The sequence below is a fragment of the Caretta caretta genome, chromosome 1 (assembly GCF_965140235.1).
Source record: "Caretta caretta isolate rCarCar2 chromosome 1, rCarCar1.hap1, whole genome shotgun sequence".
Taxonomy (NCBI): domain Eukaryota; kingdom Metazoa; phylum Chordata; order Testudines; family Cheloniidae; genus Caretta; species Caretta caretta.
In genome coordinates this window covers 22,942,413-23,003,020 of record NC_134206.1, presented here as the reverse complement: position 1 = coordinate 23,003,020, position 60,608 = coordinate 22,942,413, and the positions used below count along the sequence as shown (strand labels likewise).

Genomic DNA, 60,608 nt, shown 5'->3' with positions numbered 1-60,608 from the left:
AAGGCCACCAAAACAGCATGGCAAAGACAATCTTGATGGCTTGCTAGACAAGTTCCTGTCCTCTGGACCCAAGCCTAGCAGGAGAGGAAACATTCAGACCTCAGCATTTCTGTGCCAAGAAGTTCTAGATGATGACATATCATTGGAACCCAGTATGAGTATCCAGAAGAATCATTTCAAAGATTCTGAACTCAGGGACGTAGTCAAAATTGATCTGGTCCCAGTTTTGATACTGGAGAATAAGCAAATCCTAAAAAGAGATCACAGTATCAAGAGGAAAAAGTCAAATGCTGCAATAAGCTTGAAAGCAGAGGACACTATCTGAAGATTTAAGTGATAAGACCCAGCATCAGTTCAATTAGGCATGACAAGGATATTTAAGTGCCTAATGCAAAGCTAAGGGCACTTAATTCTACTGGGTGCTTATTGTACCAGAACGAACTGGTACCAAGAGCCTTTATTACTAAAAGCACTTAAAACAGTAGCTTTGATCAGAAAGAGTGAAATTTGTATCTCTTACTAAAAAGATCCGCTCCCTGTGTATTTCTATCCTATCTGCTCACTTTTCCCATAAATGTACATTTATTTTCTTTTTACTCCTGTTTGTGTTGCAGAGGCAATAAAGCTTTGGAAATGTGAGGAAGTTTCTAGTCTGGCAGTTAGATCACTCCCCGCTGCAGAATCCTTACTACTGGTGAAGATGCAGGATCCAAAAAGAGCAACAGATTGACTGTCAAATCCCTGGATGAGTTTACAGGGTTGGTAGCAACCAAAACTTATCTGAACTGAGTTGGTGAAACACAAAGAACCCCTAAGATGACATTGTTTTTACTTTGTTCAGCGTATACCACCATTTTCTCTAGCTTTTGAGATCCAATGCATATGTTACACCAGCAGCAGTCAGAGCAGCATGTTCGATCTTTCACCACCTTTATTTGGCTTCAAGAAAGGGATCTGGAGCAGTGGATGACCCTGCTTTACTTCTGAGATCCAGAGAAGCCTGCTCTTTCAGCCCAACTACCCCCCTGCTCCAGACGAAATAGCTGCCAGAAGCTCACTCCCATATCCATTGGTTAAGTTGATTATATATATATATTTAGTACTGCAAATGGACTGCAAAAATATGAAACATTCCTTTTATGTTATTGAAAAGGACTAAGAACCTATCTGTATGTTTGATAGAGGGATCAAAAGGAAAAAAATATAAATGTATCATTAAACAGAGAGACCTTTGAATTCCTTATTAAAAATTCTGATCTACTCAGGTTACCTGAAACTCCTGTAGGGAGAAGCCAGAAATATTCCTGATTAGTGTCTTTTGGTAATATGGGCACAAAAATTGATCACAGCAATCTCGGAAAAGCAGGTGACTCATTACCATGGTTACGGCGTTCATGTTTTTCCAGACATTGCTAGAGCTACTTAGGCCTGTAGAAGATAGATAATTTCTTTATTGAGGGACTTCTGATTTGAAGCTAGATATGGCTGCCTTATTTCCAGCCAAACTGGAGAAAAAGATTTAGATTTTATCATTATTATTATGCTCGTCAGCATTCATGTTAACTAAACCACAAAAAAAGAAGTCTAGGTTATTAAGAACTATTACATCTATATAACTAAGTTCTTCTCTTTTTTTAAGTTCTTCTAATTGGCAAAGATACTTTCTGTACTTAAATCTACCAGTAACTTATTTTGATATTGTGGCTTGTGGTCTAGACATCACAATCACTTGGTAGCAAGAGAGTAGTTAAAGGTTCTTTCAGGACTTCCAGTTCTAACATCACACTCTTATACCTTAGTAAAGTGCCTTTTCTGTCGTGACTGGCTTCAAAGTGACTTTTTTTTTTTAAGAAATACAAATTCTTTCACCTGCTTGAATTGTAAAAACAGATACTTTCCACATCAAGACGTTTAACTCATCAATAATACAAACTGCCGTACAAAGATTCTCAAATTTTCATGCAACTAGTTTAGAGTAGTCCCAATGATAGTAGGTTTTCTGGGAAGTTTAGAAATTAGAACATTAAACAATGGAAAAAAATGTCATTTTGAGTAAACATCTAAGATTCTAAGCAGACACTAAAATGTACACTTTCCCTGCATGGCCTGAGAGGGATGCTGCTGGACCAGTCTGCAAGAGAAAGATTGTAAGTGTCTCACTGAAACACATTTGCAACATCCAAGAGGTTCAAATTAGAGGTCCATTCCTGCCATCTTTTACTCAGACAAGACTCCCATTGGTTTAATTGGGAACTGTAACCAACTACAGTTGGGACAGCAGGATCAAGTACTGATTTCCTCACTTCCTGTTGCTGTCCTCATTACTTTCTCGAATTGCTGTTACCCTTTTGATCCACCTTTACAAAAATGGTATTTCTGATAAATGTCATCCTGCCCTCACCTCAGTGAGGTGTTAACTTTAAAGCCTAATTGGAAGGAAAATACTCACATACATAGGCAGTGTTGCTCTCTCTCTTTGGAAACTAAAGAGAAATCTTTATCAATGCAATTTTAGTGTATATTCAGAGTCAAAAAACCGCATAGTGAAGTTCCCATAATAGCAACACAATTGCACACACTATATTAATGTATGCATTTAATAGTCCAACTAGTCTTTAAAATTATGTGCAACTTGGGCAAGTTAGTTACCTAGTGAAAGCTAACTTCTATATTCCCTGACTTTATGCTTAAGTGTGATTTTAACATGCAGGATAGGAGATTTTGAAATTGATCTCTCACAGCTGTACTGCTTGGCCTTAAATATATCTAAGTTTTACCACTCCCATCCACTTGAGTAATTTATTTTGCTACCCTGTGGCCATTAGACAAGTAAAAACCCAGTCCAAGTCACAACTGAACAGACTTTATAACCAGTTATTGGCATAGTTAGCTCTAAACATGAGCTGCATCTGCACAACACATGGTTAAAAATGTTTAGTTGCCTTGTTATTGGATTTTACCTCTGTCAGAGAGCTAGGCTGGCACATGATTGCCTTCCTGTACTCAGTTCAGCATGTGTTTAGGATTTCTAAAGCACAGACAAGACTCCCAAATGTGCCAGTTTGGCCAGTCACCCTTCCTTTCAGCTCCATGTATAGTAGGACACTTCAAAGTGCATCACCAGTCCTCCTACAACTGGCACTGCTCTCTGGCACTTTATCTCCTGTTGAGGCAGATTTTCCCAAAGTGCACCAATACAAACCCAGATAGGCAGACTGGTAGGTGCAGGTGCACTAACTCAGTTTCAACAATAAAGCTGCTGTATAAAAACAAGCTGAATCATGTTACTTGTAACTGGTCAGGTGACCATTTTGGGGGCTGATATGTGTTGGGATTCTTGGGGATGGGGTGGTGGGAGAGGAAGTAGCGTAAAAGTAAAGTGTGGTTCTACTCTGAGTATGGACTTGTGGGGTAGTATTTCTCTCATCTACAGTAGGTATCTTCCCCAGTTTACAAGAATGAACAGTATTACTGCAAACCTTGCAAACTCAGCCGCAGAGCCCAAAGTCAAGGTTTGCTTTTTGACCGACTTCAACAAAAAAATTAGGGCTTGTGATCGCACTGTTAAACAATAACAGAATACCATTTATTTAAATATTTTGGATGTTTTCTACATTTTCAAACATATTGATTTCAATTACAACACAGAATAAAGTGTACAATTCTCATTTTTTTATTACAAGTATTTGCACCTGTAAAAAACCAAAAGAAATAGTATTTTTCAATACACCTAATACAAGTACTGTAGTGCAATCTCTATCATGAAAGTTGAACTTACAAATGTAGAATTATGTACAAAAATAACTTCATTCAAAAATAAAACAATGTAAAATGTTAGAACCTGCAAGTCCACTCAGTCCTACTTTGTGTTCAGCCAGTCGCTCAGACAAATAAGTTTGTTTACATTTGCAGGAGATAATGCTGCCTGCTTTTTGTTTACAATGTCACCTGAAAGCGAGAACAGGCATTCTGATGGCACTGTGGTAGCCGGTGTCGCAAGACATTTACATGCCAGATGTGCTAAAGATTCACGTGTCCCTTCATGCTTTAACCACCATTACAAGGGACATGCATGCATGCTGATGACCGGTTCTGCTCAACAACAATCCAAAGCAGTGCAGACCACTACTTGCTCATTTTCATCATCTGAGTTAGATGCCACTAGCAGAAGGTTTATTTTCTTCTTTGGTGGTTCAGGTTCTATAGTTTCCACATCGGAGCGTTGCTCTTTTAAGACTTCTGAAAGCATGCTCCATGCCTCGTCCCTCTCAGATTTTGGAATGCACTTCAGATTCTTAAACCTTGGGTTGAGTGCAGTAGCTATCTTTAGCAATCTCACATTAGTGCCTTCTTTGCGTTTTGTCAAATCTGCAGTGAAAGTGTTCTTAAAATGAACAACATGTGCAGGACCCTTACCGAGATTGCTATAACATGAAATATATGGCAGAATGCAGGTAAAACAGATCAGGGGACATACACTTCTCTCCCAAGGAGTTCAGTCACAAATTTAATTAATAAATTGTTTTTTTTAACGAGCATAATCATCATGGAAGCATGTCCTCTGGAATGGTGGCCGAAGCATGAAGAATGTTTAGCATATCTGGCACATAAATACCTTGCAATGCTGGCTACAAAAGTGCCATGCAAATGCCTGTTCTTACTTTCTGGTGACGTAAATAAGAAGAGGGCAGCATTATCTCTTGTAAATGTATACAAACTTGTTTGTCTTAGCGATTGGCTGAACAAGAAGTAGGACTGTGTGGATTTATAGGCTCTGAAATTTTACATTGTTTTGTTTTTCTTTCATGACAAAGATTGAAAAAGAGATTAATTGAAAAATACTATTTCTTTTGTTTATCATTTTTACAGTGCAAATATTTATAATAAAAAATATACACTGGTATTCTGTGTTGTAATTGAAATCAAATGTATATGAAAATGTAGAAAAACATACAAAATATTTAAACAATAGAATACCAATTGAAATTAAGTGTGATTAAAACGGCGATTAATTGAGATGAATTTTTTTTTAAATCGAGATGAATTTTTTTGAGTTAAATGACGTGAATTAACTGCGATTAATCGTCAACCCTAAAAAAATATTTTGCGATCTGTTCAAGAGCATCTGGCAGTCTGGATTTGTCCTGCAGTCCACCTATTGACTATCCATGCTGTAGTGCATTCATGAGGCTACACTTTAGTCATGGGTATTTTTAATAAAGTCTGGACAGGTCATGGGCAATAAACAAAAAGTCATGGCCTGTGACCTGTCCATGACTTTACTACAAATACCCATTACTAAGTCTCTGCTCCTGAGCCCCGCTGCTCTGGGGAGCCCGTTTTGAGCGGTGAGGGCTCACTGCCCACTGTGGCCCCCTGCTCTGAAACCCCCAAGGACCACTCTCCCGATGGCCCCCAGGGCCAGCCGCACCAGCTGCTATTGCTCAGGCAGCCCCCAGGACCAGCCGCACCTGCCACCCCCAGGACCACTGCTGCTTGGGTGGTTCCCAGGACAGCCCCCAGGGGCTGCTCCTCCAGTGGACAGTACAGATGGTCCCTGGGGGACTGCTGCTGGGGCATTCCCCACGACTAGCCACACCAACTGCTGCTGGGGCACTCCCCGGGGCCAGCTGCTTGGCAGCCCTAGGGTCAGCTGTACCATCCGCTGCAGTTGCGGAAGTCACAGAATCCGTGACTTCCGCGACAGAATCGCAGACTTATGCATTAAAGGCTAGAGTGCACATGGAAAAAGCTATTTAATTAGAACAGGCCACCTAATCAGACATCCCACTGAAGTAAATTCTACTATGAGCGCTGAAGTGCTAACTAAGAATGCTCAAAAATCTGGAAAGTATTTTCCAAAGCTGATGTTTCGAGGAATAAAATATACACAGTACATATATCATCTAGATTCCAAGAGGCTAGTTTTATGAAGCTACTACATATAGCTACTAGAAGCAACAGTCATTGACAAAAAAAATTAATCTTTGAGTGTGAATAAAAATTTTCACTGGCATTTCTACCTAAGTGCCTAACAAATGCTACTAATTAACATACAGGGTAGCTCTCTTTTACACTAAATATGTATATAAGTACATCTATCTATAATCTACTGAAAATGTACAAATTCATATATTCCAAGACCAGAAGGGATCATTATGATCTAGTGTGACCTCCTGTATAACACAGGCCATAGAACTTCTCCAAAATAATTCCTAGAGCAGATATTTTAGAAGAACATCCAATCTTGATTTAAAAGTTGTCAATGATGGAGAATCCACCATGACCCTTGAGAAGTTTCCCAGGCATCTGACTGTTGGGTCTTGTCCACATGCTCAGGGACTAACTGACTGCCATATTTGGGGTTGGAAAGGGATTTTCATTTGGGTCATATCGGCAGAGACCCTGGGGGGGTTCGCCTTCCTCTGCAGCATGGGGCACGGGTCACTTGCAGGTTTAAACTAGTGTAAATGGTAGAGTCTCTGTAACTTGAAGTTTTTAAATCATGATTTGAGGACTTCAGTAACTCAGCCAGGTCACAGGTCTATTACAGGAGTGGGTGGGCGAGGTTCTGTGGCCTGCAATGTGCAAGAGGCCATATTAGATAATCCTGGTGGTCCCTTCTTGCCTCAAAGTCTACAAGTCTATGTTTTTCCAGTGATCAGTTACCCTCAATGTTACAAATTTACACCTTATTTCCAGTCTGAATTTGTCTAGCTTCAATCTCCAGCCACTGGATCATATTTACCTTTCTCTGCTAGACTGAAGAGCCCCTTTCCAAGTATTTGTTCCCCATGCAGGTACTTCTAGGCTGTAATCGTCACCCACTTAACCTCCTCTTCGTCAAGCTAAACAGATTGAGCTCCTTGAGTCTCTCACTATAAGGCAGGTTTTCGAATCTTTTAATCATTCTGGTGGTTTTTCTCTAATTTATCAACATCCTTCTTGAATTGTGAATAGCAGAACTGGACGTAGTATTCCAGCAGCAGTCAAACCAGTGCCAAATATAGAGGTATAGTAACCTCTTTACTCCTATTCAAGATTCCCATTTATGCATCCCAGGATCACATTAGCCCATTTGGCCACAGAATATCATCAGGAGCTTGTGTTCAGCTGATTATCCACCTCCACCCCCAAATCTTTTTCAGAGTGTTTACTCCCCAGGATAGAGTCCCCTATCCTTTAAGTATGAGGTACATGCTTTGCTCCTGGATTAAAACATTTGCATTTATATGGATTAAAACAGTTTTCTTAAACTCATTTTACTAAGCGATCTAGAGCTCTCTGTAGCAGCAGCCTGTCCTCTTCATTATTTACCACTCGCCCAATTTTTGGATCATCTGTAAACTTTATCAGTGACTATTTTGGTTTTCTCGCAGGTCATTGATAAATGTCAAATAGTGTAAGGATTGCTTCTTGAAATACACCTGCTCAATGATTCCCTATTTACATTTTGAAACCTATCAAGTAGCTAGTTTTTAATCCATTTAACGTGTGCCATGTTAATTTTCTACGCTTCTAGTTTGCAAAGTCTCCATGTGACAACTGCCTGCAAACTCTGAAGAGTGAGAAACACTGCCACAAGCATTCATTTACAATCAGATACTACAACTGCCAGTTTCGATGAACTGTTTAGAATATAAGTGCTAGGTCTACTAACAGCCACTTGAAAAGACACAGACATTTGGCTTTTCAAGTAGCATTCCAGTGTATAGCATGTCACATGATGGTTTATGAATAAGAATGTAAGAATGGGCATATTCGTTCAGACCAATGGTCCATCTAGCCCAGTATCCTGCCTTCCAACAGTGGACAGTGTCAAAGAGAAAGAACAGGACAAGTATCGAATGATCCATCCCGTTGACTAGTTCAGTCTGGTAGTCAGATGTTTAGGGACACTCATAGGACTACAGCCTTGACCATCTTGGCTAACAGCTAGTGATGGACCTATCCTCCATGAATTTATTTAATTATCTGGTTGAACCCAGTTATAATTTTAGCCTTCACAACATCCTCTGGCAACGAGTTCCACAAGTTGACTGTGCATTGTGTGGAGTAGTAACAGGGTTCCTAAGTGCTACATAATACAAATAAAAAAAAATAACACAATATGTTCCAATATCTTATTACATTTATTCATTAGCAACTAAACATCCACTTCATTGTCTAATTGCTTTGTTGTTTAATGGCTATATTTCACTGCTCTTACCAGATTTTAAACCAGAAATTTTGAAGATGGCACTTGGCTTCTCATTGGTGACAAACCCCAGGAGTTGCCATACTGCCATCCCACTCTGGTCAGGAAAGCAGAAGTAGACAGATCCTCCCATGCCCTCTGGAAATGGGATAGTTCCCAGCATAAAGACCACCACATGGTTGATGTTTTCATAGTCAGGCAAGTCAAATACAAATTTATCCTGGGCCACCTGTTGTGCCACTGCTTGCACCTAGAATATAAAACCAAGTTTTAGTTTAGAAATCTTAATTTTGACAACCTGTGAGCCCTCTTTTCAGAAATCCATCTAGTGTTTGAAAGAAGGGGAAGTGAGGCACATGCCAGTTTTAGTTTATAAACTGAGAGAGCGGCAAACCCAACCACATGGGAACTGTGTAATAAGCTGCTAACAAGGAATCACAGTCCTTGTTCTAGCTACACAGGCTTTATATCACATCTAGGGCTGTAGTATCAGAGTACCTTAGCTCCCCATGTGGATAGTGGTACAATATGGTACAGAAGAAGCCACCAAGTCTATAAAGTAGTGGCTGTCGACCACACGGCTCGCAGAACCCTAATCATGGAAACCTCTTTAAGCAAGAAATAAGATGATTTTATACATTTAGTTCAGGGATGGCTAAATGTTGAGGACACAGAGCCACCCTTGTCTTTATTACAGAGTCCTTGTACATGACACATCAGTGCATGCATCTTGATATAGGCAGCTCCTACTCAGAACAAGTCACAAGACAAAATGCTTGGACCTATCTATCGCCTCCCATATGCCCATAAATCTGTATTACCAAACATGGTTGCAGTCTGCTGCAACTTGAGACAATCTTCTGGCAAGGTGACGTTACCCACCCATTAGCCAATAAAATGTGGGTGCCACCCTGTACGAGGGGAAGGAGGGCACACTGGGATGGGGTCTGCACAGGACTTGAACATCTGGGGACGGAGGAAGACACAGTGACACATGTCATTTATGCAGGAGCTGCTCCCCAAAAGCAACAACGAGAAAGAAAAATCAGAGGCACCCCAGCTTGGAACCTGCCCCCCACAGTATGGCCCTTCCCAAACTTCCTCACAACCAATGCTATCACCAGGCACAGCCCACACCCCAAGAGACACACCCCCTCCCTACGCTGAGCCCCACACGCTCCTCAAGATCCTCCCCCAGACACAGACACAGACACACACTCTCTCCATAGGCTAAAGCCCCCCCCCCCCCTCCAGCTCCTCCCCCAGAGACACCCTCCACAGGCTGAGCCCCAGGCACTAACCCTCCCCTCCCGCCACAGCTCCTCCCGAGCTCGCTCCCCTGAACCCCACCGGCTGGAGCCTCCTCCCTCGGGGGTCCTCCAGGCCAGGCTACCCCCGAAGGGTACGAGGCCCCCGACACAGCCTCCCCGGCCGGCTCCCGAAGGCCCCTCCCCCACACTAGTCTCTCCAGAGGCTCCACCCAGCCCGCCAAGGCCCCGCCCCTCCGGAAGCGCCGCCTGCCAAGCCCCGGGGAACCGCTCACCAGCCTACCCGCCACCAAACAGCCGAACATGGCGGCAGCCGCGGAGCCCGACAGCCGCAGAAGCTTCGCGAAACGGCCGACCTCTCCGCAGCCTACATAATGCCTGGTCCCCCCGGAAACAGCCCCTGCCTGTGACCCCTAGTGACGGAACTACTTCCGGGCAAGGGGCGGGGCTTCGTCTACGCTCGTCATGAGGCCTACATACCCCAGTATGCACCGCGCCACGGGAGATGCATCCCGGGACCTGTCGTCCCAGGCTGCGCCGCGGGTGGATAGGGAAGTGCATTCTGGGACATGTAGTCTGTCACCGAACACGGCCTTTCCCAGAGCGATGGAGCAATGCATGCTGGGATGCTTATTGTCAGGCTGGGCCCCACTGGGTTGTAAAGTAGAGCGTGCTACGGACTCTGATTATATGGGGGAGTACAAATTATTATCTCTCAGAGGTGGTGGTGCCTGCTGCATTCTGGACCTGTATCGAGCTGCCAAGAAGGTCCTTCAGGAAAGATTTTAGGTAGCCCAGATCAAAGCTCATGCTCAAATAAATTGGTTAGTCTCTAAGGTGCCACAAGTACTCCTTTTCTTTTTGCGAATACAGACTAACACGGCTGTTCCTCTGAAACCAAATCAAAGGGTTTCTCTGCAATGGTTGACTGGTATCCTGACATACAAGGTACCGCATTGCCTGTGCTGGACTGTGATCATGTTGATAGGTTGCAAGGACACAAGTTCGCATTGCATCTGTTCATCAGGGTGAAACAACAGGTGCTGGGGGCCTTGTACGGCCCTTAACGTGTTTCAGAAGCCATTCAGTTTGCACAGGCTTTGGTGGCAGGAACCACATGGCATAACAAGAACAACCATAGAAAATAAGAGGAACATAGTTTACAGTTTTGTTCAAATACACGTGCAAACTAGAGCACATGAAGCACAGTTCTCCAGCAGTTTATCTTCATCTAGCGATTCCTTCAACATGCTCTCTCCTGGCACCTAAAACTAGTATTTGTGAAGGCGCAAGGAGCAGCTATGAATAAGCCATAACATGACTTGCCTGTCATGTGACTTTGCTTATTTTCTCCACTTGAGGATGTGGGCTAAGTGTCAAGTGGGGCTGGACCCATCATCCTTTAAAGAGCCAATGACCTTATAACAGGGGTAGTATCCCCATTTTACAGAATTATAAATAAGACTAGAAGGGTTCACAGTAATGCTCTAAACTGACCTCCTGTATAACACAGGCCACAGGACTTCCCTGAATTAATTCCCGTTTGAACTAAAACATCTTTTAAAAGGTTTCAGAGTAGCAGCTGTGTTAGTCTGTATCTGCAAAAAGAAAAGGAGGACTTGTGGCACCTTTGAGACTAACAAATTTTGTTAGTCTCTAAGGTGCCACAAATACTCCTTTTCTTTTTATCTTTTAGAAAAACATCCTCTCTTGATTTAAAAATTGCCAGAGATGGAGAATCCACCATGACTCTTCATAAATTGTTCCAATGGTTAATTACTCTCACGGTTAAAAACTTGCAATTCCAGAATGTCTCTAGCTTCAACTTCCAACCATTTAATTGTGTTCTACATTTGTCTGCTGGATTGAACAGCCCATTATCAATTATTTTTTTGCTCACTATGGTAATTATAGACAAGTCAAATCATCCCATAACCTTCACTTTGTTATCCTAAGAGAGGAGCAGAAGCAGAGATATTAAGATCAAAATTGTCCACTAATTTAGGGTGCCCATTACGAGATGCCTGGGACCTGATTTTTCAGAATACCATCTTACCAGGCTCTATCCCATCAGTTCTACTCCTTTCCCTCCCCACGGTCCAGCTCTTGTTCCTTCTGCATGAACTAGGCAGCTTCTTCCTCTCTAGTGCTTGGATGCCAAAAAGGGAGGCAGGGGGAGGAGTGTCATTGACAGCACAGAAGACAGGTTCCCTGCTCTTAGTTGGTGCCCAGCCCAGCCTAGACCACTAATTATAGGGAAAGTTCATCTTCACCCCTGTAACTCTTGGCTGGAATATGTTCACAACCATGAAAAACATGTCACGGACCAACCCTGAAATCTGGTCTTTTGTATACTTTTACCTTATACTGTACTCTTTTATACTGTAAGGTAAAAGTATATACAAGTACACAGCATTTCTCAAACTAGGAGTCCCAACCCAAAAGGGGGTCTCTAGCCTATTGTAAAGGGGTCATGGTCTTGCTGCCCTTACTTCTGTGCTGCCTTCAGAGCTGCGTGGCCAGAGAGCAGCAGCTAGTGGCCAGATGCCCAGATCTGAATGCAGTGCCGCTGCCAGCAGCGGCACAAAAAAAAAAAAAAAAGTGTTGCATAGTATGGTGTTGCTGCTGGGGTAATACTGCCTTCAGAGCTGGGTGGCTGGAGAGCAGCAGCTGCTGGCTGGGAATTCAGCTCTGAAGGCTGTAGTGCTCCTGATGGCAGCGCTGCCTTCAGAGCTCAGCACCCATCAAGCAGCCACCGTGCTCCAGCTACCTCGTTCTGAAGGCGGCACAGAACTAAGGGTGGCAATACCGTGACGCCCCTCACACACACACACACACACACACACAAATAAGCAACCCCCTTTTGGGTTGGGAGCCCCTGTTTGAGAAATGCTGACTTAAGGGCTTTAATGTTTCTATTTTGCCATTTTTCAATATTCATGGTTTGTTACAACTCTGAAATTTTAGATTTAAATGTCTGAAATAATGAAATGCAAGATTTTTAAAATGCTATGACCATGAAATTTACAAAAATGGACTATGAATTTGGTAGGGCCCTAATTATAGCGAGTGAAATCTAAGCAGCTTCTAGCGAGCAAGTATGAATTGAGATTTTTCAAAGGCTTGCAAATTGGGGCAGATTGGGGGGAGAAGGGGCAAGAGGCGGCATTTCCCTGACACACATTTCAAGTTCCTGCTCCAAAGCACGGGGGGCTAGAGCTGTTCAGAGTAAAGGTCACTAGAATTTCACATGTACAAAATGTACATTCCTGGAAGTGGCTGAACAGTTTGGCTGAAATTGAAAAAAAATTAGCCTGGGGAAGCTTGGAAAATTTCATCCCAAACATTGTAAATTCAAGCAACTGAAAAGTCTTATAATGGGCTACATTAATTGTAGGTGCTTCTACTAACCATACTTCAGAGCTGCCTGCCCTGGAGCTCTGAGCTCCCCTCCCCCACTCCCCATTTTGTCAGGGTTAGTTTTAGTAAAAGTCAGACAGGTCACAGGCAATAAACAAAAATTCACAGAAGCCCTGTCTTTTACTAAAAATTACCATGACAAAATCTTAGCCTTACTTGTAATATATTGTAAACTAGTACTAAGTTTCTGTTCTTGCATTGCTTTGGTGTTGATTAATCTACACCATTCAAAAACTCAATGACAGGCACAATGATTTTCTGACAGAGAAACTTAGGGCAAGGGGCATAATGAATGCCAACACAAAGCATGTAAATGATGGGACGTTTGCAAATTTATAACAACACTGAAGCTAATCAATGTTCTACATCCATTAAAATAAACTGGAATTGATAAAGTAGAGATTACATTCCACCCTCCCTTTTTTACATAGAACTCTCATTTCAAGGAGGAGCTCTCCATAAAAGTGGATGACGTACTATGAGCTTGTTCCTGTAATAAGGAGAAACACAATAGGCACTTTCAAATATTCCACAGGAAGCCAATGGAATAGTATTTTATGCTGAGTAAACAAGGAGACAGAGTGTGGCCAACCTATAAGTGCGTGCACAAGTGTGGGTGCAGTGGAGCAAAGGCTACAAGAACTTCCACAACTTACAGCCACTTTGAATGGGGCACATTTGTAAAACTTGCAGCCTCCTGAAACAACTTCCTCCTTGGCCCACAAAGCATGCTATGAGGGGCAGAGAAAGGTAAGGAGGAAGAGGTGCCATGACCCTACCTATCCCGCTTCCAGCAAACCCTGAGCAAACCCAGAGAGCACTTTGGCAAAGAGATGAACACAGAATTAAAGGTGGCTTGCAAAGGGTAGGGAAAGGCCGAGGACGACAAACGTTTATGCCCTTTTTGATTCTTTATAATGTATATAAAAGCAGCCTGAGAGGAGAATTTTGAAAGCTCTGTGCTTTATAACCTTAGGTACAAGAGGAAGGTGCGTGTGTGGGGGGGGAGGTTGTTTATTGCTGGCAAACTCATTGGGAGGAGGAGCTCTCAGTATACAGTGGTGGTTTAACCTTTCATAGAGAGCTCTTCTTCAAGTACTTGTTAAGTTTGGTATAGGTCTTAGGAAGTTTGACTAAAAATCTCTTCCCCTATTGTTTAATCCTCTTTGATGGGTCCTACAATTCCACCAGTTCTCTAATCCTCCAGAGTCCCCCAGAAAATACAAAAGGGGAAAAAGCACAATTTAAAAAAAAAATACCCACAAACCTTCAACATTCAAGCCTTTATAGATTAAAGGAGCACAAAAGGAAAAACAAAACAAAAAAACACATGCTCCTTTGACAATCTCATTTAAACTTCTTTTAAGGCATGGGTTTCTCAGTCTTATGTCCTGGAAGTAGGAAGACCGAGGGCATGCAAATGAATCTCTCTTCCCCTCTTATTCCAGGGCTGCTTTTACTAGCCAACATTCTAGGGCTCCCACCACCTTTGTAGCAAATTTCTCTCCTCTGAATTTGGTATCCATCTACTATTCACAATCTGCATGCTCTTTGGGGTAGGAACGGGTGTCTTCCTACATTTTAGGAGCGCTCCCAGCACATTGTGGGATATTTACAACACAAATCCCAGCCACAAATCTTGTCAAGTCTTCAGACATTTTACAACACCCACTCCTTCCTCTTTGAATTGCGCATCCATTTCATAGACTCATAGAATATCAGGGTTTGAAGGGACCTCAGGAGGTCATCTAGTCCAACGCCCTGCTCAAAGCAGGACCAATCCCCAACTAAATCATCCCAGCCAGGGCTTTGTCAAGCCCGACCTTAAAAACTTCTAAGGAGATTCCACCACCTCCCTAGGTAACGCATTCTAGTGTTTCACCACCCTCCTAGTGAAAAAGTTTTTCCTAATATCCAACCTAAACCTCCCCCACTGCAACTTGAGACCATTACTCCTCGTTCTGTCATCTGCTACCACTGAAAACAGTCTAGATCCATCCTCTTTGGAACCCCCTTTCAGGTAGTTGAAAGCAGCTATCAAATCCCCCCTCATTCTTCTCTTTCGCAGACTAAACAATCCCAGTTCCCTCAGCCTCTCCTCATAACTCATGTGTTCCAGTCCCCTAATCATTTTTGCTGCCCTCCGCTGGACTCTTTCCAATTTTTCCACATCCTTCTTGTAGTGTGGGGCCCAAAACTGGACCCAGCACTCCAGATGAGGCCACACCAATGTCGAATAGAGGGGAACGATCACGTCCCTCGAACTGCTCGCTATGCCCCTACTTATACAGCCCAAAATGCCACTGGCCTTCTTGGCAACAACGGCACACTGGTGACTCATATCCAGCTTCTCGTCTATTGTAACCCCTAGGTCCTTTTCTGCAGAACTGCTGCCTAGCCACTTGGTCCCTAGTCTGTAGCAGTGCATGGGATTCTTCCGTCCTAAGTGCAGGACTCTGCACTTGTCCTTGTTGAACCTCATCAGATTTCTTTTGGCCCAATCCTCTAATTTGACTAGGGCCCTCTGTATCCTATCCCTACCCTCCAGCGTATCTACTTCCCCTCCCAGTTTAGTGTCATCTGCAAACTTGCTGAGGCTGCAATCCACACCATCCTCCAGATCATTAATGAAGATATTGAACAAAATCAGCCCGAGGACCGACCCTTGGGGCACTCCGCTTGATATCAGCTGCCAACTAGACATGGAGCCATTGATCACTACCCGTTGAGCCCGACAATCTAACCAGCTTTCTATCCACCTTATAGTCCATTCATCCAGCCCATATTTCTTTAACGTGCTGGCAAGAATACTGTGGGAGACTGTGTCAAAAGCTTTGCTAAAGTCAAGGAACACAACGTCCACTGCTTTCCCCTCATCCACAGAGCCAGTTATCTCGTCATAGAAGGCAATTAGATTAGTCAGACATGACTTGCCCTTGGTGAATCCATGCTGACTGTTCCTGATCACTTTCCTCTCCTCTAAGTGCTTCAGAATTAATTCCTTGAGGACCTGCTCCATGATTTTTCCAGGGACTGAGTTGAGGCTGACTGGCTGTAGTTTCCAGGATCCTCCTTCTTCCCTTTTTTAAAGATGGGCACTACATTCCTCCCGTCTGAGCTCCTATGGCACCCGCCCAGTTCTTCTACGGAAGCAGCTAGGGCTGCCAGCAGAAAGAAAACAGAAATAGCCAAAGTGGCCAGTTCTATCATGTCCCATTTCCGTCTTAGCTTTGAGAGTTTCCTAAATGCCTGAAGAACCTAGGGTATGTCTACACTACGGAATAAGGTCGAATTTATAGAAGTCGGTTTTTTAGAAATCGGTTTTATAAATTCGAGTGTGTGTGTCCCCACAGTAAATGCTCTAAGTGCATTAACTCGGCGGAGCGCTTCCACAGTACCGAGGCAAGCGTCGACTTCCGGAGCGTTGCACTGTGGGTAGCTATCCCACAGTTCCCGCAGTCTCCGCTGCCCATTGGAATTCTGGGTTGAGATCCCAATGCCTGATGGGGCTAAAACATTGTCGCGGGTGGTTCTGGGTACATATCGTCAGCCTCCCGTTCCCTCCCTCCCCCCGTGAAAGCAAGGGCAGACAATCATTTCGCGCCTTTTTTCCTGAGTTACCTGTGCAGACGCCATACCATGGCAAGCATGGAGCCCGCTCAGGTAACCGTCACCCTATGTCTCCTGGGTGCTGGCAGACGCGGTACGGCATTGCTACACAGTAGCAGCAACCCCTTGCCTTGTGGCAGCAGACGGTACAGTACGACTGGTAGCCGTCATCGTCATGTCTGAGGTGCTCCTGGTCGCCTCTGTGAGGTCGATCAGGAGCGCCTGGGCAGACATGGGCACAGGGACTAAATTTGGAGTGACTTGACCAGGTCATTCTCTTTAGTCCTGCAGTCAGTCCTATTGAACCGTCTTATGGTGAGCGGGCAGGCGATACGGACTGCTAGCAGTCGTGCTGTACCATCTTCTGCCGAGCAGTCATGAGATGTGGATGGCATGCAGTCCGTCTGCTGCCAGCCAAAGATGTAAAAGATAGATGGAGTGGGTCAAAACAAGAAATAGACCAGATTTGTTTTGTACTCATTTGCTTCCCCCCCCTCCCCTGTCTAGGGGACTCATTCTTCTAGATCACACTGCAGTCAAGGTGCAGCGAGGTAAATCTAGCCATGTATCAATCAGAGGCCAGGCTAACCTTCTTGCTCCAATAAGGACAATAACTTAGGTGCACCATTTCTTATTGGAACCCTCTGTGAAGTCCTGCCTGAAATACTCCTTGATGTAAAGCCACCCCCTTTGTTGATTTTAGCTCCCTGAAGCCAACCCTGTAAGCGCCCCTCCCAGCGTCAGAGCAATGGCAAACAATCGGGCATCTGAGAGTGCTGTCCAGAGCAGTCACAATGGAGCGCTCTGATGGGGCTAAAACATTGTCGCGGGTGGTTCTGGGTACGTGTCGTCAGGCCCCCGTTCCCTCCCTCCCTCCGTGAAAGCAAGGGCAGACAATCATTTCGCGCCTTTTTTCCTGAGTTACCTGTGCAGACGCCATACCACAGCAAGCATGGAGCCCGCTCAGGTAACCGTCACCCTATGTCTCCTGGGTGCTGGCAGACGCGGTACGGCTTTGCTGCACAGTAGCAGCAACCCCTTGCCTTCTGGCAGCAGACGGTGCAATACGATTGGTAGTCGTCCTCATCGTGTCCGAGGTGCTCCTGGCCGCGTCGGCTGGGAGCGCCTGGGCAGACATGGGCGCAGGGACTAAATTTGGAGTGACTTGACCAGGTCATTCTCTTTAGTCCTGCAGTCAGTCCTATTGAACCGTCTTATGGTGAGCAGGCAGGCGATACGGATTGCTAGCAGTCGTATTGCACCATCTTCTGCCAGGCAGGCAAGAGATGAGGATTGCTAGCAGTCGTATTGCACCATCTTCTGCCAGGCAGGCAAGAGATGGGGATGGCTAGCAGGCGTACTGTACCATCTTCTGCCAAGCAGCCATGAGATGTGGATGGCATGCAGTCCTTCTGCACCGTCTGCTGCCAGCCAAAGATGTAAAAGATAGATGGAGTGGGTCAAAACAAGAAATAGACCAGATTTGTTTTGTACTCATTTGCCTCCTCCCCTGTCTAGGGGACTCATTCCTCTAGGTCACACTGCAGTCACTCACAGAGAAGGTGCAGCGAGGTAAATCTAGCCATGTATCAATCAGAGGCCAGGCTAACCTCCTTGTTCCAATAACAACGATAACTTAGGTGCACCATTTCTTATTGGAACCCTCCGTGAAGTCCTGCCTGAAATACTCCTTGATGTACAGGCACCCCCTTTGTTGATTTTAGCTCCCTGAAGCCAACCCTGTAAGCCGTGTCGTCAGTCGCCCCTCCCTCCGTCAGAGCAACGGCAGACAATCGTTCCGCGCCTTTTTTCTGTGCGGACGCCATACCACGGCAAGCATGGAGCCCGCTCAGCTCACTTTGGCAATTAGGAGCACATTAACCACCACACGCATTATTCAGCAGTATATGCAGCACCAGAACATGGCAACGCGATACCGGGCGAGGAGGCGACGTCAGCGCGGTCCCGTGAGTGATCAGGACATGGACACAGATTTCTCTGAAAGCATGGGCCCTGACAATGCATGCATCATGGTGCTAATGGGGCAGGTTCATGCTGTGGAACGCCGATTCTGGGCTCGGGAAACAAGCACAGACTGGTGGGACCGCATAGTGTTGCAGGTCTGGGACGATTCCCAGTGGCTACGAAACTTTCGCATGCGTAAGGGCACTTTCATGGAACTTTGTGACTTGCTTTCCCCTGTCCTGAAGCGCATGAATACCAAGATGAGAGCAGCCCTCACAGTTGAGAAGCGAGTGGCGATAGCCCTGTGGAAGCTTGCAACGCCAGACAGCTACCGGTCAGTTGGGAATCAATTTGGAGTGGGCAAATCTACTGTGGGGGCTGCTGTGATGCAAGTAGCCCACGCAATCAAAGATCTGCTGATATCAAGGGTAGTGACCCTGGGAAATGTGCAGGTCATAGTGGATGGCTTTGCTGCAATGGGATTCCCTAACTGTGGTGGGGCTATAGATGGAACCCATATCCCTATCTTGGCACCGGAGCACCAAGCCGCCGAGTACATAAACCGCAAGGGGTACTTTTCAATAGTGCTGCAAGCTCTGGTGGATCACAAGGGACGTTTCACCAACATCAACGTGGGATGGCCGGGAAAGGTGCACGATGCTCGCATCTTCAAGAACTCTGGTCTGTTTCAAAAGCTGCAGGAAGGGACTTTATTCCCAGACCAGAAAATAACTGTTGGGGATGTTGAAATGCCTATATGTATCCTTGGGGACCCAGCCTACCCCTTAATGCCATGGCTCATGAAGCCGTACACAGGCAGCCTGGACAGTGGTCAGGAGCTGTTCAACTACAGGCTGAGCAAGTGCAGAATGGTGGTAGAATGTGCATTTGGACGTTTAAAGGCGCGCTGGCGCAGTTTATTGACTCGCTTAGACCTCAGCGAAACCAATATTCCCACTGTTATTACTGCTTGCTGTGTGCTCCACAATATCTGTGAGAGTAAGGGGGAGACGTTTATGGCGGGGTGGGAGGTTGAGGCAAATCGCCTGGCTGCTGGTTACGCGCAGCCAGACACCAGGGCGGTTAGAAGAGCACAGGAGGGCGCGGTACGCATCAGAGAAGCTTTGAAAAACAGTTTCATGACTGGCCAGGCTACGGTGTAAAAGTTCTGTTTGTTTCTCCTTGATGAACCCCCCCGCCCCTTGGTTCACTCTACTTCCCTGTAAGCTAACCACCCTCCCCTCCTCCCTTTAATCATTGCTTGCAGAGCCAATAAAGTCATTGCTGCTTCACAGTCATGCATTCGTTATTCATTCATCACACAAATAGGGGGATGACTACCAAGGTATCCCAGGAGGGGTGGTGGAGGAGGGAAGGAAAATGCCACACAGCACTTTAAGCACAGCACTTTAAAAGTTTACAACTTTAAAATTTATTGAATGACAGCCTTCTTTTTTTTGGGCAATCCTCTGTGGGGGAGTGGCTGGTTGGCCGGAGGCCTCCCCCCCGTGTTCTTGGGCGTCTGGGTGTGGAGGCTATGGAACTTGGGGAGGAGGGCGGTTGGTTACAGAGGGGCTGCAGTGGCAGTCTGTGCTCCAGCTGCCTTTGCTGCAGCTCAACCATACACTGGAGCATACTGGTTTGGTCCTGCAGCAGCCTCAGCATTGAATCCTGCCTCCTCTCATCACGCTGCCGCCACCTTTGAGCTTCAGCCCTGTCTTCAGCCCGCCACTTACTCTCTTCAGCCCGCCACTTACTCTCTTCAGCCCGCCACCTCTCCTCCCGGTCATTTTGTGCTTTCCTGCACTCTGACATTATTTGCCTCCACGCATTCGTCTGTGCTCTGTCAGTGTGGGAGGACAGCATGAGCTCGGAGAACATTTCATCGCGAGTGCGTTTTTTTTTCTTTCTAAGCTTCACTAGCCTCTGGGAAGGAGAAGATCCTGTGATCATTGAAACACATGCAGCTGGTGGAGAAAAAAAAAGGGACAGCGGTATTTAAAAAGACACATTTTATAAAACAGTGGCTACACTCTTTCAGGGTAAACCTTGAAAGTTAACATTACATACATAGCACATGTGCTTTCGTTACAAGGTCGCATTTTGCCTCCTCCCACCGCGTGAACGGATTTTGGTTGAATGCCAGCAAACATACACTGCAATGCTTTGTTCTACAGTGATTCCCCAGTACGTGTTGCTGGCCTGGAGTGGTAAAGTGTCCTACCATGAAGGACGAAATAAGGCTGCCCTCCCCAGAAACCTTTTGCAAAGGCAGAACCGCAAATGCCAGGGCAAAGTAATCCTTTCACATGCTTGCTTTTAAACCATGTATAGCATTTTAAAAGGTACACTCACCAGAGGTCCCTTCTCCGCCTGCTGAGTCCAGGAGGCAGCCTTGGGTGGGTTCGGGGGGTACTGGCTCCAGGTCTAGGGTGAGAAACAGTTCCTGGCTGTCGGGAAAACCGGTTTCTCCGCTTGCTTGCTGTGAGCTATCTACAACCTCCTCCTCATCATCTTCTTCGTCCCCAAAACCTACTTCTGTATTGCCTCCATCTCCATTGAAGGAGTCAAACAACACGGCTGGGGTAGTGGTGGCTGAACCCCCTAAAATGGCATGCAGCTCATCATAGAAGCGGCATGTTTGGGGCTCTGACCCAGAGCGGCCGTTCGCCTCTCTGGTTTTCTGGTAGGCTTGCCTCAGCTCCTTCAGTTTCACGCGGCACTGCTTCGGGTCCCTGTTATGGCCTCTGTCCTTCATGCCCTGGGAGATTTTCAGAAAGGTTTTGGCATTTCGAAAACTGGAACGGAGTTCTGATAGCACGGATTCCTCTCCCCAAACAGCGATCAGATCCCGTACCTCCCGTTCAGTCCATGCTGGAGCTCTTTTGCAATTCTGGGACTCCATCATGGTCACCTGTGCTGATGAGCTCTGCATGGTCACCTGCAGCTTGCCACGCTGGCCAAACAGGAAATGAGATTCAAAAGTTTGCGGTTCTTTTCCTGTCTACCTGGCCAGTGCATCTGAGTTGAGAGCGCTGTCCAGAGCGGTCAGAATGGAGCACTCTGGGATAGCTCCCGGAGGCCAATACCATCGAATTGTGTCCACAGTACCCCAAATTCGAGCCGGCAACGTCGATTTAAGCGCTAATCCACTTGTCAGGGGTGGAGTAAGGAAATCGATTTTAAGAGCCCTTTAAGTCGAAATAAAGGGCTTCATTGTGTGGACGGGTGCAGGTTTAAATCGATTTAACGCTGCTAAATTCCATCTAAAGTCCTAGTGTAGACCAGGGCCTAGAAGGAAAGAGGAGACTTGGGGGGTCCAAAGGCATTAAGCTGTAAAGCATCTGCAAAAGTTCAATGATTAAGCTCCAAATGTGAATGCCTTTATAACTGGGGATTTACCTGAGTGTGCAGCCAAGGGTTGCACTGCAGTGGCTAGTAAGGTTGGGGATAGGGCCACCCTTGCTGTTTCAGGGTTTTTGCCAAGAGTTTCCTGGCTTGTGCCATCGTTCTGTGACTTTTCACAGCATTAACCATAACAAATCTCACCATGACAGTAACACGTATAAAGCAGAGAAGATGAATTATTTCCTCAGATCTGGCTAATCCCTTTGAGCTCACTTTGAGCTGAAACGCGTGGTGCAAGAGGGATAAACCGACTAGTTTGCTGGGCATGTCAAAAATAAAAAGCAGCAAAATACAGTACTAAACAGTGAGATGGTCTAGAACAGGGGTTCTCAAACTTCATTGCGCTGTGACCCCCTTCTGACAACAAAAATTACGTAAGCCCAGGAGGGGAGATGGAAGCCTGAGCCCATCAAAACAGGGGAGCCAAAGCCTGAGCTCCACCACCCCAGGTGGGTGAGCCAGCCAAAGCTGAAGCCCAAGGGGTTCAGCCCTGGCTGGGTCCCTGTAACCTGAGCCCAGCCACCCAGGACTGAAGATCTTGGGCTTCAGCACTGGGTGGTGAGGCTTGGACTTTGGCCCCGGACCCCAGCAAGTCTAACACCAGCCCTGGCAATCTAATTAAAATGGGGTCCCAACCCACATTTTGAGAACCGCTGGTCTAGAATCCAGGCAACTTCAGGAGAGATGCTCAGGCACACTTACATGGGAAGTACAGTTTCTCCAATTCCAGTGATGTTTTATGTCCAAACAAGCAGTATTTTTTTAAAACTCGGCATCTCACATACTGAACACTTATGAGCTGCCTTTCAGCTTTAGATCTATTCTTCTTGGGAGCCTGCAGATATTAGAAGGCATCGCTAAGCAAATTCTAACATGAGTGCTGGTCATATTACTCACTAACTGGACAGGTGATCCTGTGAAAGTGAAACATTTACAATCTCCCAGAATTGGTTAAGAAATAGCTGAAGTGGCTTTTTCTGACAGAAAGAGCCAGACATGCCTCAGATTGGTGCTGTGGAGGACAAACTTTGAGCTAGCTCTACAAACCAAAAAAAAAAAAAAAAAAAAAGCGTGCGCAAGATGCACTATTAGGGTTGGTGTATTTGTTTCTATATTACCGTAGTACTTTCTTCCTGGGTTGTGCATGTTTAGAATCAAAAGAGGACAAGAGAAAAGAATGGAGATAAATTGGTTCTGGACAGCAAATTCTGATATATATATATATATATTTATTTAAAATAGTCAGATGACTATTTTGTATTGTCTTAGGTCACTTGTGTACTACTGGATTTGGAACTATACAGTGACAAAAACACCACACAAATGTCGTTAGCAGGAATATCTTGTTCAAGTTTCTCTCCTCATTCTTGGTTAACTGTATACATTTTAAGTTCAAATAAAAATATTAAAAACAGTAACAAGAGTCATTGTATAGTTTATTTGCTCTTACAACTAAACCTTTGACGAGACACCATAGAAGACCCAAAATTTAGGTTGTATTTGGGAAAAGGAATGTTTTATAAAACCTAAATACCCTTTTTTTAAAAGAGTCAGTAACAATGGCTAGGATTAAAGTATTCCCCTACACCAGTCAAAATCTGAACATTACAGCACTGAGGTAGTAAATAAGAATCAGGAAGCCAGGGTGGCTTATCTTGTTTTTCCACTATTCAACATTAAAATGCAAAAAGTAAACAAACATAGTATTTTGCCATTTATGTTAATGGATGAAAAGCACATTTGGGTTTTAAAATTCCTTCAGTTTTAATAATAATCTACAGTGAAAGTAACACAGGGAAAGGAACAGGTGCAAAATATTTTTAGCACAGCCACATCTCTCTTATATTATACTTTAAGGAACTTGTTATACAGATGAATGTAATTTAAATTATTGTAAACCCTAAGAAATATTTCTGTAGCAACATTACACTCCTTTTTTTATTATAAAACACACTTAAAAAAAGAAAAAGAAAAAAAAACACATGCAAGACTGCAATCTCATGTATACTCAATTCCTACCACAATGCTAACATGCATATGATATGTACCAGCTATACACAATGTAAAACAACATCACAGGTCACAGTTAAATTGTGAAATTCATTTCAGGTAAATAATTGAAGTGGACAATGCATAAAGCTTTACAAAAATATTTTTTATTAATGAAAGCAGCAGAGTCTGAGCAAGACAACAGTACAAAGAATGTAAACATTACTAAGTTCAGCTCCAGCCAACTGAACAGTGGAAAAAACTATTCTAAATGCAACTACAGTAGAAGCTAGTTAACAGGTTAAACTGTAAACCAACAATGTATTTTCTACTCTTAATTAAAAAAGGAACTTATCGTTGTCGGTCCCAGCGCCAGATACTGGCATCATCACAAACAGCTATAAGGATACTGCTATCCCTGCTAAAACTGGTTTGTCGAATGGCAGCAGCACATTTAGGATGGGTAAGTGTCGTACATCTACAAAGAAAGAAATGATTTAGTTGCAATGTTAAGTCTGCATTTGCTATTACACTTGTGAGTAAGGGCTTGCTGGATCAGAACTTTAACATGTTATCTGACTGACGCCAGTGGAAGCTCACTCACAAAGGAAAGGTTGGCAAGGCTGGGCCCTTATTGTATTCTGTACTCCTTAGTTAGCTGTTGGAACCCAGAGGAAATTAATTCTCTCTCACTGCAATTTCTTCCTCCACCCAAGATCAATTTTCATAAAGCTCTTCTGAAAGTGGATCATCTTAGGTAGGTTATGGTAATAAACGTAAGTATTAATTTTTACTTAGGAATACAGTATTGTAATTGGGTGATGAAAGACAGCAAGATTTCCAGGAAGGCCTCATATACGACTCTTCAATAGTCACCTGGCCAGGAACAGGTGGTCAACTGAAAAGTCACATTACAAGCCCCTCCAAATTATGCACGTAGCTAGCCTATGTAACTGTATTTCTACTATTACCCTAGTCCTTTCCCCTCCCCCTTCCATTGTGCGCCACACCCACCTGGAAAGTCTCCTCTCAATTACTTTGTAAACTTTTCTCCTAATTACTCTGTAAGCTCTTCGAAGCACGGACTTTCTTTTACTGTATCTACGTACAGTGCCCAGCACAATGCGGCCCCAACCTGACTGGGGCCTCTGGGCGCTACTGTAATAAATACAAATAATGATGTTAACTTTACAGGGTCAAAATGCTTATTCACCGTACAAGTTAGAATTGAAGGTGTGGCTACCACCACTCAAGAGTTTGTGTTATGGGTAAAGTAAGAAGGAAAGTGCCCTACCACCATTCAAGAGTATGTGCTGTGTAAAGAAGGAAAGTGCCCCAACTCCATGTCTCAGTATCACAAAGGAATCTAGGGGAGTTTAGAAATTTCTATATACTCACTTAGCCTTATGAGGATCTTCTATTTCCAAATCCCAAACATAAAGTTTGCCAACTTGATTGCCCAATGCAAGCATCTTTGAAATGAGAGAATATAGACACTTTAAAATATGGTATCAAAGAACAGAAGCCAGACTTCATAAAGTCTCTAAGACTGACAACATACACACACACGTGTGCACATAGCACTTCACGTACTCAAATCACTATAAAACCAATGATCCGCATTACACCCATGTGTCTTATGTATTTGCCTCAGTTTCCTCATCAGTAAAATGGAGATAAAAGATGGAATAATCTTCCCTCCAATACCACTAATGGAGAGTCAGGATTAAAATCTAGTGTTCATGACTACCAATAGTAAGCTCCTTGCTCCAGACCATGTTACCTCCCATCACATCAGCACATGTGAGCGGAAAACTTTTCCTCATATACCATTAAGGCATCTAAATATGTAACCGGGGAAGAGTTAGTTTCTGAAACTGGGATCTTCTTCAAATACAGCAAAAAGTTCAAAGCTTACTCTTACCTTTTGCCAGAAGTCCATTGAAAACCTCATATACCAGATATCGCACTGACTATAATCAAATCGTCCTAGTATAGTCACATTTGACTCACTGGGCTTGATTTTATCTATATCATCCTCCATTTTGCCAGGTTTCCAGCACACAATAGCATTTTCACAGGACTATGGGAAGAGTAAGAAGAATCACTTACTTGAGGGGGGGAAAAAAAAACCCGGAAAAAAAAACCCCATAAACACGACCCATGCTTTTTTCAAACTATAATTTTATCCAAACTTCTCCTTGTACAACTACCCTCGAATACATAAAGAAAAAAATCAAGGATGTCACTTGGAATCTTAGGGCTTGTCTACACTGCCACTTTACAGCACTGCAACTTTCTTGCTCAGAGGCGTAAAAAAACACACCCGAACGCTGCAAGTTTCAGCGCTGTAACATGCCAGTGTAGACAGTGCACCAGCACTGGGAGCCAGGCCCCCCAACGCTGGGAGCTACGCCCCTCGTGGAGGTGGGTTTTTAGAGCGCTGGGAGAGCTCTCTGCCAGCGCTGTGCTGTGACTACACAAGCCACTTTAACGTGCTGCCGTGGCAGTTCTTTCCCATTGCCAGTGAAGACATGCCCTTAGGTGTCTATCCACAGATCTTACACCATGCAGTCCAAACACAGCCAGCTCACCCCAAGCTACTTGCCAATGACCTTTAATTGCCAAAGGAGTGCGAGTGAAGTGCACTTGGACAATTCAAACACCGAAGAGGGGTTTAGTTCTGTCTCTATGCAAATTTGAAGAATTTTAGTAATGTTCCAAACATGTTTCTTGCTAGAAACGAGCTAAGTTGTTTTCAAGTCTCAGAGTAAACAGGTCTTAGCCAACATTTGCAGAGCAAACATTACCAACGTTGCAACACAAATCAAAGTCATTCCATGATGTAGACTTTCCAACTTAAGTACACCTATTTCATTTCTCCTTTTTGTTGCAAGAGCTATATGAACTCCCAGAAATGAACAGTCTTGCTTTTTTCCCTAATGAACATTCCACCCGAATCCTGGCTTTTCAGTGCTCATATACTTTTACTAGAGCTTTGATTGCTAGAAGAATTTACATAGATTTTTAATATAAGATGCTTATATACCCAAACCTAATTAGTTAAACTCTCAATCTACCTAGAAAAAAATCACCTTGCATGGCACAATAAGTTAACTTTCCAGCCAATAAATCAAAGCAGCAGAAAGACACCCCATTCTACTCCACTCTCACCCGAAAACTATTGTTTGAGGCCCTGAATGTAAGCAAATAATCTTGAACAATATGGCTAAACAGTAGACACTTTACCTTGGAAAGTATTAGATCTCCTAACCATCGTACACAGTCAACATAGTTCCTATGTATATCTCTGGTGGAAAAGTCAGGAAAGTGAATTTTCTGAGAAATAAAAGGCCTGTGGGGAAAAACCAATGAGTCATAGCAAGAAGGGCAAAGAGAGGCACTTAAAAAAAAAACTATTTAAAACACTAAAATGATAATTTATAACTGTCAGTAGAACCTTTTTCTACTGTGTCTAACAATTTGCGGCGTACATTTCAGAAACTTATCTGAAAGGTAAATACTACAAGACTATCTTCAGTGAATTAGCTGAGGTCCCAACATATCTGTGGGTAGGGGGTAGAGGAGAGGAAAGACTGGAGGCACTGGAAAGACATGTTAGCCTCTGAAGAAATTCGGCAATCCCTGTGTCAAACACTTCAAGTCGTGTTAAAACAGAAACAACTTCTGGGATTCCTTCAGCCCCCAACATTCTTCAAGCAAAATCTAAAATGTTTTGACAAGGTATGTGTAAGAACACACTAAGGATCTTGTTTTGTCTGAAGTGCCATTTAAGATTTGGTAACATTAAGAAGTAGGCACACTTCTAGTATTAGTCCCATTGTAAAATGTCAGGTTTCAGAGTAACAGCCGTGTTAGTCTGTATTCGCAAAAAGAAAAGGAGTACTTGTGGCACCTTAGAGACTAACCAATTTATTTGAGCATAAGCTTTCGTGAGCTACAGCTCACTTCATCGGATGCATGTCTTCTGCAGTTTCCCCAGTATGCATCCGATGAAGTGAGCTGTAGCTCACGAAAGCTTATGCTCAAATAAATTGGTTAGTCTCTAAGGTGCCACAAGTACTCCTTTTCTTATTGTAAAATGTGTTTAGTATATTTTAGATCCTTCACATTTTATTTCACAAATTGGAGGCTACTCAACACTAGGGTTGGTACAAGCAGGTAATTACATGAGTTGGTTTCCCTTAATATTAAGGACAAATTTTGCTAGTAGCATAACTGAAAGGTAACAGTCTTTTCAAATCAACTTATTTCTTAGAAATTGGATCTCAGGAGGATTGAAAATTTCAAGTGTAATTCCAACTGTGTAAGTATTTTTGCCCTATATCCCCCAAATAAATTACTGATTACAATAACTTGTATTATTTTCATACTTAGAATTTAAGGAACTATTTACTACAGTCTAGTCAATTATTCTGATGTGTATTTGTTACTCTACTATAAACCTTTGAGGGGACAGGAAAGGCTGCTGATATGTATTTATATATATGCTTCAGAAATTAGAACTGGATTAAAACACCAATTCCCAAAACCATCCAATTGCGCATAAATGGAAGAAGTCAGACTATTTCAATAAGTGTTTGGACCTATAATTAAACAGAACACTGTTGCCACCACATATCAGTAAGAGAAGCCTTCTTCCAGAGCAATTTAGGGATCAGCACCTCCTAAATCAATGGAAAACCTCCCTCATTACAGTGGGAGCTGATATGGGCCCTTGGTGAGAAGATTCATATTTAGTAGATATATCAACGAATAAAGATCAAGATTGTGTTCACCTGTTGGTTTTATTTGGATTGTACTCATAAGACTCCTTAATGGCATTCATCATTCTCTTTGAATTGATTCTCCAGAGTTTCAGAGAGTGATCCATACCACAGGACATTATTTTCTCACCAAGAAGGTCATAATCCTACACAAAAAGAGTCAGCTTTAAGCCCTCAATATTAAGTTTCAGCATACTAACTCACTGATTCTATTTTCTTCATTTACATTAGATGCATATATGTTCAAGTCATATTTTCAGTCTAGAGAGCAAGCTAAATAAGCATATTTCAAGATAGAAAACTATTAAATATAACTTAAGCCTGCTTCCTGTAAAAGGTATCATATCTTGGCACACCTATTTTACTCTCTTGAATGCAAAAAACAAGAGCACATTCAATGAAGCTGAAAGACAACAAATTGAAGACTAGTATTTTCCCCAACATAGAACCTGTGCCACAGGATTTAATTGAGGCAAAGACTATAGTAGAATTTAGAAAAGGATTGGACACAAATGAGGGCCATCCACCATTACAATATACAGAACAAAAACAATTTTAAGAGGATATAAACCCTTATACTTCAGAGGGTAAGCCAGCAAGTGGCTGGGGATAAGAAAATGTTTTTCTATGGGAAGGTTATTCCTTAATTGTCCACTATATGGTTTCTTGCATCTTCTTCTGAAGTATCTGGTACTGGCCAATATCAGAAACATTACTGGGCTAGAAGAACCACTGATCTGATTTGGTATGGCAATACCGATGTTTCTATGGGAAGAAAGACCAAAGCCAAATGATTAATTGTTTCTAGCACAAATATTCTATCTAGGTATTTGTTACATACCAATAAAATTTGAGTATTTCTACATAAACAGAGCCATAAGTAAGCAAGCATAACAAGCACAAGTCACTGTTTCCCTTATTAATGTAACCCTTTTCCTTCCTTATCCATTCCTCTCTCTTCATATTTTTTGTTGCTTTCCTTCGTGTTATGCGCACAATTTGATTAAGATATATGAGGCCGGGACAGTATTGAAAGCTCATCTTAGATGTAAACCATGCTGAATGTTAAATTTGTGTCAAGTCCTTAATTACTAAAGAAATAGTACTGAATTAATTGTATACTACTGTAGGCCAAAACAGAAATTGTGGGACGTTTGACTGTATTCTCTTGTGGATGAAAGCACCAGGTTTTTTGTTCTACTCATCCTTAAAGCTCACTTATGCAAAATCTTTCAACACCAAGTCACCTTTGAAAGGTGTTTTATAGACAGACCAGTAAACTCCACAGTTATGTGATGCTTGGATTATGCAAGGTTTGTTGGGTCTCCCAAATAAAAGTTTGTACAGGTGTCCAAGAAACATTTCTGTAATCAAAGATTATTTGTATACATCAAAAGTAGAAGACAGAAATAGGTATAAAGGTTTTGGTGGCATGAAGCAATAACTGCATCTCTTGAGAGGTGAATCTACAGGAGAGTGCATACTGTAAACCATCCCAAACAAGTGTCAAAAAAAAGAGAAATTATTTAAATTGCTTTGATTTAAAGTAATGGATTTTAATCTCATTTTGCATTTGTACTTTTTAGTGATTTTGATAGATTCATAGATACTAAGGTCATAAGGGACCATTATGATCATCTAGTCCGACCTCCTGCACAACACAGGCCACAGAATCTCACCCACCCACTCCTGCGAAAAACCTCTCACCTATGTCTGAGCTACTGACGTCCTCAAATCGTGGTTTAAAGACTTCAAGGAGCAGAGAATCCTCCAGCAAATGACCCGTGCCCCATGCTACAGAGGAAGGCGAAAAACCTCCAGGGCCTCTTCCAATCTGCCCTGGAGGAAAATTCCTTCCCAACCCCAAATATGGCGATCAGCTAAACCCTGAGCAGATGGGCAAGATTCACCAGCCAGATACCCAGGAAAGAATTTTCTGTAGTAACTCAGATCCCACCCCATCTAACATCCCATCACAGGTTATTGGGCCTATTTACCATAAATATTTAAAGATCAAGGTTGATCATAAAGAAAGTTTGATTTTCACTGCTTTGTAACTATTAAAACATGTTGATTCACAATTAAATGTAGCCTTTACACTAAACTTGGTGCTTTTGCTGACCAGAAAGATATGGTGTATCTACACACATTTATTTAAGGTATTATATTTCTTAACTAAATAAATATTAAGAAATGATGAACAATTCATTTCTTATTTAGTAGAAGAATATTAAGTTTTACTTGTGAATTGTGTCAAGCTCCATTTGGATGGATGTTAAAATTCAAATTAAATGCACAAAAGAACATTTCAAAACGATTTCTATTAGTTAAATAAAACTACCTTAAATGTGCTGGTTACACAAGAAAAAAAGTTTTTCAGAACAAAACATGTTTTGTATTTAAAGCTAACTGTTTTATTAAAGCAAAAGAAGTACTATCTGTAGTTAGTGAATTGAACTGATGGTCATTGAACTGGACTAGCTGAACAAACTGACATGAAGAAAACATTCTCTCTACACCCGAAGAAGCTACTGTTGTCAAAAGCTGGTGTAGCACTTCAACAAATTCTGATTCTAGGTGCTTAGCCAGTGACTTCCACCAGTTCAGCACTATGACTTTCTTTAAAACTGCAGCCGCAAACATGTATTGCTTAATATTAATCCTTTCTTAATAGGTTATAGTAAATTTAGGCATAAAAACACATTGTAATAATTTCAAATTTTAAATAGGCTTACTTTTAAAAATAAACCTGTTTATATAAAAATGTAATGATTTTTTTTAATCAATTTTATCCACTTAAAATATAAGATGGTTGGAAGTCTATTCTATATATTTACAGAAAAATTATAAATATTTTAGAGATTTAAAATATAACTTTTGTTTTTCTTTCAACTTCGGCCTACTTAAGATATTTGTATTGTGCCTATCACCAGAAGTCAAAAGGATTCACTCACATGTGTAAAATTAAGCACAGGTAGGATAACGGCCTTAGACTGCAAGTTCTTCAGGGTAGGGAGTGTCTCTCTATTCCATGAAAAGCTATGCAATCTTTCGCACTTTAAGCTATATGTTACAAATGCAAAAACTGAAGGATAAAGCTATTTTAAACTTTGGTTGCTTCATCCAACTACCTACTAAAACTAAACCTTTTAAATATTAGTGTAGCTACTGACCAGTTTCTCTTACCCTATGATGAGTTCTCTCAGCTGAGGTCAACTGGGATGCTTACAGTTCCTAGAGGCATTCATTAGAACAAGGTGTTCCTAGTGAAGGGCTTTGAACAGTTCCTTCCCATTTCCATCCAACACGACTCTTTAATCCCACAGAGTCCTAGTTTATTTACCTTCACGACATGTTGCAAAATATCCAATTTCGCTAGAGAGTTTGAGTGACGCAGGTGTCAGTTTTTATGGGCTGGCAAGTATTTTAGTGCTGATGTGTAATCTTAGAATTATATTAGCCTAAATGTGTTTTTAAAAGAGTTCAGTTCATGTACTTTGGGTTTGCTGGGCACAATATTTAAGCCTAAATATGATTCAAAGAGAGATATTGGGATTCCCATACATAAGAGTGAAGGCATTGCCCTATAGTTTTCCACTTACTGCACTTAAGACTTCATCCCTGTGCCCTTCTACTCCTCCAAATATTGCAACCAGCGTGTCTGTTTGGATGTTCCACAGTCTCAGTGCATGATCTAGAATACAAACACAGAAGCTGACAGGTTAACCTTAATCATCCATTTGTACCTCAATAAAGTTAACGTAGCCACCACTTTCATGAACAGGAATCCCACGGTAGCATTTATAATGTATGAAAAGTATGTTCTTCCATTACTACAAGAAAAAATTGTTTTCAGTTGAATGTTAGTATCATTTTAACACCACTCTAGGTATGGTTGAGAAATTTTTCAGTCTAATGATGAACTCCTACCTAGCCTATTTTCAGGCCTTAAGTCATTTCCTGGGGAGAGGGGAAGGAAAAATATATTTCAGCCAAAAGTTAATGTCCCATTCATTCTCAGCTCTAAAAATCCCTTTAGTCATTTGAGTTACCAAGTATGCAGGAAAAAAAGGGTGCTTTTCACTCTTTAAAGTATTCAGCTATTATTTTGTGCTCTGATAAGCCAAAAAAGGTTTTTAATACAGTGTGGACTGAGGGCAGGAATGGGCCATAAATTACATACACGCAACTTCCACTGAAGTCAGTGGAACTCATCTAGCTGTTTCATAAGACAGAATTTCGTGCCAATTTTCAATGAAGAGCCACTGACATTTAAAAACATCAAGTTTAGAAAGAACTGAAAGAAGATTTTATGGTTCCACTAAAGTACAGTACACTATAAGATGGATGTGTCAGACTAGTTGCATTTTGCTTCCCCTTCCTCCCCCCACTCTCTCCTCATCTATATTGGAAGTGGGCAAGCAGTTCTTGGCCATCCAAGAGACAAAATTTGATCCAGTGATCATACAATAGTGCGACTGCATAATTTTCACGTCTTTAAAGTTCCAAACTATTTAATTACAAATAAAATAAACTCAAAAAATTATGGTTCATACAGCTACACCACACTATACACAAAGCTGCAGGAATCACTTTCAGTTTCTCAACTCTTGTTCTTGTGAAGTCTCATCCACAACACTGCACTATTGTAGGATGTTCCACCTTTGGAACAGAATAAGTTTTTAACTCTAGCATTTGCAAAACTTCACTCTTGTGAGCACACAGTCTTGCTTTAAGTTAGTCAAGTTTAAGAGGTTATGATTGGTTGGATAGTCTAATCAAGACAATACGAACCAGTTCTCCTTTCACTTCCTCCTAATTTATACTCATGTAAGTGACAGGAGAATCAGGCTAAGAATTTTTTTCCATTCTGAAAGTAGTGTGCACCATGTAACCCACACCAGTAGGTGGCAGGACAACTCAGCATATAAAAACCAATTTAAATGATAATCACAAAGCTCCATCAATGCCCAACGGTTTGCACAACTGTCATAGCTAAACATGGATGTTTTCTTTCTACCTACAGAGACATTGTTTTCAGTCCCTAGGTACCAATGGATGCAGTTACATCTAATACAGGCCGTGGGTTTCATCTAACCCACATAAATCCAAATTAACAGAGTTAATTTGTTCTAGAGTTTCAATGCTTCAAGTTGGTTTCAGGATATGAGAGAGAGAAGGTGGGTCTGGCAATATCTTTTTATTGGATCAACTTCTGTTGATGGAAGCAACAAGCTTTCGAGCTTCACAGAGCTCTTCTTCAGGTCTGGAAGAGATAACCAGAGTGTGCCAGCTCTTTTCCAGACCTGAAGAAGAGCTCTGTGAAGCTCAAAAGCTTGTTGCTTCCATCAACAGAAGTTGATCCAATAAAAAGATATTACCTCACCCACCTTGTCCACCTCAATTCTTAAAGTGTCATACATTGATCTTTGTGTTCTGATGGGGTTTAGCTCGTCTCGTTCACAGCCAAGACCTCTTACATAGTATTTAAAAAAAAATCTAAGTAGATGGTTCCTAAACAAAAAATAAGCAGCTAAACTGCCGTACCTTTGCTTACAGACAAAAGGAGATTTGGATCCCTTGGATGAAATTTCAGTTCATTGATTGCATTTCCATGGCCCACGTAGTGCTAGAACAGATTTCAAAGATAAAATTATTTCCCACCCCTCAAATTGAGATAGTTAGACTAGATACATTGTAAATTATTTTAGAAAGCTGCAATCTGCAGTTTGAAGCCGTGACCACTCACCTTTATGCACTGCATTGTAATGGGATTAATTATCCTAATAATACCCCTTGACCCAGCCACAGCCAGAAGCGGGTGACTTGTATTGCTATCATAGGTCCATGCACAAGTATAAAAGTTCTCATCTGCCTAATAGGTGCCATGTTAAGGACTACAGAAGCAGCTGTAGAGAGTAAGGTATTCATACATTTGTTTAGAAGCACAGTTGCTGTTTTGTAAAAGAGCTCAATAGTGTATGACCAGAGATAAGAAGATTAATATGTATTCTGATTTCTAAGCTCTCTACAACTCCACTCCTTCCCCTGTGCTTGTTTCTCTCCTTGCTGCTCTTTTTGCTTCCTCATACTGCACCATACACCTGAAATGCTCTCTGATCTATCAGCTCTTTCTTCTTCTTCAAAAGGACTCAAGTGGTGAGACTAAATGACTAAAATGAAGGTGAGAAAATAATTTATTAGCCATGTAATTGGTCTAACCTCAGGACTGGAGCCAGGAATTCCCATTTCCAATCCTGGCCCAATCAGTAAAATAGGAATGCTACGTACTACATAGCAGTGCTAGAAAACTGTAGAAGCTACGAACATGAAACATGTTATACAAGTATTAGCGCTGGGAGGCATAAGATTATGTTGAATCATTTTAACAATATTTTATATAACATGTTTCATGATTCTGCATTTGTAATATTAGAAAAGTAAAGCTAAAATTTGTGGGATACAGGCAGGAGTTTGGATCTGAAGTGAAGAATGTTCCTTATCAACAGGTGTTTACAGTATTTTATCACAGACAATTCAATTGTTACACATCAAGAGGGAGTAAACAAACGTTTCTCATGTTAGTCCTACTAAAATACCATTTTATGACAAGCTGCTTTAGAAGGATACATCAGCATCCACGTAAGACTGCAATAAACGTATTTCTCCTTGGGAATGACACTCATATAACGTAACCTGGGGGAAAAAAAGGTTTACTGGATTATTAATTTCATGCAATATGGCGTGTGATTTTCACATTCATCTGTGCAAACTGAAAGGTGTCTTGTTCTACACAAGTCCCATCTACTATCTGTTCCTTAGCTGAATGTGGAAGTGGTTCGATGCAAAAGCATTCACGTGTCTTATCAGACTAATGACTTATTTAAACATTCCTCATCGTGAAACTTGCTAGGGATGAAAGCTGCTGACAGGCTATACCATACCCTGAAATTAATACAATTAGTTCTAACCTAACTTGTTACTTCTATTTGATATTGACAAACCATTCTATTGTCTGGTTTAATTTCTTTGCACAGAACTATGGCCCTTGTTACTTATTTCTCTACATTACTTAGTGCTTGTAATAACTGCCGCACTGACAACCCTGGAAAAATGAAATTCTCTTATTTACTCATAAAACAGTATTCTCTGAATGCTCTGTTAACTATTTCTTAAGGCTGCTGTTAAGTGAACGCCTGTTCACCAAGAATCCATCAACTCATCTCACATAGGCCACTAATCTTTACTTAGTATCAGTACTTGGCACATTGACACCAATAAAGATGCTTCTTTCATTCTTTTGTACATCACTTAGCCCTTTAAACAGGTTACAGCTGAGAACCAACACTTTACCTGAAAAGAATTTTAGTGTCTCCCTTTCAGAAATCTTCCAACCTCTACAAAACTGAAGGAATTTTAGTAAAATAGGAGCCTTATTCTCAAGCCGCTGAAGCATGCCACCACATTTCAAACTACTGGATTCACCCGTCTTAAAATTGCAAGCACTTACAGCCTTGAAAAATGGAATATAAAACACCACCACAGTATTTTAAATATTGAACACTGGTAACTGGAGGGAGAAGAAAATGGCATACAGATAAAGAAGCACGTGTAGGGGCAACATGATTAGACAGAAACTGAGCATATTACTCACTCTGTTGCTGCCTACAGTGGCAAACACTAATGGATCTCCTTCCTTACTGTGCCAGTTAAACTGGACTCCAAACAATGGCTGACTGTGGTCCTCCTGTAAAGGAAAAATAAGATTAAGGAAACATGTGAGAGAATGAAGACCAGACATTATTTCTCAGAAACTCATGATTTGTGGCAAAAGGAGCCTATTTTTGTACAACCTCTTCCCATATAAAAGGTCACTACATTTATAGCCGTTTACATGTTCTGACCCGATATACTCGCTCTTAAAAAAGGAGTAGCACAGCACATTAACTTGTTAGTCTTCAGGGGAGGTAAAAACATGTTCCTCTGCTCCAAGCTTTAAAGGCAAAGTGAAAAAAACACCACCTCTTATGTACTGGTTCTATTTGCAGCTTGGACTACTTGCTTGTTTGGTGATCCTGGGCAAGGCAACCTCTGGGTCTAAAGCCTGGTCCACATACATTTTATGCCAGTATAACTATTTCAGTTAGGAGTGTGATTTTTGTAAACCCATTTAGTTATCCTAATACAACCCCTAATTGGGATGCAGTTATATCAGTATAAAGGGCCTTATCAGCATACCTTATTCCTTATGGAGACAGAAAAAAGAAATACTGGAATAACTGTGTCCATACTGGCTGGCGGGGGAACGGGGGGGGGGGGGGGTGTTAACTATACTTGTCTTGTTAAAGTGGTAAGGTGGTACAAATCTCTAGAGCAGTGGTTCCCAAACTGGGGTTCGTGAAATGTATCAGGGGGTTCACAAAAAAAATTCTGTAATGGCGGGAAGCCGTCCCTAGGGACTCCAACCCCCGTGGGGGCTAGCAGCCCAAGCCTAGTGACCAAGACTTCCTGGCAGAACAAGTTTAAGCTTTGTTGCAGTCATGTGTTTTTTGCCTGGACTGCTCAAGACCTGAATGCTTGTGGGAGGAACTATTTGAGTTGGCTTCTTAAATACCTTCATGCTGTTTCACGTCTGGTACTCCTTGATGAAACATGTAGAGAGGCTTAATGGAAGTGATATAAGCCTTAGAAGTGAAATCTTGGAAGAGTGTCGTCATTTTCATAATGTAATAAAATTAATAATGTAATGATAAATCATAATGTAATAATAAATAGTGTGAAATAAGCGTGTCATAAAGAAAACAAATTATTTCCAAGATCACTGTTTCTATCATTTATGCTCAGGTAAGGGAGAAAATCCCTGAAAATATTCATTTTTAGGAGGGGGTTCACAAGATTTGATATTTTCGTGAAAGGGGTTCGTGGGTTGTTAAAAGTTTGGGAACCACTGCTCTAGAGTAACACCTTAGGGCATGTCTACACTTGCCATTTAAAGTGCAAAATGTCCCCTTTTTTGCACAAAATCCACGGGAGCGTCTACACTTGTTAATTACTTTTTGCCGTGAAACTCAGAAGTTTCACCGCAAAAAGAAAGGCACACAGTTCTTACGGCTGTTCTTTTCGCAGTGATGTGAAAGTGAAGACACATTCTTCCTGCATAAACATCTTTTGGCCTCTGAAGGATATCCCACAGTGCCAAAAGTGACCACTCTGGCCAGCACCTCCGCTGCTCTGATGGCAGGTAAACAGACGTCAGCCCCTCCCTCTGTAAAGCCCCGGGAAGTTTGGAACTCCATTTCCGAGTGCTCATTTGACCTGGTGACCGTGGCTGCTCCACAATGCAAATGATCCCCTGCTTGGAGCAATGCCGAGCTACTGGACCTGATCAGAATTTGGGGAGAGGAGGCTGTGCAGTGCCAGATGCGTTCCAGCCACAAAGGAATTTCAGTACCTACAAGAAGATTGCAGGCAGCTTGCAGGAGAAGGGGCATAACAGGGACACACTGCAGTGCAGAGTGAAAGTGAAGGAGCTGAGGAATGCCTACCACAAGGTGAGGGAGACAAACCATCAGTCCGGTGCTGCGCCCCGAAGCTACCGTTTTTACAGTGACTTGGATGCAATCCTCTGACCCCACGTCCATTGCAAAGAGCCCAGTGGATACTTCTTTATGTCTGGAGGCAGTGGAAAGTGGCCCTAGCCAGGAGAAGGTGGTCGTAGATGAGGAGGCAGCGGCTGAGGAAGCTGTGGAGCCTGTTGTTGCCTGCACTCAGGACCCCTTCTCTGCTCTGGAAGCGTCTAGACAGTGTGAGCGGCCACTGGCTGCTGAGGGAGAGGCAGGAGAGCAGAGCTCTGGTAAGTTGCTTTGCTTTGACAATGCATAAAGCAGGTTGAGGGCATAGAAAAGTACTAAGGTGGCTGTGTTTGTGTGCTGGGTGCCCTCCCTTCATGCTTGCCCTTTTCAGAATGGGTGTATGCAATAAATCCTCTAACCCTGCGTTCCCTCACCATTGCTGGGCTCTTATGCACCATGGGTGCTTGACTTTTCTCACCACGACAGTGATTTCTTACCAGTGGTGTATTGCACAGTGATTCCTATATGTATGTTTCACAGTAATGTGTTGCTTTTGTCTCCCGGAAATGACGGTGGAAGACCCACCCCGCGCTGTAGCAGACCATCTACGACGCATAAGAAGGCGGCCAAGATGCACTGAGGCAGACATGTTTCGTGAGGGGATTCTGTACTCCCAAGTGGAGACACATGATAAAAATAAATGGAGAGAAACCATGACAAAGTGGAAAGAGGAAGAGAACTGAGACTGAAAAGACAATAATGCTTTCCATAGGGAAGCCACGGAGAACCTAATCAACGTTCTGGAGCATCAGCCAGATCTGTTGCATTCTCTCATTATACTACAGAGTGACCTGAGTTGTGCTCGCCCCCCATTGCAGCTAGTGCAGAATTCTCTCATGCACTCCCCAAACTCCCTCTGCACATTCTTATAGGCTCGCTGCAAATTTTTCCATTCCTCAACAATCCATACCCCCTGACAGCTTATCAAATGACAGTTGGAGTTGTACACAGCTGTGAGGTATATGAGCCCCCCACCCTGTTCACCACCAATATTGAGGATGGATATATGTGCATGTGGTGTTCTCTCTCTTTTTAAAATAAAAGCACAAAATTTTCAAAAAGCAGCAAGCTTTATTTGTGTTCACATTTCTGTACATGTCATCACAGCTACAAGTCAACGAGCACTTCATCTTCACTGAAATTACAGACAGAACTACCATGTAGCACAGCACATGCTGTTAACACTTCCTTTCCCAAGCACAGCAGCAAAGTTAATGATTTTCATTTTCAAACTTTTCCCTCAGGGCATCCCGGATCCTAACTGCCACATGCTGTGCCCTTCTAATAGCCCTGGTATCTGGCTAAAACTCAGCAGCCAGGCGTTCAGCCTCCACGCGCCACATACAAGTAAATCTTTCCCCCTTCCCCTCACAAATGTTATGTAAAGTACAGCATGCCGCAATAACCATGGGAATATTTTCCCTGCTAATTTCCAGCCTACTGTACAAACATCTCCAGCGTGCTTTCAAACGGCCAAATGCACAGTCGACAGCCATTCTGCACCTACTCAGTCTGTTGTTGAAACATTCCTTACTGACATCTAGGTTTCCAGTGTATGGCTTCATGAGCCATGGCATCAATGGGTAAGCTGGGTCTCCCAGGATCACAATGGGCATTTCCACTTCCCCGACAGTGATCAGCTGGTCTGGAAAGAAAGTCCCTGCTTGCAGCTTTCTCTACAGGTCAGTGTTTTTAAAGATACTCCTTCCAGACCATCCAGCGTTAGTATCAGTGAAATGCCCATGGTGATCCACTAGCATCTGCAAAACCATGGAGAAGTACCCCTTACGATATATGTACTTGGTGCCAAGGTGGGCTGGGGCAACAATAGGGATGTACATTCCATCTATCGCCCCACCAGTTAGGGAAGCCCATTTCTGCAAAGCCATCCAAAATGTCACGCACATTACCAAGAGCCACGGTCTTGCGCAGTATGATGCAATGAATGGCCTTGCACATTTGAGTTACCACAGCACCAGTGGTCGATCTCCCCACTCCAAACTGGTTCACAGGCGACCAGTAGCTGTCTCACACACTTCTCTACAGTGAGTGCAGCTCTTAGTCTAGTACCCTTGCGATGCAGGTCTGGGGAAAGCTCAGCAGACAGTTCTATGAAGGTGGCTTTCCATATCCAAAAGTTTTAAAGCCACTGGTCATCATCCCAGACAAGCATGATGATACTACTGTGAGCTACTTTTCTCTACCCCCAAAAAACGCTGTTCCACAGTGCTCAGCTCCTCAGTTAATGCCAAAAGCAATCCAATGTTACTTATTTCCATTTCAGGCAGCTCATCAGGCATCTCTGACTGCAGTTCTCTTTGCAAGTTTAAGAGCAGCTACACTGCCAATCACGGCGTGCATGTGACAGCTATCAGAGTAGTGGACAGCCGTGCTTGTAGATGTGGCGGGGAAAGCAGCCAGACAACCAGGAGTGTTAGAAAATGCCGCGAAAGAAACAAGGAAGTAATAGGGCTGCTGGGACATGAAGCAGTGCATCACGGGGCACTGAGCAAGGACCCGGAATGCCTTCTGCTCGCCCTCCCCCCCATCCCACAAGACTGATAGTCAAAATGGAGAGAGGTACACTGTGGGATAGCTGCCCTAGAGCGCTGCTCTCATCCCGGATGGAAGTGCTGCTAATGTAAATACTCTCTGATGCCAGAGGAATTAAGTGAGTACACAAACCAGCGCTTTTACTTTCACCAGTTCCCTATGACCAGTGAAACTTACAGCGAAAAAACTCTGCAAGTGTAGACATACCCTTAGTTAAACCATGCCACAAATGACTTCAATACTAACCTAGATCACAATATGCCTCTGAAGTTAGCACTTACAAAGTGGATTAAAATCTTCAAATGAAAGGTACTATAGAAGTGAGAAAAACAAATTTTAATATTACTAAGATAGGCCTGTAATTACACATGTATCTTCTTTCTTGTGACAAACATAAGGGTGCTCTTTAATGATTAAGACTGCATTTTGGCCTGCTACTGCCACGGTGTTAAGAGACCACCTGGAACAGCCCAGGCCGGCAAGAAACGTGTCACGATGGTTGTCTAATGACCGTCAAATGGAAGGTATTAAGAGACAATACCAGAACAAAAAGAAAAGGAGTACTTGTGGCACCTTAGAGACTAACAAATTTATTAGAGCATAAGCTTTCGTAAGCTACAGCTCACTTCATCGGATGCACCAGAACAATTAGCGCTGACAACTCTAATCCAGCCCCTGAACTGGTTTGACCAGCATAGAGGAAGTGGGGAGGCCAAGGGCCACCAACACTTGAAATAGCTTCCTGGAGAACAAAGAAAGCTGACACTGTTTAGTTGTTTGCAGCTTTGCTGTAGCAGTGTTGGTCCCTGGGTGAGGCAACATCTTTTATTGAACCAACTTCTGTCGGTGAAAGAGACAAGCTTTCATGCTACACAGAGCTCTTCCTCAGGTCCTGAAGCGGTTTTGTAGTTCAAAAGCTTGTCCCTTTCACCAACAGAAGATGGTTCAATAGAAGAGCTAATGGACACACTTTTTTGGGGGGGAGGGGGGAAAGACAGGGAAACGGAGAAACAGCCCAAGACCTCCACAGGAGCTCACCTCTGAAGTTGTTAATCTGGCCTAGGTCACCATTATGGGATACAGCATAAAAATTGGTTGTTTTAACATCAGATTTTTCTCTCTAAATCTTTGCTGCTATAGAAAATATTTTCTTTTTAAGAAGGCTATTGGTCAATATCACCAGTCACAGATTACCATGGAGAGAAAATAGGTGTCCAAATCTCAACATGGTGAGAAATGGATGGTACACACAGGGCAGTTTGGCCTTGGTCCTACTGAAAGAGTGGCAGAATTGTGAAATACCATTCTGAAGCAGGTAAGAGCTAAAGGCACAAGACCGGAGGACTCTGGTCATTCAGATACCAGGAAGAGGACAGAGGGTGCAGCTAGCCCTGTAATCATGACAATATATTTAAACAAAAAGTTTTTAAAAAAAATACACCTATCTGTCCAAATCTGAGTTTGAGTTCAGGAAAAGCAGAAATGTATCTGCAATTATATTAATTCTTACAAGTAAAATCATACAATGCTCAGCTGAGGTCTTGGAAGGTAAATAAAGACTGTGTTTTGTTTTAAAAGGCAATGTGTCAAAACAGCTCAAACAACTTCTATCAAGAAACTGTTTTCTCAGAAAAACCTACTGCCCCAGAGGCTATCATCCCAGCATACACACTTATTTACTGCTTAACCTTTACATCCACAATATTCAGTTACTGATTTGAGCTCTCAAAATAGTTACCCCCAAAAAAAACATTTTACTTAATTTTTAAGGGACTTTGACAACTAATTTGTAAAAAATATTACATAAATGTACACAAAAACAGGAAATAAAGGTTTGCTTTATTTGGAAGGTTATACTTTTGTTTTCTTGACATTTAAACTACACCTAAGGGAGCTCCTACACAAGTGTTTAAAAAATATTTTTAGAGTGGTTTTTCAGACTCAGTCATAACAGTGTTTAAAATTTACAGCAGTGAGTAATAGACACACTTCATGGTTTCCTTGAGGGCAAATGTGTAAAAACAGTAAAAGTAATGGAAAGCAAATCTAGGAAGGTAGAAATATCCTGCTCCACACATCTCTACAGGATAACGTGAAATTCCATTCTTTTAAGTTGTTTTAGTGATTTTTCACTTTTAAGTGTAGTCTTGTTACACTTTTGTATAGGTCAAAGATGGGTAAAATACATTTCATACCACATGGAATAAGCTGTTTCCCAAGGAATCATGAATGACATCTCCACTCCATATACACCATTTAATTATGGTTATTTCTGTGGTGTTCATCACTATAGTATCTGCCCAATATTGCATAATTAGCTTGGAAGGACAGAGAAAGGGAAAGAGGATCACCTTCTTCTGAAGCATGAGCAAAGGTGAGGTATCAGACTGGATAGTGTTTCTAAATCAAAGTGGTCACCACAACTAGCATCTAATGTCCATTCTCATCTATTTGAGCCTTACCTTCAGACTATTTACACATTTAAAGGAGTATTTGCACTTCTTGGATTTCCATTTTCCTTTTCCCCAGCTTTTTCTTCCTGGTGCATTGGGTGTGTTTGTTGGGGTGTCAGGGCGTTCAGTGTTAGTACCACTTTCTATACTAACAGCATCATCCTGAAAATATACAAAATGGGTAAACATCAGTACCTAACTTAAGAAACCCAAATAATGGAAAACTAGCTGTTTTTACATTCCCCTCCCTCCGCCCATAGGAATACTGTCTGCACACGGACTTTAAAAAAAGAAATGTTCAAGAAAAAAATGTTATAAATTTTCTAAAAGGTTGATTTATTGAAAGGTCAGACAGCTGTGTCCAGTGCAGTAGTAAAGTCATTTTTTTCAGGAAATACTAGGTTACTTGTCATTTTTCTAAAGACAGAAACTTTAGCCCTTTAATTTTTTTTGATTCGGGTACGTCAAAAAGAGAGCAGACAGCTGCAAGACTCTAGAACGACTCCAGAAGCAGGGGGACATTTTCATTGCTTAGCCTCCTACTGTTACCAACAAATTTGCTATCTGTAATGACACTAAATGACACTCACTTTCTCATTTCATCACATGAAATTTGGTTAGATAAGAAATAGAAACTAAACCTTTTCAAGGCAGGGAAATGGTCTTAAAAAAATGGATGGTAATTATCTACCTCACAGGCATTTTACAGGAATAAACAATGCTTGTAAAGACCACTGAGGTATTTATAATGAAAAGAATATTTGAGTGCAGAGAATTAGTATAAATTTACATTCCTGACAGAAGTTGCTTTCCTAGGAGAGCTGTCTTCTGTATGGTTTCAGAGTAACAGCCGTGTTAGTCTGTATTCGCAAAAAGAAAAGGAGTACTTGTGGCACCTTAGAGACTAACCAATTTATCTGAGCATAAGCTTTCATGAGCTACAGCTCACTTCATCGGATGCATACTGTGGAAAGTGTAGAAGATCTTTTTATACACACAAAGCATGAAAAAATACCTCCCCCCACCCCACTCTCTTGCTGGTAATAGCTTATCTAAAGTGATCACTCTCCTTACAATGACAGGTTTCAGAGGAACAGCCGTGTTAGTCTGTATTCGCAAAAAGAAAAGGAGTACTTGTGGCACCTTAGAGACTAACCAATTTATTTAAGCATGAGCTTTCGTGAGCTACAGCTGCTGTAGCTCACGAAAGCTCATGCTTAAATAAATTGGTTAGTCTCTAAGGTGCCACAAGTACTCCTTTTCTTTTCTCCTTACAATGTGTATGATAATCAAGTTGGGCCATTTCCAGCACAAATCCAGGGTTTAACAAGAACGTCTGAGGAGGGGGGTGGGGAGTAGGAAAAAACAAGGGGAAATAGGTTACCTTGCATAATGACTTAGCCACTCCCAGTCTCTATTCAAGCCTAAGTTAATTGTATCCGATTTGCAAATGAATTCCAATTCAACAGTTTCTCGCTGGACTCTGGATTTGAAGTTTTTTTGTTGTAATATCGCAACTTTCATGTCTGTAATCGCGTGACCAGAGAGATTGAAGTGTTCTCCGACTGGTTTATGAATGTTATAATTCTTGACATCTGATTTGTGTCCATTTATTCTTTTACGTAGAGACTGTCCAGTTAGACCAATGTACACGCTACCAGCATTCCCAGCTACCTTCGAGACACCACTGACTTCCTCAGGAAACTACAATCCATCGGTGATCTTTCTGACAACACCATCCTGGCCACTTTGGATGTAGAAGCCCTCTACACCAACGTTCCACACAAAGATGGACTACAAGCCATCAAGAACACTATCCCCGATAATGTCACGGCTAACCTGGTGGCTGAACTTCGTGACTTTGTCCTTACCCATAACTATTTCACATTTTTCAGAGTAACAGCCGTGTTAGTCTGTATTCGCAAAAAGAAAAGGAGTACTTGTGGCACCTTAGAGACAAACCAATTTATTTGAGCATGAGCTTTCGTGAGCTACAGCTCACTTCATCGGATGCATACCGTGGAAACTGCAGAAGACATTATATACACACAGAGACCATGAAACAATACCTCCTCCCACCCCACTGTCCTGCTGGTAATAGCTTATCTAAAGTGATGATCACTTGATAAGTCCTGTCCTGCTGGTAATAGCTTATCTAAAGTGATGATCACTTGATAAGTCATTGATAATCACTTTAGATAAGCTATTACCAGCAGGACAGTGGGGTGGGAGGAGGTATTGTTTCATGGTCTCTGTGTGTATATAATGTCTTCTGCAGTTTCCACGGTATGCATCCGATGAAGTGAGCTGTAACTCACGAAAGCTCATGCTCAAATAAATTGATTAGTCTCTAAGGTGCCACAAGTACTCCTTTTCTATTTTACATTTGGGGACAATGTATACCTTCAGATCAGCGGCACTGCTATGGGTACTTGCATGGCCCCACAGTATGCCAACATTTTTATCGCTTACTTAGAACAACGCTTCCTCAGCTCTCGTCCCCTAACACCCCTACTCTACTTGCGCTATATTGATGACATCTTCATCATCTGGACCCACGGAAAAGAAGCCCTTGAGGAATTCCACCATGATTTCAACAATTTCCATCCCACCATCAACCTCAGCCTGGTCCAGTCCACACAAGAGATCCACTTCCTGGACACTACAGTGCTAATAAACGATGGTCACATAAACACCACCCTATTCCAGAAACCTACTGACCGCTATTCCTACCTACATGCCTCCAACTTTCACCCTGACCACACCACACGATCCATCGTCTATAGCCAAGCTCTGCAATACAACTGCATTTGCTCCAACCCCTCAGACAGAGACAAACACCTACAAGATCTCTATCAAGCATTCTTACAACTACAATACCCACCTGCGGAAGTGAAGAAACAGATTGATAGAGCCAGAAGAGTTCCCAGAAGTCTCCTACTACAGGACAGGCCTAACAAAGAAAATAACAGAACGCCACTAGCCGTCACCTTCAGCCCCCAACTAAAACCCCTCCAACGCATTATTAAGGATCTACAACCTATCCTGAAGGATGACCCAACACTCTCACAAATCTTGGGAGACAGGCCAGTCCTTGCCTAAAGACAGCCCCCCAACCTGAAGCAAATACTCACCAGCAACCACATACCACACAACAGAACCACTAACCCAGGAACCTATCCTTGCAACAAAGCCCGTTGCGAACTGTGTCCACATATCTATTCAGGGGACACCATCACAGGGCCTAATAACATCAGCCACACTATCAGAGGCTCGTTCACCTGCACATCCACCAATGTGATATATGCCATCATGTGCCAGCAACGCCCCTCTGCCATGTACATTGGTCTAACTGGACAGTCTCTACGTAAAAGAATAAATGGACACAAATCAGATGTCAAGAATTATAACATTCATAAACCAGTCGGAGAACACTTCAATCTCTCTGGTCACGCGATTACAGACATGAAAGTTGCGATATTACAACAAAAAAACTTCAAATCCAGACTCCAGCGAGAAACTGTTGAATTGGAATTCATTTGCAAATCGGATACAATTAACTTAGGCTTGAATAGAGACTGGGAGTGGCTAAGTCATTATGCAAGGTAACCTATTTCCCCTTGTTTTTTCCTACTCCCCACCCCCCTCCTCAGACGTTCTTGTTAAACCCTGGATTTGTGCTGGAAATGGCCCAACTTGATTATCATACACATTGTAAGGAGAGTGATCACTTTAGATAAGCTATTACCAGCAAGAGAGTGGGGTGGGGGGAGGTATTTTTTCATGCTTTGTGTGTATAAAAAGATCTTCTACACTTTCTACAGTATGCATCCCATGAAGTGAGCTGTAGCTCACGAAAGCTTATGCTCAAATAAATTGGTTAGTCTCTAAGGTGCAACAAGTACTCCTTTTCTTTTTGTCTTCTGTATGGTGTCAATAAATATTCAGGAATAAAAGTGAACACAAAACAGTAACAGATCAAGCTACTTCAGAGGTGTTGTGGGGCTACACGGAAACAAAAGAGACAGTAATGGCCTGATTTTCCAAAAGGTACTGACCAACTACAGCTCCCACTGAAGAGCTGCAGCAGCTCAGTACCTCTGAAAGTCAGGTAATAAGTGAATCACCTCAGTCAGAGGGAATCATTCCCTCCGTGTTTCCCCCCATAGAATGGGGCACAGTTTCAGGATAACTGCACCTTTACCTCCCTGACCCCGTGGTCTTCTCAAAGAATACCCACTTAGACTAGATGCCCGAGACCTTCATCTCTCTCTGCACAGGGATCTCTGAATCGGAGTTTACCAAACTGTAGCAGTGTTGGAGCCCACCTTGAATCAAAGATCAGGTCCATTTGTTGATATGGTAAGAAGTCTCCCTCCCCCGCCCCGCCCCACCCATATTACGTTAAACTCAGCCTTCTTTGGTTCCTTGGGTTTCTGATACCCATTTGAACCAGTATATACAAACCAACCCATACCCCCTCTGGAACTGTTTACAATCCCTGGGACTGCAGTAATCACCCGCCACAGTTTTTACTTCCTGGAGGAGTTATGGAACCACCCCCGCCCCTTCTCCCCCATGGAACTGAATACAGTCCCTGGCCCAGCAGATATACAGAACATAAACAAATTCAATATGGTACCCAAAAATACTGGCTGTGCTTGCAATCTCTGTCACTGAAATCCCACAATCTTTACTCAGGCAAGACTTCCTGCGAAGTAGTTAGATACAGTACCATCTTCACCTGCTGTAATACACAGGCTCTCAGCACACCTTTACATGTCAGTTTTGTCTGTCTGCTTTTTGCTGTTAGAAAGCACTCTGCAACCATACAGATTTTATCTGGAATCAGTGGGAGTTGACTTAACAGGTACAGCAAGATTTGACTCTATAAATAAAAAAAAATTAATTAAAACATTAAGTCATACTAAGAACGTGTGGGCACATGGGCTTGGAGAAAGCAACACTAACTGAATAAAGTGGGTTTGGGACAGAAAGGGAGAAAGCTGTGGCCACATCTATGCTATAACAACATAGTTACAGCCTATGTTGCTGTAACCCCATAGATAAGTCGCAGTCTACAGTGACAAAAGGGGGGTTTTCATTGCTGTAGGGACCCCACCTCAAGTGATTCTTCCATTGATCTTATAGACAGCACAGCTGCAGTACAGAGAAGGGCAATAAAAATTATTAGGGGTACAGAACAGCTTCCATTTAAGGAGAGATTAAAAAGACTGGGACTTTTCAGCTTGGAAAATAGATGACTAAGGGGGGATATGATACAGGTCTATAAAATCTTGAGTAGTGTGAAGAAAATGAATAAGGAAATACTCCTTCACATAACACAAGAACTAGGGGGTCACCCAATTAAATTAATAGTCAGTAGGTTTAAAACAAACAAAAGCAAGTTTTTCTTCACACAGCGCACAGTCGACCTGTGGAACTCCTCGCCAGGGGATGTTGTGAAGGCCAAAACTATGGTTAAAAAAAGAACTCGATAAGTTCCTGGACAATAGGTCCATCAATGGCTGTTAGCCAGGATGGGCAGGGATGCAACACTATGTCCGGAGCGTCCCAAGCCACTGTTTGCCAGAAGTTGGGAGTGAACAACGGGGGATGGATTACTTGATTCCTGTTCTGTTCATTCCCTTTGAAACACCTTGCTCTGGCCACTACTGGAAGACGGAATGCTGAGCTAGATGGACCATTGGTCTGATCCAGTATGGCCATTCTTAAGTGCAGTGCCAGAAGTGTGGATTTTTCATACCTTTGAGTGCCAGAGCTCTATCAACCTAAGGCTTTGTCTGCATTAGCACTTTTGTCAGTCAGGGGTGTGAAAAAATACACCTCTGCCTGACATAAGTTTCACCAACAAAAAGGCCACCGTGGACCGAGCTACGTCGGCTCTCCCACTGACATAACTACTGCTGCTCATGGGGGGTGGGTTAATTATGACGTCAGGAGAGCTCTCTCCTGCCGGCACAGAGCAGCTACACAGAAGACCTTATAGCGGTACAGCTGTAGTGGTACAGTTGTGCTGCTGTAAGGTCCGTAGTGTAGACATAGCCTAAGTTTTAAGTGTAAACTGGAGCTGGCCTACACTACAGATAAGTCGACCTTCCTACGCCACTCAGGGGTGTGAAAAATTAACTCTCCTGAGACACAATTAAGCCAGCCTAAGGTGCGGTGTCTACAACACTGGGTCAATGGAAGAATTCTTCCGTCCACCTAGCTCCTGCCTCACAAGGAAGTGCATTTATTACAGCAATGGAAAACCCTCTTCTGTCACTTTAGTAAGTGTCTACACTACTACTGTGCTACAGTCAGCTGCTGCGTTTCAAGCACAGACATACCTAAGCCTATTTAGGCTGTATCTACACTGCCACTTTCAGCGCTAAAACTTTAGTCATTCAGGGGTGGGAAAAAACACCCCCCTGAGCAACAGAAGTTTTAGCGCTGAAAATCGCCAGTACAGACAGTGCTTTATCACCGCTTGTTGGGGGGGGAGGGGGGGTTTTAGCACCGGGAGAGCTCTCCCCCAGCAATAAAGCATGTCTACACTGCCCACCTCACAATGCTGCTGCAGCAGCGCTGTGGTAACGTGGACAGCGTAGACATACCCTTAAAGAGCTGGTTTGGAAGCAGAATGAAAGGTAGGCAAAGGTGGGAGGAAAAAAGACAAAGGGAGAGAGGACTGGATGGAGCACTGGAGGCAACAAGAATGTGAAGACAAAAGCAGCAGCAGAGCTATTCAGACCCCTGAAGGTGAAGACAAGGTGCTTGAAATCTGAGTAGATGAAAAGAGGAAGTAGTGAAGTTTGTGGGGGATGGGGGATTGATGCAGTTATTCTCTTCATCTGCTTAGGTTTCAGTCTCTTTATCTTTACCTTCAGGGGTCTGAATAGCTCTGCTCCTCCTTGTTTCCACATTCTTGTTGCCTCCCATGCTCCACCCAATCCTCTCTCCCAACTGCTCCCTCTGTCTTTTTTCCTCCCACAAAATTTTGTCTTCCCTTACTTTGCTTCTACCTCTTGGAATGGATTCCCCTCCCTTTCTGCTCCAATCCCGCTTTCATTTAAGTCTTTCGCTGCTACTTCCTCCAAGCTCATCTGCCCACATATTCTTAGTTTGACTTATTGTTTTAACTGCTGTTTTGACATAGCAGGAGCCTGTGTGTAGAGAGAAAGAGGGGTAAATCAGAAGTGACCGACTAGGGTTACACACAGGACTTTTTAGTATTGTATCCTATCATTTCAGAACTTAAACTACATAAATATGTCCACAGATTATAATGGTTGGTACTTAAATCATTGTATAAATATTGTATATGCATTACAATAAACAGGGACTCCACCTTTATAGGAGATTATATCACTAAGCCTCCATCCCTCAATGGATTATACATAGGTGCAGAAATCTAACACCACAGCTCATTGCAGAATTGGGACCTCGGAATTTAATTTTTACAGTCTAACAGAAAAGCCTTGCAAACTGTATTGTGTGAATGAATGACCAGAATGTAACCTATGGTACTAAAGCAAAAGAAAAAAAATTATATCAAGTTAGGTATGAATCTCATTGGCTTGTATAATTCTATCATTTTAAACAGTTCTGTTGCAGCCAATCATTTACTTTTATTTTGCTCTTATATTAGGATGGTCTTTAGAGGCACATATTTGGTGATAATTTTTTGCCACAAAAGGGGAGTTTTCTAACACTGTAAAAACTTTAATTTAAAAACATTCTCAAGTAGTCTTCTTTCACCAAAAGACTATGTGTACATAGGAATATTGCGAAACATATTGTTCCACAATACAAGATTTAAAAACAGACAGCACACACACATATAGTGTTTTATTTTTTCACTTTAAGATGTCTTACTAGAAACTGATTACCACTTTATAGTGTAAATTGTTACAAATCTCTACCTCTACCCCTCCTACACCTTACCTCAGAGGTGCCTGCCTATCTCCCAGCCCCACCCTACTTAAATTATTTAGGAATGCACCATCTCCTGAGCCCCCTCAGTCTTAAAATACCCTCTCCCTATTTTAGAGTACAGGGAACGTCAGACAGAAATTGCCCCATCACTATTTTGAGGTGAAGGACCTTCTCCTTCCCCCAACCCCACAGCGGATACAGCCTAAAACACAAATCCCAGAACCTCCTCGCTGCTGGAGGGTCCCGCACCTCCCCACGCCCACATATTACGGTGATCTTCAGTTAAGGGGAAGATCCCAAGCTACTGGAGGAGATTTCCCAGTTAAGGGGGTTCTCTCAGCCCAGCCTGCTGTGAGGGGTGTGTGCGTATCCCCCTTGGGAAGGGGAAGGCTCCAAGATACAGGCTATTTGGGGGGATTCCCCAGTAATGAGGTGACCGCAGCCCCACTTGCTGGGAGGGATATGGGGGATCCCCCTCGGGATATGAAGGCCCGAGGATTGGGGGGGGGACACTGGGGCAATTTCCAGTAACGGGGTGACCCCGGCCATGCCTGCTGGCAGGAGTGTGGGGATCCCCCTTGGGGAGGGGAAGGACCCAGGATCAGGGGCTTCCCCGTGCTAAGGATGGGGAACCCCCCAGTAACGGGCTGCCCCCAGCCCCTCCCATCTCCAGCGCCCCCTGCTCCGGGGCGAGCCCAGAACAGGGCCCCCCCGAGCCCCCAACCCCGGCTCCCCTGGGGGCCCCGCCAGGACAAGGGGGCCCCGCTCCCGACTCACGTTCTCGTCCCCGGACAGGTCCCCGGGGTTGCTGTTCTCGTCGCTGCTCAGCTTCTGCTTCTTGGCCGGCATCTCACTGCCCGCTCCCGCCGCCGCCGGCGGATCAGCCCGCTCAGACATCTTCCCCGCCCCCCGCCACGGAGCCGTAAAGCGCGCCCGGGCCAGGGCGCCGCACCACCGTAACGAGTCCTCCTCGCGCCGCCAAGCAGATTGACAGTCTAGTGGCGGGAGATGCCACACTGCTGAAAAATCCAGTCTGGCCGCAGGCGCCCCGCAGCTGCTAGAGCTGGCTGGGAGGGTGAGTACTGTAGGCAGGCTCAGATGATCTCAGGGGTCTTTTTTAGTCTCATATCTTCCATTGATTTCAGTGGACAGCAGGAGCCTAAACACCTTTTAGGTTTTGGGTGTTAGTGGCAAAGCTTTTTTTCTTCCTTTTCTCTTTTTTATGGCAAAGCAGCCTTCACTGAATGGTCTATAGCTGCCAGAAACTGTAATTCCTCACTCCTTGGTGATGTCTATGCTCTCACGCTGCCCTGTGTCTTTCACATAAGGTGTCTGCACCTTATGCATAATACTCCATTTCCCCCACATTGTTACTAAGTCACGTCATGTATTTTTTTACCTTAAGATGTTTATATTCCTCAAAAAGTTTTTCCATTTTTTTAAATCAGCGCCCTTACATACCCATACAAGGTGATCAGTTGTTTCTTCCACCTGACAGAGTGCACATAGTCCATCTTTGTGTCCTTTTTATTCAGAAAGGGATTTTGTTTAAGCCAAAATGGTCAATTAGTACTCTAAACAAAAGCGCTTCATTAGTCCTATGCAGGCCCTGAAGTGCGTCATAAGCATCAACTCTAGGGCATAATTCAAAAAATTTTCTCTCTCTTTTTTCATTAATCCAATTTTTTTTGGCATTCCTCTTTTAAATTTGTCTGGTCTAGGCATTTGAAATCCTGTTTACTCTACCATCAATCCTTCCATTTCTTACAGCATTTTTAGCTGCTTTGTCCACCATTTCGTTCTCTGTTTTCCCAATATGTGCTGGAACCCAAGCTAATGCTACGTGTATCCGCATCTGTACTAACTCTGCTATTAGAACTATAACTGCACTGAATAAATCACTTCTACATCCAGAATAAATCACTTCTACTCTTTTTGATCACCATAAGGCCTGAGATTGAATCCAGAAAAATGACCACTGCTGCTGGGCATACATCCCAGACCCAATTTAATGCTAGCATTGCTGCTACTAGTTTGGCTGTCATGGTAGCTACATAGTCAGATATTCTTTTAGATGTCCTAATTCCCAATTTTGCCATCCCTATTCTTCCTGGGTTTTTTTCATTTTAGGACCTATCTGTATATATTTGACAAAACTGACTACACTTTTCATCTATATACTGGAATACTTCATTTTTAATAACTACTACTTCTTTTTTACCCATAAATTTGTGAAATAAATCTTAATCTGTGTTTGAACTTTCCAGCCATAGCTAATTTTCCCATGACTGAAAGTTTTGGCTTCATTCAGCTTTTCCTTGTCTTTCGTCTCCTACATCCACACTTTAACTCAAATGGCCTGTGGAGTTCTAACATCGTGTGCTATAATTCACCTATTGAGTTCCCAACAATCTTCATAAACTTGTTTGGTTCTTTGATCATTGCAGTTCCCATTACCTTTGGCCCAGAAAGTTAGGTTCTGTAGTTTCATAGTGTAACTGGTTTTCACTAGAAAACAGGGCTGGCTCTGGCACTTTTGCTACCCCAAGCAGCAAAAAAATTAAATTAAATTAAATTTAAAAAAACTTGCTGCCGAACACAGAGGCAGAGTGATGGTGCGGCCGCTGAATTGCCGCCAGTGACTGAAGAAGAGTCGCATCCCCACCACTGAATTGCCGCCGAGCACAAAACGCGCTGTGATGGAGGGGCTGCCGAATTCCCGCCGCCACTGAGGGCGGATTGCCACCCCAGAGCCAAACATCCTGCCACCCCTTTACATTTGCCGCCCCAGGCACCTGCTTGGTTCGCTGGTGCCTGGAGCCAGCCCTGTCTGGAGCACACATAAAGGTGTTGTAATAAATGCACCACACACAAATCATCCCAGCCAACCTAGACCTCCCACATTGCAACTTGAGACCATTGCTCCTTGTTCTGTCATCTGCCACCACTGAGGACAGCCTAGCTCCATCCTCTTTGGAACCCCCCTTCAGGTAGTTGAAGGCTGCTATCAAATCCCCCGTCACTCTTCTCTTATCTTTAACATCGTATATATGATCCTTCCAAAGTAAGTTAGTATCAAATATTACCCCTAAGAATGTGAATCTTTTAACTATATCCATTTGTTCTCCAGACAAATACAGTTTACATTCCTTTGTAACTTTCCCTTTTGTAAAGCTCAATCCTTTGGCAATGGAAAACCTGAAACCCCAGGCATTTCCTGGGTCAGAGGTTCTCGGAATGCTTTGTAGATTCTCTTTTCTGCCACCTCAATAATCTTGCTCTTAACTCTCAATCATCTGTGAACAGAGCGACACCTATCCCAGCACTTATTTGTTTTGAGAGACAATTTATCAGAATATTAAATAAGGTCAAGCTGATAACACTTCCCTGTGGTGTATCATTTTTAGTATTATATATATTCGACATAACTTTCCCAACATACATTCTTCTCCTTAGTACACTGACTTTGTACAATAAGCCTTCCCTTCATAGCATGTCATATGCCTTTTCAATATCTAGAAAGACAGCTGTCACAAAGCCCTTGTGCCTCATACATTGTTGTATTTCAGTTTTCAGAGTAGCAGCCGTGTTAGTCTGTATTCGCAAAAAGAAAAGGAGTACTTGTGGTATTTTCATAGAATCATAGAATATAAGGGTTGGAAAGGACCCCAGAAGGTCATCTAGTCCAACCCCCTGCTCGAAGCAGGACCAATTCCCAGTTAAATCATCCCAGCCAGGGCTTTGTCAAGCCTGACCTTAAAAACCTCTAAGGAAGGAGATTCTACCACCTCCCTAGGTAACGCATTCCAGTGTTTCACCACCCTCTTAGTGAAAAAGTTTTTCCTAATATCCAACCTAAACCTCCCCCACTGCAACTTGAGACCATTACTCCTCGTTCTGTCATCTGCTACCATTGAGAACAGTCTAGAGCCATCCTCTTTGGAACCCCCTTTCAGGTAGTTGAAAGCAGCTATCAAATCCCCCCTCATTCTTCTCTTCTGCAGGCTAAACAATCCCAGTTCCCTCAGCCTCTCCTCATAACTCATGTGTTCCAGACCCCTAATCATTTTTGTTGCCCTTCGCTGGACTCTCTCCAATTTATCCACATCCTTCTTGAAGTGTGGGGCCCAAAACTGGACACAGTACTCCAGATGAGGCCTCACCAATGTCGAATAGAGGGGAACGATCACGTCCCTCGATCTGCTCGCTATGCCCCTACTTATACATCCCAAAATGCCATTGGCCTTCTTGGCAACAAGGGCACACTGCTGACTCATATCCAGCTTCTCATCCACTGTCACCCCTAGGTCCTTTTCTGCAGAACTGCTGCCTAGCCATTCGGTCCCTAGTCTGTAGCTGTGCATTGGGTTCTTCCGTCCTAAGTGCAGGACCCTGCACTTATCCTTATTGAACCTCATCAGATTTCTTTTGGCCCAATCCTCCAATTTGTCTAGGTCCTTCTGTATCCTATCCCTCCCCTCCAGCGTATCTACCACTCCTCCCAGTTTAGTATCATCCGCAAATTTGCTGAGAGTGCAATCCACACCATCCTCCAGATCATTTATGAAGATATTGAACAAAACCGGCCCCAGGACCGACCCTTGGGGCACTCCACTTGATACCGGCTGCCAACTAGACATGGAGCCATTGATAACTACCCGTTGAGCCCGACAATCTAGCCAGCTTTCTACCCACCTTGTAGTGCATTCATCCAGCCCATACTTCCTTAACTTGCTGACAAGAATACTGTGGGAGACCGTGTCAAAAGCTTTGCTAAAGTCAAGAAACAATACATCCACTGCTTTCCCTTCATCCACAGAACCAGTAATCTCATCATAGAAGGCGATTAGATTAGTCAGGCATGACCTTCCCTTGGTGAATCCGTGCTGGCTGTTCCTGATCACTTTCCTCTCATGCAAGTGCTTCAGGATTGATTCTTTGAGGACCTGCTCCATGATTTTTCCAGGGACTGAAGTGAGGCTGTAGCTGAATTTTCCACTGAATGCATCCGCTGAAGTGAGCTGTAGCTCATGAAAGCTTATTCTCAAATAAATTGGTTAGTCTCTAAGGTGCCACTAGTACTCCCTGTATTTCAGTTTGTAATTTAGCAATGTGAACAATGATGCACCCTATCTATAATGCCATTGTTTTCCAAATAGGCAACCAATCTTTCATTCATCTTTCTCTCCATAATTTTACCCAGGCAGGACATAAGGGCAATTGGTCTAGAAGCATCCACTTTTGTGGATAGTTTGCCTGGTTTTCATACTGGAATTACTACTGCATGTTTCCACCCTTACTGGTATCACTTCTTTTTCCAATATAGTGTAAAATAATTCCAAGATAGCCCTCAAACTGCTTTCAGAGAGATATTTAAATATTATGGTAGGTATATTATCTTTACCTGGGGATGTATTCTTGCTGATATCAATAGCTTTCTCAAGTTCTTGCATACAAACTATTCATTCAGTATAGTATCTTCATATTTACCCCCAACTACATAATCAATCATGATTCTCTTCAGTGAATTGCCTTTTAATCTGGTGGGAAACTTCACTTTGGTTTTCTTCATTACTCACCCCTCAGAAAGTTTCTGCTAGAACTTTTGCTTCTCATGATCAGAACTTCTAACTATATTGTCAGTCCCAATAAGACATGGGATGTAACTTAAGTCTAAATACCATTCATTCTTCTAATTACCCTGTATATTTCTGAAGTCTTGTTTATCCATCCACAGTACTTCCTCCAAGTTTCTTTCTTTGATTTTTTTAAATAATTCTTTTATACTTCATTAGATCTTTACTATTTGTTGTATCTTTTGCTTTTTTATACACCTTGTTCTGTTCTTTAACAGCCATTTTCCACTCTTTATTCCATCATGGAAGTGAGTTTTTAGTTTTGGGGTATTTCAATATCCTAGGCATGGCTACAGTAGCTGCTGCTATTAATCCCTTTGTTACATTATCATTGAAATTCTCATTGTCATGACTCACACAGTGATTATTCACAAATTCAGTATATTTACTTGTAAATAGTTCTCCATTAGCTTTCTTAAAATGCCAGTGGCTAATTTTCCATTACCTTCAACCTTACCTGGCCCTTGAAAAGTAATAAGTATAGGGAAATGACCACTCCCCATTCCTTCTTCCTTATATTTTTCCCAGTAGCATTTACTTGTGATATCTGCTGTTCTAATTCCCAGGTATAAGCAGGAAAAACTACCATTTGCTGCCTTAAATCCAGTCGAGGTGCTGTGATGCTATATGATTGAATATGACCATTTATATAATTGATATTACCACTGTAATACAATTGCAACAAATCTTGTACAAAGTATATCACGTCAATGGAAAAGTTATAGTCTATCAGATATAATTATCTGGCTAACTCCATGTATCATCTTTGTATCTAAAGTTATGAATATTGGCTATGGAGTTGTATCTTATTCATGCATTATATTCCTGGGTAACACCCACCAGATAGGTTTCAGAGTGGTAGCCATTTTAGTCTGTATCAGCAAAAAGAACGAAGAGTCCTTGTGGCACCTTAGGGACTAACAAATTTATTTTTCCTACTGTATTTTCCACTGCATGCATCTGATGAAGTGGGCTTTAGCCCACGAAAGCTTATGCTCAAATACATTTGTTAGTCTCTAAGATGCCACAAGTACTCCTCGTTCTTTTTATCCACCAGATAGAATTTACATTGGTGCCGGGCAGCTATGTATTGATGACTCATCAAGGACTCTTCACTCTAACAAAGGGCCATTGAAGAAACTCTTTCCACCCATTAAGCCTTTCCTGTGGAGGACTCAGAAAGAATATCGGCAATGGCCACCTCTGTGACTCATCAAAGTATGTAAGTGCTCCATCTTGGGCTAGTAATTTTCCATTCATTGGGCTGTGGGCTTTGTTTGGGACAGTAAAATGCCATACACATAGTGAAGGATATATAAATGTCTCCAAGATGTCTCCATTTTGTCTTCATTTCCTGCTTCATTTCTCTGGAATGAATTTCTAACAAAGAAGCTTTGGACAAGGACTGATGACCTCTAATATGTTTGGTTAACTCCAGAGAGACTTTTGCAAGCTACCAGTTTATTCCCTCACTGCCATGATCCTGGTCTATGAACACTGAAAAATCTCTTATGTATATATATGACCTATTAACCATTATAACTTTCTTTTCTTTTATTATTAAACCTTTAGTTTTTAGTTACTAAAGGATTAGCATCAGAGTGATTATTGGGTAAGATCTGAATTATATAGTGACCTAAGTGCTGATCCCTTGGAATTAGAAGAAGCCTATATTTGATTAAATTGGTTTTCAGTAATCACACATCATAAAGTCTAGTAGTGTCTGAGTGGTGAGCCAAAGGCTGGAATGCCTAAGGAGGCTGCATTTTTCACTTCTTGTTAACCAGTGTGGTAAAACAGTTTTGTTACTGGCTTGGTATAATCTAATGATAGAATATTCTCCAATTCGGGGTGAGCGTGTCCTATTTCTCAGCAGTCTGTCCTGAATTTGGCAACCTCAGCTGTGATCCACTCAGGCACAGTGAGAGGTGCCATCATCTAAAACCACTAGATTGTTTTCTAAGCATACACCATTTTTTATCAGTTGTCTTACTTCTCCACAATTTATTATGACTCTTTAGGTCACTGCATATAATATATGGTCTTTTAGCATTCTTCACTATTTCATGTAGCTCTGAACTCTCTAATTTCCTACATGGGTTATAGATATTATGAATCCTTAAAGAAATATTACTCTTCTCCATTATATTCTGTCTAGGCTTATTTCTTCATTCTCTATTGCAAGGTAGTTTAATCTTTCCCTTATGAAAGTACAAATGCCTCCTCCTCTTCCAAGTTTTTGGTCTTGCCTAAAGGCAATATACCCTGAAATTTTAAATGCAAGCTTTTCAACCAACCATGTTTCCTGCATACATATGACATGTGGTTTAGTTTTCATTTCCAGGATAGTTCTTGACCATGTGCTATCAGACTGTGCATATTCCCATAAAAGCTTGAGGTCCCTATACTTGATCATATTTCACCATCAACTTCATGCAGAATTGCATGAATAAGGTCCATTGACATGTTACTAATATATAAGTATTTTCCACTGCTATAATTTCATTTTTCTGATATTTTTCCCCAGTTTGTGATGTACAATTTATCACTTCTATCATAAATGCACTAAAGCTTTCATTTTACTAGTCTATCATTGCCCTATTCTTCCAGTGTTTATTATCTTCTTTATAGAATGAAGCTGTGTCTGCAGTTCCCCTTTTCTTGTGCTGACTGTTTCTTCCTTCTTCATGTGGTGCTTTGAAAGTCTCCTTACAGCCTTCACATAAAACATGTTGTTAACAATTTGTTCTCTTTTGTAGCTCTTTAGCAAGCTTGCCTTGCTGCAATACACCCTCTGTATGCTGGACTGTGATTATTACATGACCTCTATCCCTTCTATACAATTTTCATAGGAATGCTCTCCCCCACATTTACTACACCTTGTTTTCCCTTTACAAACAGCTGCTACGTGCCCATACTGTTGGCGCTTATAATAACCCAGTGGTTCCCAAACTGGGGTTCATGAACCCTTGGGGATTCTCAAAATGTATCAGGGGGTTCTCAGAAAAAAATTCTGTGATGGTGGACAGCCGCCCCTAGGGACTCCAACCCCCATGGGGGCTGGCAGCCCGACCCCAGTGACCATGACTTCCTGGCAGAACAAGTTTAAGCTTTGTTGTAGTTGTGTGTTTTTTGCCTGGACTGCTCAAGACCCAAGATCTTGTGGGAGGAACTCTTTATTTGAGCTGGCTTCTTAAATACCTTCATGCTGTTTCATGTCTGCTACTCCTTGATGAAACATGTCGGAGGCTTAATCGAAGTTATATGAACTACAGAAGTGAAATCTTAGAAGAATGTTGCCGTTTTCATAATGTAATAAAATTAATAACGTAATGCTAAATAATAATGTAATAATAAATAGGTGTGTAACTCTTCTGCCCATCAGAGTTGGCAGCAACAAGGGCCGGGTTCAGTATCTAGGGGTTCCATTCCAATAACACAATGCAAAAACCGGCTCGAGCCCCCACTCAGTGACCTGGGACAGATATATACCACCCCTGCTGGGCACCTCTAAGAGGCAATACTTCCCCTCTCGCAAGCACAGAGTCTGAGTGTAATAAAAGCCTTTTAATAACAGAGAGAAACAATGTGGCATTATGTTAGAGCAACAGGATTCATAACACAACCCATGAGCAAAAACTCACCCCAAGCAAACTGGGCCTTTGGTTCTTGAGTCCATCAACCCAAAAGTCATGCAAAGTCCCAAAAGTCCAACAACCTAAAAGTCTCTGTCCCTGGTCAGTGCAGCCC

General features: G+C 42.6%; 2 protein-coding genes across 5 annotated transcripts in view; both read right to left on the bottom strand.

Moving 5' to 3' along the window:
- The window catches only part of HIKESHI (heat shock protein nuclear import factor hikeshi), a 25,560-nt gene extending 15,675 nt beyond the window's left edge, over positions 1–9,885 (bottom strand). The window contains exons 1-2 of one of the 3 annotated variants that reach the window (XM_048841698.2): positions 9,741–9,885; positions 8,210–8,447 (exon numbers count right to left, since the gene is read on the bottom strand). In XM_048841698.2, the coding sequence (XP_048697655.1) occupies positions 8,210–8,447; positions 9,741–9,770 (268 nt within the window). In that variant the 5' untranslated portion in view covers positions 9,771–9,885. Of the gene's footprint in view, positions 1–8,209; positions 8,448–9,547; positions 9,568–9,740 lie in introns of those variants that run through there. The other 2 variants (XM_048841708.2, XM_048841715.2) reach the window with 2 other exon arrangements.
- Positions 9,886–24,001: 14,116 nt separating this feature from the next.
- EED (embryonic ectoderm development) lies at positions 24,002–52,144 on the bottom strand. Of its 2 annotated transcripts, XM_048841676.2 has the most exons (13): positions 52,000–52,144; positions 43,291–43,443; positions 36,298–36,390; positions 35,274–35,339; positions 34,393–34,518; positions 34,191–34,272; positions 32,246–32,337; positions 28,656–28,789; positions 27,106–27,211; positions 25,781–25,939; positions 25,255–25,328; positions 24,871–25,014; positions 24,002–24,334 (listed from the first exon to the last, which is right to left on the bottom strand). In XM_048841676.2, exons 1-13 carry the CDS (start codon positions 52,117–52,119, stop codon positions 24,208–24,210), a joined length of 1,476 nt encoding a protein of 491 aa, XP_048697633.1. In that variant the 5' UTR covers positions 52,120–52,144; the 3' UTR covers positions 24,002–24,207. The 2 variants fall into 2 exon arrangements, with proteins under 2 accessions (XP_048697633.1, XP_048697643.1); XM_048841686.2 differs by lacking the exon at positions 24,871–25,014.
- Between the last annotated feature and the right edge of the window lie 8,464 nt (positions 52,145–60,608).

Excerpts from the sequence above, each read along its gene's own strand:
- EED (XM_048841676.2), bottom strand. The coding sequence starts at position 52,119 with ATGTCTGAGCGGGCTGATCCGCCGGCGGCGGCGGGAGCGGGCAGTGAG. Across the intron at positions 28,790-32,245 it reads GGGATGAAGTCTTAAGTGCA|GATTATGACCTTCTTGGTGA; the intron begins GTAAGTGGAAAA and ends CTTTTTGTGTAG. Across the intron at positions 24,335-24,870 it reads ATTGAGAGGAGACTTTCCAG|ATGTACGACACTTACCCATC; the intron begins GTGGGTGTGGCG and ends CTTTCTTTGTAG.